Source organism: Microtus pennsylvanicus, chromosome 12, assembly GCF_037038515.1.
Source record: "Microtus pennsylvanicus isolate mMicPen1 chromosome 12, mMicPen1.hap1, whole genome shotgun sequence".
NCBI classification, from domain to species: Eukaryota; Metazoa; Chordata; class Mammalia; order Rodentia; family Cricetidae; genus Microtus; species Microtus pennsylvanicus.
In genome coordinates this window covers 54,027,648-54,088,595 of record NC_134590.1, presented here as the reverse complement: position 1 = coordinate 54,088,595, position 60,948 = coordinate 54,027,648, and the positions used below count along the sequence as shown (strand labels likewise).

General features: G+C 38.4%; 1 protein-coding gene across 3 annotated transcripts; it reads right to left on the bottom strand.

The window, feature by feature from the left end:
* Positions 1–1,738: 1,738 nt before the first annotated feature.
* On the bottom strand, positions 1,739–46,621 carry Fbxl5 (F-box and leucine rich repeat protein 5). 3 transcript variants are annotated; one of them, XM_075943668.1, is made up of 11 exons: positions 46,445–46,621; positions 35,910–36,125; positions 32,717–32,812; positions 29,774–29,960; positions 27,014–27,196; positions 24,608–24,733; positions 22,749–22,897; positions 21,898–21,980; positions 20,119–20,841; positions 8,841–8,989; positions 1,739–2,523 (listed from the first exon to the last, which is right to left on the bottom strand). In XM_075943668.1, the coding sequence occupies exons 1-11, from the start codon at positions 46,526–46,528 to the stop codon at positions 2,447–2,449; spliced, it is 2,073 nt and encodes a 690-aa protein (XP_075799783.1). In that variant the 5' UTR covers positions 46,529–46,621; the 3' UTR covers positions 1,739–2,446. The 3 variants fall into 3 exon arrangements, with proteins under 3 accessions (XP_075799783.1, XP_075799784.1, XP_075799786.1); XM_075943669.1 differs by having other exon boundaries at positions 22,749–22,894; XM_075943671.1 differs by lacking the exon at positions 46,445–46,621 and adding an exon at positions 45,127–45,242.
* Between the last annotated feature and the right edge of the window lie 14,327 nt (positions 46,622–60,948).

Below are 60,948 nucleotides of genomic sequence, written 5' to 3'. Positions count from 1 at the left end.
TCCAGTGCCCTTTTCTGACATACATGTAGGCAAAACACACATAAAATAAACCTAATTAAAAAAATTAAGAAGTGCAACAGCCTACATGGCCTCCACCCACTAGATGCTCTGGTTGAGTTCTTCTCAACCATGTTTGGACAACCAAGACTATTTCCTAATGCCTAATGAACTCTGAAAGAATGACCTCCAAATCAGAACACTGGTGGAGCTTTCATTTTCAAAGACAAGAAACTAAGTATCAACTTTAACCTTTGTTTTAGCCGACACATTCCTCTACCAAGTTACATTGCAATTACATCTGTCTCTACTCTACTACTTTCATGAACTCTTCAAGGAACAGTTGCCCAGACTGACTCATAACAGTTACAAAATAATAACAAAGAGACATAGTAACACCATAGTTAAGAAGATCAACTTTGTATAAACCCTAGTTGTGACACTTACTAGCCGGGTTATCATGGTCAAGTTACTTTTTCCATAATTACAGAAAAAGACCATACTGCCTGTTTCATTGCACTGTGAGGCTGATAAAAGCTAGTATATCTAAAACACAACACTGGGCTTGTGTTTTTAGGTATTTAACACCTAAAGTTTATCAAGCACCTGATGCAACTTATACAACTGGTACATTTTATTCTCAGAAGGAAATCAATCATAAACATCCCGGATATACTGAAACCACGTAGATAGTCTCATGTTAAACTATCCTCTTATATTAAGAATGAAAAACAAAATGTGTACATGTTTTAAAAAACTCCATTCCTTACAATTTCTGAAAACTAGCTTTTCAAAGTTAATTTAGTAACAATAGTATCTAAGCCAGGTTCTTAAACACTTACCCATTTCCTCTTATAAGATTACTGTTTTCTGATTATGTGAGGCTATAATAAACCTAAGTCCTCTTGTGATGACTCAAGACATTGTTCTGTGCAATTTCATGTTGATACCAAGAAAATTTAGCACACATTTGCATGAGACTCATTCCTGGGACATTTTCTGGTGTTTTTTTTTTTTCTCCCTCAAAATGGTACTCACAAATAAGCTTAATTAATCACTTTGAAAAATAAAAGCACAGTAACTATAGTATATCTTACAAAATAGTCAAACTTTAGATTTGACTCTATACTCAAAGAAAATGCAATACTTTTTTCTCCCTCCTTTACATACTTACAGGAAGAAGCTATCTGTAGTGTCCACAAGACTCGACTTCCTCAAAATATTAAGGTTACCTGCTTGTACACATGCTCAACCCTATACCAAATCTGTAGGGTTCCAGTTTGTTTTCAAATGATAATGAATCAAAATAAAAATTCTTGACAGCAGGGTGACTCTTCAAAGAGAATGTCAGCAGATACATCAGTGTTTAATTCAAATGTCAGTTGAACTGCAGAATGTTCCAGAATTCCTCCAACTATGTTTCAATTAGGTAACTCCTGCTTCATTTGTAGACACCGTCACACAGTCTCACAGGAAGGAAATGCTTACAGACAGAGAAGCTGACTCCAGGATTACTTCCTTCTACAGCTTTGCTTGTACTTACAAGAAGGAAGAAAAAGAGGCAGGGCACCATCTTCTTCATGACATAAAATTATAATTAATTTCAAAAAGAAATTTAATACAGTAGTATTTAGTATCTAAAACTGTTAATGTGTCAGGGTCACAATTTTATGGAGGCTCAATGAACAAAACATTTAGTAAACCTGAATTCTGACTAAAAATAAAATCACAACACAAGGTATTGCTTGGTAAAGTTCTCAAAGTAGTTTTTATTTATACATTTCTTCAAACACTTATGGAATTTTAAAAATCCCTCCCAAATTTGACAGTTTAGGGACAGTAGTGGAATCAGGTGTCAAAAGCAAATACAAATAGACAGGCGCTTTTACTAGCTCACTGAGCAAACACTGAGAGGCCAATTTATTCTACAATCTTAAAGAATCTCATCTCTAGATGTGTTTGAATTGGCCCCTAAGAATTGTTAAAATAAAGAAAATGTTAGGAAAAAAGAAATTCATTTCCAAAATGTCCAGTCTTTGAAAATAAAACTTCAGAAAGAGTATCTGAAAGGATCTGCAAAACTTGGTACAGTGTTTACACATAGAGAACAAATAACCCCCACTGACTAAAATGCAAAATAATCTAAAAATACTTTAAATACCATGGCATTAGTGATACTCTTTTTAAAGCATTTCATTTAAAAGAAACCAGTAAGACTGTTCTCACCCTAATAAAAAAAAATCCTGATTCCTTTCTAAAACAAAAATTACTTTGCAAGGAAAAACAACACTGTACAGTTCACTGCTAAATTAAATTTCTGAGACTGTAAGACATGGGGCCAAAACAATCCAAAAGGAGGGATGTTAACACAAGAAATGTGCTGTAAGTAAAGTGCATGAGAGGAAGCCTGCTCAGCTAAATGAAGTACACAAAGGTCAGAAGTCAAGAGTCATTCGCCAGAGCGGCAGCAGGCTCGAAAACCACACTGCAAATTCTGGCATCCACTGGCGGTATCAGCATGAGGACCTGTATGAAAGTAAAGCACATGTGAAAGGAGGAACGTCTTAGAGACCATGCAAAACAGCTCTGCCTGCTCATCTACCACTGTTCTACTAGCAGTTCACTGACATCACACAAGCAAATCTTACAGACACAAACTGCCAGTGATAGTCTGATTTCATCTAAAATATCCTCCATGAAAGACGGAACACAGTAAAATTTCCCAAGAATATTACAGCCCAAGATGAAAAGGAGACAATTGCCGGATAGTTTAAAAACAAACTCTTTGAACATCCTTCCTAGAAACATAACATAAAGCATAACCCTATCTGAACTGTGTCAACTCAATAAATGGAACATTGAACAATTAGAATAAATGTCACATTCAAAGTTTAAAACAATATACTATATAGATGCAGATACAATGTATGTGCCATACTCTGAGCATTTGGAGATCTCTGAAAAAACAAATGGTAGCTTTAGATGAAATTATTTCCCAAAACTGAATACAAAATGAGTGACTAATTAAACATCTAGAATATAAAATGGTGACGCACATATAAACAATAATAAAACTCTTGTGGAATAACTGGAATTTTACCCCAGCTGCACTATGCAACCCCAACACTAGAAAACAAAATCTAGTATATTCAGGAACATAGCTAAAAATTAGAAAAGTACAAAGAAATTTCACAAAAGTTAAGAGTGCACTGAACAAAATGGTTTTAGTTTTTTAAAAAAAAGCAAATGTAGAAGGGTTATTTCTAGCATTTCAAAGACTCGGTGTAGCTGGTACACTGGATTAAGGAGCAGTTCTCTATGCTTCCAGTGGGAAAACCAAAGCTTGCAATTATGATACATAAGGACAACACAAAATGAAGACATGAAACAGAACTTCAAGACAGAATGAACTTAACATCCCTCAGGGATCTCCTGCTTAACACAAAATGCAGTATCCATTTGCATCATTCTACTTTTCAAGAGTAGCAGGACACTGCAAAAGGTGACTATGCTATACCCCTAGAAGACAGAAATGAAAGCTGCAACTAAACACAGAGAATACATGTATCGCCAGATGTTAAACATTTCCTTTTATTCTCAAGATAGCATATATGAAAGAAAATGAAGAATTTCTTAGAATAAAGTCTCTGAGATATAATGTTCATATATTTCACTATGTAAATGGCAAATTATCTTTAAGAAAAACACTGACTAGCCGGGCGGTAGTGGCGCACGCCTTTAATCCCAGCACTCGGGAGGCAGAGGCAGGCGGATCTCTGTGAGTTCGAGACCAGCCTGGTCTACAGAGCTAGTTCCAGGACAGGCTCCAAAGCCACAGAGAAACCCTGTCTCGAAAATCCAAAAAAAAAAAAAAAAAGAAAAAGAAAAAGAAAAACACTGACTTTTACATTTATGTATAGAATTGCAATCAATTATAATTTCACTTTGACATGTTTGGAATTAGCTTCAAATACGGGAAATAGACATGGCATACAAGATGGAAATGGGACATAGGATAAATCAAAAAAAGACTGGCCTCAGATTTCAGACTTTGAAAACTACGTTTGTAGGTTTAAAAAGTACCCACAGGGCTGAAGAGATGGCTCAGTGGTCAAGAGCACTGGCTGCTCTACCAGAGGTCCTGAGTTCAACTCCCAGCAACCACATGGTGGCTCACAGCCATCTGTAATGAGACCTGGCGCCCTCTTCTGGCGTGCGGGCATACATGGAGGCACAATGTTATATACATAATAAATAAATTTTCAAAAAAAAAAAGTACCCACAAAACAAGCACTACAGACTCATTTTTACTACAAGCTAAAACCTTCTATTTCTAATTAAGCTATATGCCAAACATTTAAAATTTGTTTTTAAAAAGTCCTATAAAGCAGCAAATTCCTTATTTTTCCTTAAAATAAGACACAAAGTTAAAAGATTTAGTACATATTTATAACTGTTAGAAATGCCCTGGCATGGGTTGGAGAGATGGCTCAGAGGTTAAGAGCATTGCCTGCTCTGCTCTTCCAAAGGTCCTGAGTTCAACTCCCAGCAACCACATGGTGGCTCACAACCATCTGTAATGAGATCTGGTGCCCTCTTCTGGCCTGCAGACGTACACACAGACAGAATATTGTATACATAATAAATAAATAAATAAATATTTAAAAAAAAAAGAAAGAAAGAAATGCCCTGGCAAAGAATCCTAAGTTTTGAAATTCCCCCCATTGCCAATCTTTGGCAAGTTTTTCCATGTAACGTATTTCCAGCTTTCCTAAGCACCAGTCAGTCCTCAACCATCCACTGCTTAGCTTGGTTTCACCCCTTACACAGTACTGCTTTGCCACCAAACATCTGATATCTTTTCACTCACTCCCTGACACTTATAATGCTCAGACTGCTGAATCGTAACAAAATATACTTATTATTTATCAGTGCATAATTCTATTCTCAGCAACTATGGAAAAACATGAAAATTCTTAATGTTCCAAATAACAGACCATATAGTCATACCACAGACACACAAGCACACATACACATGTTTTTATGTTTGTTTCTCTGTTTAAGACCCAAAAACTTATGTCTTCCAGGCTGGCTGCAAACTTCCAGGTTGAAGTACTCTTTGTGCCTCAGCTTCCCAAGTAGCTGGACTACACAGCTCCCTATACCCTGTCTCCATCCATGAACTTTTATTTTTTGTGACAGAAAAGTAAAGAAGAAACACTATATTGAATTCCATATAAAATTCAGTATTAAGAAAAAAAAAGGCCTAGGGGAAAAAACAGTTAAAGCTAGAAGCAGTAAAATATTCAACTCGTTTTTAAGGGAAAAATAGTAAAAGGGGCCTCAACAGTATAAGTGGTGAAAGATGCTATTCTCCCATTAGACTAACAAATTAAAGAATACTTTCCTTTAAATATCTGACTTAGCCAAATGGTTAATGTACCAGGCTAAATTATAGTAAAACTTAAATTAAGTTAAATTAAAAGGTAAAAATCTCCTAATTGTTAAAGCAAAGAATACTACTTTTTAATATTGCGATGAAAAGAACTACAAAGGTAGCTAATTCTGTTTATAAAAATGCCATGTTTTTCTTGGTTTTAAGTACTATATATTACTCATGCTGTGCATATGTCTTCACTTACCTTCACTTACCTTTGATTCCTTTTTAACTTAAATTAGAAACATAAGAGAGCAAATCATCTGAGACTGTCACCTCCAGAACTATGAGCTAATCTATCTTAACTGCTAAATTATGCACAAACGGAAATGCAAAGCAGCACAAGAAAGTTTACTCACTACCATCGTTCAACTGTTCTTCAGAGCTTGAAACTAGGCCATACAACAACTACTTTAATGATAAAGATTTGTGTAAATATTATGGATAAGACACCTTGCATATCCAAGTCAAATAACATAAAAATCCTGGGGAATCATTCAGAAGAAGCAGAGTGTGTGTTTGGCATCAGAGCTTAATACACTATCTTGCTCAAAGTAGAAATGGAACAGCTGATGGCTAACACCTTCCCCAATGTTTGCCAGTGCTTAGAATACAGGTCATCCTGCCTTTTCGTTCACTATTTAATCTCACATTTATTAGCATTAAATTCTTTTAGCTAATAATGTGGTAATTATGTAGATTTTTTAATAAAATACATTTCAAATTAAATGTTACTTTTAAATATATATGTTTCCTCATTACTCTGAACCATGTACTAAATCATAACCATTATTTTCAGAAATAAAAGTGAGGATTCTTAAACCTTCATCAAGTATTTCCTGTACAAGCTGAGCTTTCAAAGTACTATGCCAATGGTGTCACCTTTTCCAATTGCTTTTAAGTTGTCCAAATGTCCTTTTACAAAAAAGACTGACTCAAGTATTGCTTTAAGAGCAACTACCTAGAATCCTAAAAAGCACATTATATGAGAAGTCACCCTGTAAACTTTAAAGGATTTCCATTTCTTCGAAATCATGCTCTATCAAGTTAAGAAAGGAAATTTAGTATTATTTCAAGTACTGTAGATATTTTTCAAAACTTAAAAAAAAATCAGATCCCTTAATTAAAATATTCTACTGAAAATTAGAAATAAAAAAATACAGTCAACAAAGGAGTAAATAGCTCCTTTGGAATGCCAATATTATATAATCAAAACAGATTAAGATAAAAATAATATTGAGATTTTAATCACTTAACTTTTTCATCTAAATATTTTTAAAGTTTAAAAACATTTAAGTATAAAATAATTAGGCAAATAATAAAATTGAACTAAAACTCAATACTTTCCACCAAGATACCTATATCCACTAAGCAAAACAAATTAGGTTATGAGATTTGTTTCCAAACACAACCTATACTGAAATTATATAGGCAATTTAAGTGTAACATACAAATATCTTATTTAAAAAGTACTTGTACTTATTTAAAAAGTCTTAAAATGTATCCTATAAGCCTTATGAAGTTTTGTTTTTAAAAGCTGTACTTATTCTTTCAGATTACATGTTTTTATGTGGGTATATGTTCACAGGAGTGTGTGCACTAGCCACAGAAGCCAAATGGGGTGTTGAATCCCCTCAAGCTGGAGCTACAGGCAGTTGTGAGCTGCCCAATGTGTCTGTTGGAAACCAAACTCTGGTCCTCTGTAAGAACAATAAGTCATCCACTTAACCACTAAGTCATCTGTACAGTTCCCTATGGCTTTATTTTTTATAACAAACAAAAGCTTCCATTCATGAATGTCCTTTTGTTTTTGTTTGTTCAACTAGGTACAACCAAGAAAAATAGTAACTATTCATTTTTTTCCATTTCTTGGCTATACGTTGTCAGCAAGAGAAAGTAAAGATAGGTACTACCAAGTTGTTTTTGTCAAGAACATGTCAGTCTTCCAGAACTAGAAGAGTTAATATCTCCAGTCTCATTTACTTTAGGAGAAATCTAAATTCCAAGCCATAGGAAATTTGCTAATTTCTCTGCATGCTAAAATGTTTTTCTGGTCTCTGTTTACCTAGCTCCTGTCAACTGCTCTACCTGAGAGAAACTTTGATCTTCCCTTTCATTTTAGAATAACTGTACTCTCAAAAACAACAGTGTGTAGTATAAGCTAGGTATAACAGAATGGAGTTGTTTAAATGTGTTTCTAGTTATAAATACAAGATGATTTGTTTTATCAATAATTGAGGAGCAGCTTTTTTACGCTTCTGAAAAATTGTTTCTACTAAACACAATCAAATGCCCAAAAGAACAACAAATATAATTTGAAACTGTGTATTCTAACCAATAGACTTTAAAAAAGAAAAAAAAAAGTGGGAGGAAGAATGTTTGTGTGTGTTGACTTTTTTCTTTCTTTCTTTTTTTTGTTTGTTTGTTTTTTGTTTTTGTTTTGGGTTTCTCTGTAGCTTTGGAGTATGTCCTGGAACTAGCTTTTGTAGACCAGGCTGGCCCAAATCTCAGAGATTTGCCTGCCTCTACCTTCCTAGTGCTGAGATTTAAGGCATGCACCACCACAGCCCGGCTGTGTGGGATTTTTAAGTAGGGCTTCACATGGTCCAAGCTGAACTTGAAGCAAGGGATGTCCTCGAATTACTGACACTATCTCCTGAGTGCTGGGATTAATTATAAGCATGAACCCCCACTCTTGGTTTTATGTGGTGCTGGGCTCAAACCCAAAGATTCATGCATGCTAAGCAAGTAGTCTTTCAAAAAGCTACAACCCCAAATCATACTTCCTGATTTTTAAATCACAGTACAGGAATTTTGGGCATGCCTAAGCCATCTCAGTCTTTTCTCAGTGCTGCACCATCTACTTCCTCAGTCTACTCCCTCCTGAGGGAGATTAATACGAAATAAGACACAGGGCTCCTGAGGAGTTCACATTACAAAAGTCTCCCTTTGTCTATGTGCCACACTGGATAAAGCAGTGCTGTGAGAAAAATGAGCCTATCATTCCTAAGAAACCAGTGTTCTAGAAAATCAATATTCTTAAATTGTTAATGGTAAGTGCTAGAATACTACAATGGAATTCCCAAAATGTCAGAATAATCTTAGTGATTCTATAACAACCTGTCCTTTTTTAAATGATTTAAACTCTTAAAGGCTTAAAATTCTTTTAGAATGGTAAGAAAGAAACTTACCTTCAAGAAGTGAGTAAAAATGTGTGTTACTTTGATTTTACTACCTTAGAGAACCAAATCATTTTAATTTTATTAAATTTAAAGGACTAACCCTAAAAGTAAGACAATCTGTGCAACTGAGAATCTAGAAAGCAAATAAACCCTATAAAAATTATTAGAACTGTCAAAAGTTTTAAATGCATTCTTCAAAGTATCTCACTGTTAAAAGGCATTACCGTTAATGTTGTCACAGTAGTAAAAGTATTCATCATTGAGGGAAGGACATGCTGAGACCAAATCCTGCAGCCCCGCACCAGTTACAGTAAGACAGCCAGAGAGATTAAGGTGCTCCAAGTAAGGCAGTCCTCCTCCCAGAGTCAAAACCCTGCAAGAGAAATAATGTGACAGTCAGCAAATACTAACCTTTGAAATTTTTAATATTTCGAAGGCCCACTAGATCAATATTTTACATACCTCTCAATTTGCTAATAAGAAAAGTTAAATTTTTTATAAAACACTGAAAACTGACTCATCCTTAAGCAGAAATACATTGACTCAAAAAAGTGTTGTAAAAAAATAAAAATAAAAAAATAAAAGTGTTGTAAATTTTTCCTAAAGACTCCAATAAAGCAGCATATGACACCTTGCATTATAAGAACATTACAGTAACTCGATTCTAACATGAAGAAACACTGAGACCTAGAGATGTACTGTTCAATCTCCCAACACACTGTCTAACAGAGTAAAAACTATCAAGGAAATTCCTCAAGTCTGAAACATAATTGTCAGTTCTGGAGTTCCTCCCATAACCTAGTGAACTGGCCCTGCAAATGTCAGACAGGGAAGGGAACCAAACCATGCAAAGAGATAAGAATGAAAACCCAGTGCAGACTGACATCATCAACTATTTCAGGGAGTCTAATACCAGGCGGTTCATTGCCAGCATATTTAAAACACATTACAATTTGGGAAAAGGTAACAGGCAACCATCAGTGCAATCAGTTCAATTCCAGGTGCACAATAAAGCTAAAGGTGTGACTACATAGAGACTCCTTTACAAAATATATGTGACCATGAGGATCTAGCTAACAGGCCTAGAATCAAGTGTAGTCTCTGACAGAAAGCACAGAATCCAGCAGGCCATAAAGTACATGTGACATCTCTGAGCCTAAAGATGGGTACTGTCTAGGGAGGAAACCGTCTGAGATAATCATTCTGGGGAATCTGGATAAGGTCTGCCTTCACAGATAACAAAAGGTCACCAGGTCATTAATAAAATCTACTCTTAGTTTTTTGAATGGAATACAGGTATCTAATTCTTATTTCCTTCCATTGAAAAGACACCCCTGTACGATTAACATTCCTGGTCCTCTTAGTGCTTCTCTGTGAGTACAACGACCTCTATGCCAACAACCTAGTAATTCCTACACATACATGGATATATAAACATGAAAACATGTTTATACCTAAACTAGCATATAAATATTCATAGCAGCATTACTCACATAAGACAAAAAGCAGAAATACCTCAAATGTCCACTGATGAATGGATAAACAAAATGTGGTATAGCCATACAATTAAATGTTATACAGCTATGAAGTACACATAGGTTATGATTTGCACAATCTTTAAACACATTATGATATGTGGGGAAAAAAGCAAACATTGAATACTGTCGTGTAACAGTAGATAAACCCACAGAGATGCTTGGTAGATTAACTCGCCGTCAGCAACTGAGGACAGGAAGAACTGGAGCAACTGCTAATAAGAATTTTTATTTAGGAGATGACAAAAATATATTAAAAGAGGATTACTGACGATAAAATTGAATAGGATGTAAATTTATTTTAGTGTTTAAAAAGAAAACCAAGTATTACATTCATGTATAAAAACTACAACAGATTAAAATATAATAAGAATAAGATTGAGAATGCCAAGATTCTATAGAACAATAATTAAAAGAATACTAAAACATCAAAACTGGGATAACTAGAAACAGAAGAGACATATTAAGAAAATAATATGCCAAATTCAGTCTTAAAATTAATGCAGCTTAATAAATTAAAAACCAGTATCAGAAGTAAGTAAACTATTACGGTGATAAGAAAGAACTACGAATTTTTGTTTTTGTTCTTTTGAGACATTCTTTGTCAGACAGTATTGATTAGCCTAGAAATCACTGTACAAAACAGAATATCAATGAACAGCAACTGTCCATCCACTACTTTCTAAGAGCTGGGATATACCACCACATCTGGCCAGGACTATGGGAATATTGATTCTCAGAGAGGATAGTGAATGGTAAAGATTGGAAAGGGCATGTTTTAAATCTAATTTATCTTATATTCTAATTTTAAAGAAAAATTTCCCAGCATTTTGCCGTCTTTATAGACCTCAGGTTAACAATGGTAGTAGTTCACAATCTATGTGGTTTGACAGGAATGAGGGGATGTTTTTTTAGAGAGGGTCTCTCTCACTACATAGTTCAAGCTGACCTTGAACTCAGGTAGCCAAGGGTGGTCTGGAATTCAAATTCTTCTGCCCAAGCCTCCTAAGTGCTGGGATTAATTGGTCCAACAAAAGCCCTTTAAAGGAAGAAAATACTTAAAATCCACTCACTCTTAAAGTCTAGGAACTTCAGCAGCTCACAATAAAAAATATACCTTTCAGAAGGTAGTCTAAGAGACTCAAATGGTATCTGAATGCAAAACAAACTAAATGAAGTACAAAATGCTTCTGTTACAAGTACACCTAAATCAACAGTCACTGGCTTCACCGAACCTTAGTGGAAAAACAAACTATGAATACAAACAAGCAATTATAAAGCCACATGGCGAATGCTCTTCTGGAGATCCACAGAAAGACTCCGAGAGGTCAAAAAGGCATCATTTCTCATAATGGCATTAATGGCATATGTTATGAGAAAAGTAATAAACAGAATTTAGCCCCTAGTACCATGTTACAAAGAGAAAATATGGTTATTAAAGACAAAAGAAGACAGTACCACAAAAGTAAGAAAAGAGCAATTTAGGGCTAAAGTGCAAGTGTGTAAGTGCATGCATACGTGTGTGTGTGTGTGTGTGTGTGTGTGTCTTTTGGGGGCAAAGATGAGATTAGAAAAAGTAGAGATATCCAAATTACAAAGGTTAAGAGCAAAGGCTATAAAATTGGCTTTAACCAAAGGTAGTATGAATCAATGAAAGACTAAGAGGTATAGTCAAACAGCAAGAAAAAACATTCTAGAAAGACCTCTCTCATCTGTGTCTTGTCACAAATGCCCAAGTACACCGGACACAGGCCAACAAACCAACAAACAAAAAACCCAAATGAATAATAAATTATGCCCTCAATCAGGGAAAGGAGCATTTAAACAATTAATAAAAAAAAAGCATACAAAGAAAAAAACCACAAAAAATGTACAAGTTATAGAACTGATTCAAACAATAACGATTCAAAGGGGGTAATTATTAAAGAATAAAAGCTGGGTGGTAGTGGTACATGCCTTTAATCCCAGCACTCAGGAGGCAGAGGCAGGCTCATCTCTTTGAGTTTGAGGCCAACCTGATCTACAAGAGTTAGTTCCAGGACAGGCTCCAAAGCTACACAGAGAAACCGTCACAAAACAAACAAACAAACAAAAACCAACTGAACAAACAAACAAAACAAAGTCCCAAATTCAATAATATATAATTCAAACTATTTAGTCCCCAACCAAAACTATTAAATATTAAAACAATGAGGGAAATGCATTAGTCAACAGAAACACAGCAATAAATGATAAAGATAGTAGAACTAGTAAACAATAAGTTTAATAATTTTTAGAGATGCCAGCAAGATAGCCAACTAAAAAGTTCCTAACACTTGCTCCCTCCCCAAAAGATAGCAGGACAACCAATAAAAACTACACTTTGATGAAACCAACACAAGAAGAACCAGCATGTCATGAGCTCTGCCGAACCCAGAGCCGAGAGTAGCCTCATACAGGATGAAAGAAAATATGTCATCTTCACAGTTCAATCCCCAAAAAGCAACCAGGATGAATTCCTTACTGTAGGTAAAAGGGAAGTAAGAATCTCCAGTAACCCCATCACCACCCTGAACACTTATAGTCCTCATAAATATATTTTTTAATTTACTTATTTATTAAAGATTTCTGTCTCTTCCCCGCCACCGCCTCCCATTTCCCTCCCCCTCCCCAAATCAAGTCCCCCCCTCCCTCATCAGCCCAAAGAGCAATCAGGGTTCCCTGCCCTGTGGGAAGTCCAAGGACCACCCACCTCTATCCAGGTCTAGTAAGGAGAGCATCCAAACTACCTAGGCTCCCACAAAGCCAGTACGAGCAGTAGGATCAAAAACCCATTGCTATTGTTCTTGAGTTCTCAGTAGTCCTCATTGTCCGCTACGTTCAGCGAGTCCAGTTTTATCCCAGGCTTTTCCAGACCCAGGCCAGCTGGTCTTGGTGAGTTCCCAGTAGAACATCCCCATTGTCTCAGTGTGTGGGTGCACCCCTCGTGGTCCTGAGCTCCTTGCTTGTGCTCTCTCTCCTTCTGCTCCTGATTTGGACCTTGAGATTTCTGTCCGGTGCTCCAATGTGGGTCTCTGTCTCTGTCTCCTTTCATCACCTGATGAAGGTTAATATTCAGGAGGATGCCTATATGTTTTTCTTTTGGTTCACCTTCTTATTTAGCTTCTCTAGGTTCACTAATTATAGGCTCAATGTCCTTTGTTTATGGCTAGAAACCAAATATGAGTGAGTACATCCCATGTTCCTCTTTTTGGGTCTGGCTTACCTCACTCAGGATAGTGTTTTCTATTTCCATCCATTTGCATGCAAAATTCAAGAAGTCCTTGTTTTTTACTGCTGAGTAGTACTCTAATATGTATATATTCCATACTTTCTTCATCCATTCTTCCATTGAAGGGCATCTAGGTTATTTCCAGGTTCTGGCTATTACAAACAATGCTGCTATGAACATCGTAGAGCATATACTTTTGTTGCATGAGAAGGCCTCTCTTGGGTATATTCCCAAGAGTGGTATTGCTGGGTCCAAGGAGTCCTCATAAATATTAAACACAGTTGAAAGAGCTAACTAGAGATCACACAGCAGTGACATACCACAGAGGGAGCCAATACTATATCCCATCTCCTATCCACGTTTCAGAACCAAACACAACTGCTAGAACATGCCTTGCTCCAGAGGGAAGCAGTCATGGCATCCTTCTATCCCTAAGGCTTTGTGATCAGTCACCCCTGCTGGTGGCCCATGATACAGAATTCACAAGGAATCAATGCCCTTGTCACCATGATTATGTCCTATATCTCAGACAAAGTAGTACCCCACCTCCAGAGAAAACAGTACCTTGGACATCCTACTATTCCCAGACCGAGATGGCACACTTTCTCCTGTGCAAACTAAAACCAAGGCTCCTGGGCCTACAGTACTGACTGGTGCCTCTGAGTCACTGCTCATTAGTTTTGGTTTCATTTTTTAGTTTTACTTTACATGTATGGGTGTTTTGCCTGTGGAGGCCAGAAGAGGGCGTCAGATCCTCTGGAACTGAAGTTACAGAAGATTGTGAGCAGGTTGGGACACTGAACTCAAAAGCAGCAAGTACTCTCATAAATCACTGGCCTATCTCTCTAGCCTTAGATACCAGTTTTTTGGCTAATCTACAACCAAGTCTGCCTCAGAGATTGACCCTCTTCCAAGACTCAAGTGCCACACAGGTTTCTGTAATCCTAAACTCAGAACTCAAATTCTCGAGCTGCTTTCAGAACCTACACTCTGAACTATGGCATCTCTTTCTAGTCTGACATATTAGACAAAGTCAAATGCTGTGCTGGTAGGTCTCTGGAAGGTTCCAGTGCATGAACAGTGGCTCACCAAAGGGGCAAAAGAAGGAATAAATAACAAAGTGGTGTGAATGACAAGATTACACTATTTTAGAAGCAGTTATCCTCCCTATAATAAGCTTTGTAATTTCTCCCGTACAAGAAGTATACTGAAGGTCAAGATTATTCACTCAACTCAGGGCCTTTGGGCAGCCAAGCATGGCCCATGGAGAGGCAATGGGTATGTTACTCTCCTGGAACCTAACATAGCACAGAATCCAGCTCCAGTGGCAGGCCTAGGAAGCAAGAGCACAGCTCTGCCACCCTATAGCCTATGCTGAGCCAGAAAAGCAACATAAGCTGGTCCTGCCAAAGTCATGAGAGGTGGCAAGATGCCCAGCATCCCGACAGCAGCATTCCGGGAAGGAAGCAGGGTGACTTCCGAAGGATGTAGATACTAACAGCTTAAATAAGACAGTACCTCATATCCATGCTCTATTACTCAGCATTGTATTTTGATGGAACTGATACACAATGAAATATTTTCACGCTATATGTGAACTTACTTTTTGCTGCTGCATTCCAAGACCAAATGCACTTACTTAGAATGAATGGCAGCTTGCCTTCAGAGATGCTAACAGCCTCTGTGAAAGAGTTTCACTATTTTTAAAAAGCATCTGGAAAAACAGCATAAAACAGCAGAGTTTGAATAAGATGGGAATGGTGGCACAGGTATATAATCCCAGTACTTGAGAAAGAAAAGGCAGGAGCAACATGAGTTCAAAGCCAGTTTTGGATACATAGTAAATCTGGGGTCAATCTGGACTACCTGGGTTTCTGGATCTAAATAAATCCCTTACTCCCTGTAGTGGTTTGAATAGGTATGGTCCCCATGGAGTCATGTATCTGAATGCCTGGCCCATAGGGAGTGGCACTACTAGGAGGCATGGCCTTGTTGGAGAAAGTGTGTCACTGTGGGGGTAGGCTTTGAGGTCTCATACACTGGGTATAGCTTGAATTGTGAAACACAGTCTCTTTCTGCTGACTACAAATCAATATGCAGAACTCTCCAGCACCATGTCCTGCCATGATGATAATGGACTAAACCTCTGAAACAGTAAGCCAGCCCCAATTAGATGTTTTCCTTTATAAGAATTGCCATGGTCACTGGGCAGTGGTGGTGCATGCCTTTAATTCCAGCACTCAGAAGGCAGAGACTGGCGGATATCAGTAAGCTCGAGACCAGCCTGGTCTATGGAGCAAGTTCCAGTTCCAGGACAGCTACACAGAGAAACCCTGTCTTGAACTGTCTTGAACCCTGCCCTACCAAAAAAAAAAAAAAAGGTTGCCATGGTCATGGTATCTCTTCACAGCAATTAAAACCCTAACTGAAACATTCCCCCACCTACATACCTCCACAAAAAAGACAAAATAGTTTGAAGGCATCTTACACAAAGAGAGAAAGGTACTCTTAAACATCATCTCAGTACCAAATGGGCTACCTCTCTATACTTTGGCAGCCAGGGAGATCACTACTACTGTTTTGTTTAAATAAATGGGATGTCTCAACAAACTGCATGCTTTTAAATGTTGTGTCTGTGCCCACAGATGACTGTGGCTGTCAATCTCAGTCAGAGGAAAACTTTTCAAGCAGTTTGAACTTGTCAAACTGCTGCGATTAAGTGATAGCTGCTGCTGTAGCAGGTGGTATAATGAATGATCAGCCATAAAGGAGGAAAATGATCAGATTTTCTTATCAGCCCCCCCAAAACTCATGAACATCCGGTATGTGGGTATAGGATGAATCAAAGAGTTCTAGGGAGGGGTATTGTATGCTATTTTTCCTAAATAGAAAATCCTCTCTTAGAGGCAGAAGCTCAGAAGACTCTTTACATTCATAAAACTTAGTAGGCTCAGGAAGTTCACCACACTTAAAAGATTCAGCTCAGGGTTCACAAGGCCCTTTCCCAGCATCACACAAGCAGTAAAAATTGTGGAGGATAATAAAACCCTACTGCAGAGCTGCCTGACAGGGAACTCTAGGTACGACTTTTGTGACTCATGGTGGGTGGCCTTCTCAGTGATGCAGCTACCTTTATATTCATGATTAGTATCAAGAGACTCCAGAGAGCCAAACAATCTTAAATTACACAGGGTGAGAGACAAATTTCTATTTCTAAACTTATTACAAAGCTACAATCATTGAAATAGTACTATCATTTCTACTTATGTTAAAACACCATTAAATTTAGTCAGATCAATTGGATAAACAAAATCCAAGTAGAAAAGTGATCTGTTTATAAATGACACTGTATGTAGAAAACCTTAAAGAATCCACACACAAACTCAGGAGTATAAATCAGCTGAAGAGCGCTTGTCTGACATGTCCAAGACCCTAGAAATCTAATCAATACAGGGAAAAGGAAGGGGAAATCACATACAAAGCATAGTTAACAATAATAAGCTCAATAAAATAAAGGAGTAAACAAACCAACACACAAAAATCAATTCCAGTTTTAAATATTTCCCCACCATAGGGACACACACCTATCCCAGAACTTGGGAAGCTGGGATAGAGTTCTGAGGGATGTCTGTCTAAAGTCAAATTATTTTCTATGTACCAGAATGAACAATCTAAAAAGGAAATTAAGAAAGCAATTCCATTTACAATAGCATCAAAATATTATGAAATAGTAAAGTATTTGGCTCTATTTCAGCTTATTTTTAATTATGTATATAAGATTATGTTTCTGCATTTACACAAATGGACTAGGCATTGTTGATGTACTTACTGCCTATATTATATACAGTCGTGCTTATTGTATATAGTTTTTCTTGTATTAACTACAGTCTTCTTTTTATTTTAGACAAAAATGGGGGAATGTAGTGATATTTCATTTGAATTTTAATAAACAAAGCTTGCCTGAAGATTAGAAAATAAAATAGCCACACTGGTCAGCCATACAGACCAGGCAGTAGTGGCACACCTTTAATGCCAGTAGCCACACTAGTTGGCCAGAGAAGTCAGGCAGTAGTGGTGGATGCCTTTAATCCCAGCTCTAGAGAGGAACATAAGACGTGAGGAGACAGGTCTCACTCAGCTGAGTCTCCTTGTGAGAATCCTGGAGGCAGGCTTGCCATTTCGGTCTGAGGTAGAATTAAGAGCCAGTGGCTGGCTGCTTTGCTTTTCTTATCTTCAGGTTGAACTCCAATATCCTTCAGGTTGAACTCCAATATCTGTCTCTGAGATTTTATTAATCATGCTACAAGTCTCTAACACTATGTAACTGGGGTTGGAGAGATGACTCAGGATTAAAAGGATTTACTGCTTTTCCAGTGGACCCAAGTTCTGTTCCCAGTACCCCTATCAGGCAGCTCATAATCAACCATAATTCCAGTTTCAGAGGATCCACTGCCTCTGGCCTCAGCAGGCACCTCCACATATGAGCGAATGCAGAAAAATATACCTACACACATAATTAAAAATAAGTCTAAAAAGAAAGAGTATTCATATCCTAACAGCTCTAAGTGGGTCCCACAGCATACAGAAGACTGGATGCTGAGGAGATCTGCCTCTCAGTTACTCAGATATTGAACAACTTACCCCTATTTTTCTCTCCAGTAAAAGAAAAGAGGAGTGGAGGCAATTAATAAACTATGCTGAAGATTGTGCTTACAGGGCTGGGGTGTCACAAAGTGTTAGAGTTCTTGTCTAACATACACAAAGCTCTAGGCTTGATGTCTAGCAGTGACAAAACTGGACATGGTGTGCCGGCATGTATGCACGCACCAAGTTGACACCTGGTACCTGCAGAGGACCAAAGAGAGCACTGGGTCATCTAGAACTAGTTACAGAAGGCTTCAAGCTCTCATCAACTCCCATCCTATGTGGGTGCCGGGAAACAGAATTGTAGCTAGTATAAGGGCAGCCTGGGAGAGAGTGAGACCTTGGCTCAAAAAAGCAGCAAGTGAACATCGCCCTGGGCACCTGGGTCCAAGTCTCTTGCGAACCCTAAGATGGCTCCCTTAATTAAGATATGTGCTTCCCTGCTCCCCTATCCAACCTTCCTTTATCCCAATCATCCCATTTCCCCAAGTTCCCCCCATCCTCCCCTTCTCACTTTTCTCTCCCCATCTCCCCTTACCCCCTTCCACCCCACCCCCCAAGATCCCAATTTTTTGCCCGGCAATCTTGTCTACTTCCCATAACCAGGAGGATAGCTATATGTTTTTCTTTGGGTTCACCTTCTTATTTAGCTTCTTTAGGATATCAAATTATAGACTCACTGACCTTTATTTATGGCTAGAACCCAATTATGAGTGAGTACATCCCATGTTCAGTTAGCTCCTGGGACAGCTGAGAATAGGGAACCTGAAATGACCCTATCCTATAGCCATACTGATGAATATCTTGCATATCACTATAGAACCTTCATTTGGCGATGGATGGAGATAGAGACAGAGACCCACACTGGAGCACTGGACTGAGCTCCTAAGGTCCCAATGAGGAGCAGAAAGGGGGAGAACATGAGCAAAGAAGTCAGGACCACAAGGGGTGCACCCATCCACGGAGACAGTGGGGCTGATCTATTGGGAGCTCACAAAGGCCAGCTGGACTGTGACTGAAAAAGCATGGGATAAAACCGGACTCTCTGAATATGGAGGACAATGAGGGCTGCTGAGAGGCCAAGGACAATGGCACTGGGTTTTGATCCTACTTCATGTTCTGGCTTTGTGGGAGCCTAGCCAGTTTGGATGTTCACCTTCCTAGACCAGGATGGAGGGGGGAGGACCTTGGACTTTCCGCAGGGCAGGGAACCCTGACTGCTCTTCAGACTGAATAGGGAGGGGGAGAGGAGTGAGAGGAGGGGGAAGGAAATGGGAGGCTGGGAGGAGGCGAAATTTTTTTTTCAATGAAAAAAAAAAATAAAAGAAAAAAAAAGCAGCAAGTGTTGTTTTTAATCTCAGTACCTAGGAGGCAGAGCTAGGAGAATCTCTGTAAGTTCAAAGCCAGATTGATCTACAAGGCAAGTGCGAGGCCAGTCAAAGCTACTTACTAAGATTATCTCAACAACAGTAGCAATGACAGGATACAGAACAATAGCAAGTTGGGTTACAAGTACTTCACAGCTATAAAAATCACATCAAACTATAACAGACACACTTTCCAAAGTCCACAATATAAAATTTACCTCTGTAATGTCCTTAAGACAATAACTGACATATCTACCCACCAAAATATATTATAAAAAATGTGGGGGCTGGAGAGGTGGCTCAGAGGTTAAGAGCATTCCCTGCTCTTCTAAAGGTCCTAAGTTCAATTCCCAGCAACCACATGGTGGCTCACAATCATCTGTAATGGGATCTGGTGCCCTCTTCTGGCCTGCAGGCATACACACAGAATATTGCATACATAATTAATAAATATATAAATAAAATAAAATACTTTTAAAAATGTGGCCAATTACTATGCAATTAAACCTCTAAATGTATATTCCTCTATATTTCATAATGTATTTGAATTGACTAAAATGAAACTTCATGAAGGACTATTGCTCCAGTACTTGTAACAAATAAATCACTGGCTTAAGGAAATCAGTAAAACTTAAATCAAAAACACAGTATTCCACCTGAGAATAGGAATATATCCACTTCCTAATAACTGAAACTGATCACTCACCTGAGACCATGGTCTGTGATCTGATAACATCCAGATAGACTGAGGAACAAAAGTACTCGTCCAGTCTCTTGGTCAGACTTTTCACTCCCAAAATAAATTAAGTCTTTTTCCCTGGGCAATGTAGTCCTTAATGCTTTTCTACACATTGCAGAAGTCGCTGGGAGTGTAGGCATAGTCCTTAGAGCTGTCCCTGTGCAACAGAATGAATGGCCACAATATGCAAAGGCTGGAGAAGCACAATGCTGCTGCCAACAGACACTAGTCCTTAATCCCACAAAGTCCTTATTGTAACAACCAGATGAGGAACAACCAAAGTTGGAGGCTGTTTCCATTACACAGAGACTTTCAACATTTCTATGTCTCCATTCTACTGTATCTTCAATATCGGCTAAATCTTCGGCATCTAGCATCCACACGTAAGGAGAAGTCAAACTTTCAGAAGACACAGGTTTAGTCCAAGTGTGCTCGCTGTCTATTTCTTCACCAACACCTTCATCAGTCAAATTGTGCAAACCCGCAAACTGCTTGGGGGATTGCATGGTAATGTCTTTATTTGTCCATGGACTTGAAACAGCCTTGCCTGCACTTTTCAAAAAGCCACTCTGGTAAGATGTTAGAACTCCAAGAGCTCTAGAAATCTTCTCTAGAGCCATGTCTGTGATTTTTTCACATCCAGATAGATCAAGATGCCGAAGACTCTGGCAGCAACCAAGCCAAGACCAACTACAAGAGGGAGGAAGACGATTAAATTCTTCAAAAGCATTAAACTACATATATACAGATGAGCATTAAATTATTTAAAATACAAAATAATCATTTTATTTCTAGAATTTCTATCATCAGGGAATATTTAGGACTAAGGGTACAAATACTAAGGTAAGTAATTAAAAAAAAAAGAAAAAACAAATATCATTGCTAAGCTAGTAGAGGATAGGATGGGAGAGACACAATTTCCTGTTCTAAGAGTAAGCAGTAGAGGAAAGGCAGAATACACATGAAAGAAAGTAACTACTGTACAATGAAGATACAGAAGAAAGAAACTTTAGAAACAGGTAGAAGATTCTATCTTTCCCTCTGAAATAAAAAGAAAAAGAAAAGAAAGGAAAAAGAAAACTAGTAGCCTCCAAGGAAGAATCATTTACAAAGAGTGTGGCTTGAACAAATTGGTACTAAACTAGAAAAACCATGAATTAAAAGGGAGATTTGACAAAAGGCATTTAAAAACTAAACTAAAACGTTAAAACAGGTAATGTTGATCTAGACAGCAACAAAGCAAGGCTCAAGCTTAGGCATGACATACAGATGGCAGTACCAATGTTCTGGACCAGCTACTGTATATTAACAAGAGACAAAGTTATCAAGTTACAGTCATCCATGGCAGTACCAATGTTCTGGACCAGCTACTGTATATTAACATACAGATGGCAGTACCAATGTTCTGGACCAGCTACTGTATATTAACATACAGATGGCAGTACCAATGTTCTGGACCAGCTACTGTATATTAACATACAGATGGCAGTACCAATGTTCTGGACCAGCTACTGTACATTAACAAGAGACAAAGCTATCAAGTTACAGTCGTACGTGGCAGAAAGTTAGTAGAAATGTAAATCAAAAAATAAATCAAGTGTTCTATCAAGTTACAGTTATACATGGCAGGAATTTAGAAGAAATATAAAATAGTATGAGTAAATAGTGACTATGTAAACAAGGAAATAGAGAATATTTTTACTGATTTCAGTCAGAACTTATTATATCTAGAGATTTAAAAATAACCTGTCAAATGCAGAATCGGAAATATCGGTCTGGGTAAGATCCAGATGTTCCAGGTTAGGACAAAGCTCTAAAATCTGCCTAACCTAAGAATGAAAAGAAAGTCACCATGAGGACATGTGGCGCTTTACTTAAGCAACAGACAACACTAAATATAACTCGCTGGTTTTCCAATTCACTTAACACATTATAAACTAGACATACTCAGTGTTGGTTTGTGTGGTGTATGTGGAAGGCAGAAGTTAATTCTCAGTATCTCCCTCCTGAACTTTAAGGCCACAGGTTCTGCTAGTGTAGCTGCCAATGGGTACCCATGTTCCCTGGCCCCCAGCACTGTGGTTACAGACATATGTCATTATACACGTATCTGCACGTGCTGGGAATCCAGACTCAGGTCTTTGTGCTTGCACAAAAAGCACTTTATTAAACAAGCCATTTACCTCTCCAGTCTCTGAGCTCACATTTCTAGTAATCTTCTTAAAGTGTCTTAGAAATGAGACCCAGAAAAATGTACCTTTTGAAAGACTACTACCTAAAGTGATTGTATGTAGGAAGTCATAACATTTATAAAACTGGCTTCACCTCACTTGTCCATCTTGCTATGTCTTGTTATAATCAACCATATAAAACTAAGACTCACCATTTAACATCTATAAATCCCAATAAATAAACCTGCCTAGTTTCAGTTCCATTATCTATAGCACAGACAATGATTCTTAAGCTACAAAGCACTGTACACCTACTCATGGGAAGACACTCTGTTCTTTCCCTCTTAAATAAACATTAATAACCAAAACAAAGTTGTTTCACTGCTATTTTTCTTAATACTCAAGCTAGTATTCATTTGTACATACCATTTTGCTGGAGACTGCAGAGCTGTATGCTAACACTAAAGTTTTTACAGAGGTACCAACATATGGCAGAACATTATGAATTATGCCATGGAGTAAACGTTTTTCCATTTGTGCAATGCTGATAGCAATCGATTCCTCTGCAGACTCTTCTGTAAAATGAATTCAAACATCTAAGAACTAGATACACCAATTATAAGTAGGCCACTCAAAGGATGCATCAAATACTAAATAGGAAATATTCTATGCTGCCCTCAAACTCCCTTTACAAGCAATTCCACTTTTCAGGCAACAAGAGAAAGCTCTGAAGAGAATGCCGAATAGTGAAAGAACTGTAAAAATTCTTCAAGAGAATAGACTTTGATACAAAGGAATAAATGATCTACAGTTTTTAAAGCAGCATCAGTTATTCTACCTAATTAAAAAGGACAGAGTGAGAAGAGATGTGAAACAACTTCATTAGCTTTATCACCGTGAATCGTCAAGCAAAAAAAGATGACACCTCGCTCCTAAGAAGTTAAACATGGCCTTTTGTACTTGACTTAAATGTTTATACTTCTCTACAACAAACTACAGCTTTAGCTTGGTAAAACACTGTTTTCATAAGATGGGCGAAGGCTTGAGTTTAAGTCCCAATACTGAGTAAAACAAAAATTTACACTTCAATTTTATTTAAGAAAAAATACTATAAATGGGCCTAAAATCTCTACCACCTTTCAGGATCCTATCTTTACTATACTTACCTAAATTCCTTACCTAAATATATCTACATAAAGCAGCTTAAAAGGTTAAAGATTTATTTAAAATAAAGTAGAATACAGTGGCTGAAAAGAATATATGAAAAGAGTAACTGTTGACTATTTCACTGATTTCAAGTGTGTTAGAAATACCTTAAACTCCTCCTTAACTGGATACTATCACTAAAAATCACTTCAGCAAACCTTATTTATTTCACTACACTTTTATTCCTAATTCATTCTTCTACCCCCTACCTAAATGTGCTTTGTTTACTATAAAACCTAAAGTTACACACCATACTGTCTGCCACACATAAGCATATGATTGAAACCAACAAAAAAGATCTCTTCCTTATTTAACAAATTTCAAACTCCTGAAACTATACCAAAATGTCCCCCTTCAACTCATGAAAACCTAAAATGCATTAGTTACTAAAGTAAAATCATTGTAATTCTTATTTTCAACAAAGACCAGCCTACTTAGTTTAGCTTTATAAACACCACTTTCAAACTCTACCTCATACAGTACTTAATTGGGGGGGGGGGACCCTAAAACTGTGCAACACAATTAATCTTCACACATGATTGTTTTTTCTGTAGCATTGGAGACTAAACCCAGGGCTTTACGATGTTATACAAGTGCTCTACCCTAAGTTATACCCACCCAATTCTCATAAATCCTAGTTCTTAACTCTACAATAACCCTGAGGCAAATGATATGACTTATTAAATAGACAAAACATCATCCTTTCTCCCCCTCAACCACAGATGATTCAATAAATGCTGATAAACTGATTAATCAAAATCCTAAATCACATAATGTAAGCTGTAAAGCACTATAATGAATTTATTTCTATAAATATAATTTATTTCTACATAAAATAGCCATCATTTTCTGACTTTGTTCTTTTAATATAAAAATAGAAGAGAAACCACTCTATTTTAAAAAGTACTTCTAATAAGAAATTCTAAATGTACTTATTGTTCCTTCAAAATCTTCAGAGAAGGCTTTTTAAAAATCTTTAGAAAACATGAAATACATGAATTTTAAGAGCCAATAATTATTAACGAGAATATCAGTTTTTTAAACATCATGTAATAATTTTCATTTCAAGCATGAAATACCAGATTCATCTCTATCGGCATCTTCATCCCATTCCTGAAAAGCACGACTTTCATCTTTCCTACTTCTCACCCATTCCTCGTCAGGTTCTGTGTCAAGTTCAGTGGCAGGACCACTATACCAGTCACCTAAATGATGAATAAACAAGAGGAACAAAGTCAAATTAGATAGAAAGTTATTACGAAAAAGAATCCCCCATTCACACTTGAATTTTGGGCAATAGCTATTTTTACAATTTTTTTAACCTACACATATAAGCAAAGGATTCAATTTAAAACACACTAAAAGAATTAGAGCTATATGAGTTCAATCAATAGTAGTAATTACTAACCAGCAGTATTTTCCAGAGTACCTTTCTCTAAAACTAAAGAAAAAGAACTTCAAAAGCTTACATAGTTTGCTTTATACCTGCCATGTATCTGTTCTCTAAGAAAAGTTTTCAGTGATACCCTTTAAAAAAATAAGCTTAATGATCATAATCCAATTTCTAAGAAAATAATTATCAGTATTTATAGGTGCAATTTCAAAAAAAGAAATCACTGGAAATGACCTAATCTTTTCTTCCCTGCAGTAACTTCACTTTGGATACAGTAACAGCCTCATTCTGAAGACAGCTCACAAAGTACTCTGTGGTGATGGGCCAGCAGTACACAATTAGATAGGAACAGAAGTCATAGATACTACAATTACAGTACATGTATTATATGTTCATGAAGATGGAGACAATAACAATTTATTAAATTCTTATACATCTAGGGTTTCTCAACCTAGACAACACTGACATCTAAATCTGGGCAGTCCTTTGACTTAAGTTGCAAGCGTATGGATTATAAGGTACTTAGCAGCAATCTAGGCCTCTATCCACTAGACCCGTGGTTTTCAACCTTCCTAATGCTTTGAACCTTTAAGGCAGTTCCTCATGTTGTGGTGACCCCCCAAGCATAAACTTATTTTCATTGCTACTTCATAACTCTAATTTTGCTACTATTATGAACCATAATGTAAATATCTGATACGAGACCCACAAAGGGGTAGAGATCCACAAGTTGAGAACCACTGCACTAGACAATGGTATAATAACCAGAACTAGGGCAAGCAAAGGTGTCTTCAGACATTGTAAATATCCTGGACAGGGGCAAAAATAAATGTCATGAACAAAAAGAAATTTTAACCAAAGGTTTGGTCTAAATATGTTAAAAAACAGAAAAAAGTAAAGTAGCATATTTAAGATGCAGTGGCTTTGTGAAATCAACACAGCATCACTTTCAATGGTATTCATACCATCATTTGGATTTATCTTAATTCTTAATTAAAAACAGCTGAACAAGAAAAAGCTGACTCATTTTTTACTCAAATTTTGCCATCCTACAAGTAATGTGAAAAATATTGATCCATATAAAATAATAATTCTGATCACTCCCAAAACACTAAATATCTAAAAAACAACTGCATGAGAATGTGCCTCTAGTTCCAGCACTAAGGAGTCTGATGCAGAAGGATGAAGATTAAGAGGTCAGTTTAGGCACTAGATTAAGCACACTTTTCAAAACATAGTGCTGGAAAAAAAAAATAAAAAGAGGCAGGTGGACATCTGAGTTCTAGGCCAGCCAGCGCTAAATAGTAAGAATCTGACTTTTTATCAAATAAACTGTTTTTAAGTAAGACTCACAATTCAAAATAGTCAAAAATTTGTTAAGAAATATGTATTTCCATTGCAAATGTACTGTAAAAGGAAAGTATATTAACTTATATGAATTTTAAGCAGACACTTAAAAGATACTTCAAAGACTGTTCAATTATCAACAAAACAATGTAGTGCACAGTAACTGTAAATCTCCATGACTATTTAACATGCTCAGGAGAAAAGTTTCTCTAAACCTTCAGATGTAAAACTAACTCAGTGCAAAAAAACACATTATCAATCATTGTAAAAAGCTATGTTAAAAACAAAAACAGAGTCAGTTACTTTAAACCATGGCCAAACAAGAACTGTACATAGCTCATCTTAATATTTTATAGAACTGAGTCTGTTTAAAATACTCAAATAATCCAATTATTTAACAATTCTAAAAATCAATTACATTTATTTTAAACTTCTATGAAAAGTTTTAACCATAGTCATATGTACAAAGATGCAGTACAATGAATCTCTGTGTACCCATTTTTTATCTCCAACAATTATCAGCATCTTACCAATGCTTACAATCCCTCTGACATATTTTTCCTAATTATTCTAAAGGAAATTGTAACAATTATATAGTTTACTCACAAATACTTCACCATTGCTAGCTCTTCTAAAACGTATACTAAAACCACATCAGCCATAAAATCTATTTTTTGGCCAAACCCTCAAAGTTTCCTTTCCCTGGCATTACAGATTAATCAAATTGAAAGTCCCATTTACCTACCTCTGGCCCAATGAACAGGGTAAAGATGTTTCCACAAAGATCCTGTTTTTGCCAGCTGAGACCACTTAGTACTGACTTGACTGCATCGACACAATTCTTGAGGATTAAGATAACTGAAAATCGACAGCATTACCTCAGGAGGAAGATGGGTTATACCTGTGGAGTGTTCTGACACTTCCGCTTCTGAAATAAAAAAGAAAACCTTTAACAGTAAGGCTACATGAGCAATGCAGTAAGAAATTACAATCACACAAGTAAAAGTCAGTGCCTGAAGTTAATTCCTTCCTGCTTGCAACACGAGAAAAGGAAATAACACGTATTAGAGGTAACATGGGGATGTTGAACATGTTAAGAACCCGTAGGGTTAAACTATCATGGCCCAGATCATACTTCATCAGTGGAAGCTACAATAATGAACACGGAATTGACTTCCTCTTACAACGGCGTCATAGAAAAAACAATACTCACTTTGTAGCACAAGCAGCATCATTTGGAAAAGGAACCAAACAGGTTACACTGCTTTAAAGCAGCAAGCATACACTCAGCCAGATTATGAGATCTATAAGGCATTGTTAATGACACACATGCTCACATTTTCTATTCACGCATTAAGGCTCCTGTTAGTTCCTTCCTTGTGTTCCTTCTATGACTTTAATATTTAACGTAAAAATTCTATGAAATCTGATTTTTCTAATGTACAAATGCCTTAACCTATTTAAACTATGTACCTATTCAATAATCATAAATGTCCCTGGTGCACTGGTAAGAAATCTTTTGTTATTAAGTATTTTAGAAAGTCACTAGATAAACAACTTCCTATGATCTTATAATTTGGTCTAATTTTTCTGAAAGAAAAATGAAAATGTGAAGTTAAGAAAAAGAATGAGTTGTCTCCAAAATAGTATAAAAATGAGACTCTTGTATATCTGGTTCTTCATAAAGAATTTTAAATATAGAAATGCTATGATCAAACTACTTTAAACTGCCACTTTTAAAATGCCAAATATTTTAAACATAATGCTGCTATAATTTGCTTTGAAGGAGAGGGAAAATTAAATGTGTGTGATGCTTTTAAACTCCATTTTATAGTTATAATTAAACAAGACACAACAGGCTTTGGTATGGTATTCAGGGCACAAGCTGTATTTCAAGAGTAAAGCTCAAAGCTTTATGGGTTTAATCATAGCTTCAACTTATAATATTTTTGTTTAAACATGAATCTGACTACTTTAATATTAGAAAAATACCAATTTCAAAAATTTTACAGGACTAACACTGTCATTACCTGTCAAGAAGCAGAAGAATTTCTGCTAGACTATGATGGCAACTATTTGCTTTCTTCTGTTTGTTTTTCTTTTGTCTATTCCCTGGCTGGCCTGGAATTTGCTATGCAGACTATGCTAGCCTCAGACTCAGAGATCTGTCTGTTTCTGTGCCTCCAGAGTGCTGTGATTAATGGTGTGCACAACCACGCCTGAAACCAACTATATTTTTTAATGTTGTAAAAAACAATGCTATTGAGATAAATAAGAATAAAAATAAGGTAACAGTCTATTAGAAAAGGTAAGCATCTATTTTATTTGCATTTCTTGTATGAATTCTTAAAGTAACTACACAGAAAAGCTTTTCTTTGCTTCTCTCTCATACTCACTAGAGTATGAATATTACTAGAGATAATACTAAGAGAATGATAAACATCAGAGGATAAAAATAAAATTATAAATGTTCCTTTCCTTAACTCAAAATGGCGTTATAGCCCCAATAAATACATCATAAGTTATACATATCTAGGAACAGAAAGGCATCTAACCTAGCAACCACCACAGCTATTGAGTTGTAGGCATCAACTGTTCTCCACGACCAAGCAACCACCACAGCTGTTGAGTTGTAGGGCATCAACTGTTCTCCACGACCAAAACGCATGACCGGTTTGATCCCTGGGAGGATATTACTGACTAGGAACCATGGCTCGCTGCTGCTTAGCATTTAGATATTAAGAAAGCTTTATACTGCATACAAACTAGGCTTAAAAAGAACCAAATTGCAAAACTGAAATATACAAGTTACTTTCCCACCATTATAAAGTACAAAAATTCTACAGTGAACCATACGTAAGTCAAGGACAATGCTTATAAATTAACTGACTTTGGAAACTGATGAAAATACACGAAAATAAAAGATGGTATTGGAAGGCTGGAGAGAAAGACCAGAGGTTAAAACACTGGCTGTTCTCCCAGAGGACCCAGGTTCCATTCCCAGGATCCACATGGTAGTACACCACCAACTATAACTCCGAGTCCCAGGAAATCTGACACCCCCTTCTAGCCTATCCAAGAACTGAATGCACGTGCTACATAGGCATACAGCAGGCAAAACACCCATATACATACACTAAAATAAAGGAAAAAAATTTAAGCCTGTCAGTATGATCAAGAGAACTCAGAAAGCTATCTGATACATACTGCTCTGAACACAGCAATCCTGAATTTTCATTGGTCAAAAGTGTACTTATTTTATTCCTACAAATTCATCCAAGAAACATTACATTACATGTAACCCAAGCCTACAAGACGGAAGATTATAAACACTAAATTCTACAATAGAAACTACTGCCCTCAATTGTATTTTTAAGTAAAACTAAATGGCTTAAACAGACCACAGTGTAAACCTGACAAATTATTCCTTAAACAAAATCTATAATTTATAACAAAATGTCAATAACTACTAACAAATAGTTCTGTCAAAATAGATGAATCTTACCTGTATCTGATTTTTCATCCACAGAATATTTGAAAAATTTCTGTCGCTCTTCAGCTTGATTCCACAGGCTGAGACCTCTAAGGAGTTCTGCTGTGTCCTTCTGTGAGCAATGCTGTGCAATCACTTTCTTTTTGATATCTTTAAGCTCTTCATAGGTAAAATATTCCATTAACATTGGCTGAAAAACCTAGATTTAAAAGTATTTATAGGGAAAGAATTTCAATTTACTCAAAACCTTTTACTAATGGCTCAAGCTGAGTACTAGGAATGCACAATTCAAAGATATAAAATTTATAGTTATTACCACTAAACTATCTAAATTTTTAAAAGAACATAGAAAAAGGATCTTTTTCTATGATTTTGTAGGCCTCTATACAATTTAAAAGAACAAGGTTTTCCTGTACCAAGCTTGTTAAACAGTCAATCATTTTGTTATTATTAGACACTTAGCCCACTACCTGCCTGTGGTGGTTTGAATAAGAATGGCACCCATAGTCTCATATGTTTGAATGATTAATCATTAGGAAAATGCACTATTTTTAGAAGGATTAAAAGGTATGGTCTTGTTGGAGGAAGAGTCAGAGTTTCAAAAGGCCTTGTCAAGGTGTGTGTGTGTGTGTGTGTGTGTGTGTGTGTGTGTGTGTGTGTGTGTGTGTCTCCCTGCCTACAGATCAGGAAGTAGTTCTTAGTTACTTCTCTAACACTACACCTGCCTGCTCCCTGCAGCCATGCTCTCTGTCATGATGATAATGGACTAAGCCCTGAGACAATATGCAAGGCTCCAATTAAATATTTTCCTTTTGAAGAGAGTTGCTTTGGTCATAGGTATATCTTCACAGCGATAAAACAATGACTAAGGCACTGCCTTCTGATACTACTGAATTCTACCAAAATAGGGCCTTTTCTTAGATGAATACACTACCCAGTATAATGAAGGCCAAACAATCCCAACTCAGTTAAAATGAACTATCCAACACTGTTCTAATTGCTATTATTTTAGTTCAGTGGGTCTTATGGAACTTTACAGAGTTCTTCTACAAAACAGTCCTAATCTCCAATGAATAGGATTATAATCTTTGAATGAAGAACCAAGGCTTTGTTGTTGTTTCCAGTTTCATCAATAGAAGAAGAAACAGGTACAAACTACTCTTAAGGGTAGACTATATGCCCAGCAGTAGATGGCCAACAAAAACCAAGCCAATTGGTTTCTTCCTCATGTCATGTCGGGGCTCTTCTTTCTTTTCTTTTTTAATCATATATTATATGTGTGTATGTGTATATATGTGTGTGTGTGTGTGTATGTGTAAAATAAGTACATATACATGCCATATATAAATATGTGACAACAGATATGTATTTTTCTTCTCTTAAACTAAGCATTTTTCTTTTTTCTCTTTTTTTTTTTTTGAATTGAAAATAGGATTTTCTTTTTCCTCTCACATAATATATCTTGGTTACGGTTTCCCCTCAGGGTCCCTTACATGCATATTACGGTTTCCAGTTTAGTGTTTTTATGGGATTCCCAAGGGTGCAAATGAGTGGGTCTCTGATTCTTGTGCTTTGCTTGGGTTCTTTTCCTTCTGTTTGTTTACTGTGTCCAATTCTAATGAATTAGGTTTTGTTTTATCTTACTATATTATATTATTATCCCATAGAAGCCTGATTGTTTTCTAATGAGAGATAGGAAAGGGGTGGACCAAGATGAAGGAGGAGGAAGGGGAAAGTTAGGAGTAGAGAGAGGGGAACCATAACCAATATATATTATGTGAGAGGAAAAAGAAAAAGGTTTTCAATTTAAAAAAAAGGAGGAGGAGGAGAAAGAAATACTTAGTTTAAGCACTGACTACATATCACATTAGAAAAATAACTATAATGAGATGTGATCAAGTACCAATAAAAGAGCACCAAATCAATGCTTCCCATTCCGGGAGGAATTTAGAAAGTAGGTTGCATTTCCTTTTGTTTAACTCAAGCCAATTTTAAGGGGAAACCATAACTGTGCATCACAATAAATGATTTACAGCTTTAAGAAAAAGTACACAGAGCCCAACAAGGGGGTGAGTAGATAAGAGTATTTGTTTAGGTTTTTTTTTTTTTTTTTTTTTTGGTTTTTCGAGACAGGGTTTCTCTGTGGCTTTGGAGCCTGTCCTGGAACTAGTTCTGTAGACCAGGCTTTTGTTTAGCTTTTGTTTTTGTTTTTTTTTCTTCAAACTAAAGCTGGAGAGATGGCTAGTCAGTTAACACAACTTGCTAGTCTTGCAAAGAACCTGGGTTTGGCTTCTAGCACCCATATGGTGACTCAAAATCATCTGTAACCTCAGTCCAGGGAATCTGGTGTCATCTTTTGGCACACCGTGCACACACAAACATATAGACAAAACACTCATACATGTAAAATAAAAATAAATCGGGGGGGGGGAGAGAAGAACGGTCCTCATAGGATAGTTTCTCTGTATCTTAAGCTGGATACTCATTATGGAAAGAAGAAAAATTGTTTGCCATGTATTTACTGTAGACTACTTCATATACATGAGGCACAACAGCGATAAATTTAAAACCACCATTTAATTATTCAAGTCCACTCAGGAAAAAAAATACTAAAAGCTCTTTAAATCTAGCATACAGAAAATATTTAAAGATTTACAGAATCTTCTAAAGGTTACAAAAAATTAGTGACAATTATGAACATATATCACAGTGCTATCACACACAAAAATACATATTTCTTAAGTAATTAAATTCATTCATTCAGTGAAAGTAGCAACCTTTCTAAATAAAAATAAATTCTCACTGGATGCCATTCATGTTCCCAAAAGAAAGCAGAGGATTCTGTCTACCAATAGAACATATTCTTTTTATGCATTATTTTGAAGAAATTGAGGCAAAATTATATTTTCTATTAAATTATGAATATAAATCACAACAAAGAAAAACTCTGCTTACCTCTTCTTCCTCTTTCATGTGAGGAAGAAAATCTCTTGTAAAAGCCTCCAATCTCTCTTTCAGCTGTTTTGCATAATTTAACTGCTCATACTCATTCTAGAAACAAAGAATAATACACATTAGCAGGAAGTAAAGACATATATCATTAAAGCAGCACTCAGGAGAGAGCAGCAAATAGATCTCTAAGTTTGAGCCCAGCCTCATCTCATACCAAGTTCCACACCAACCAGGACAACATAGCGAGGCAGTCTCAAATATACATAAAGGTTTGCTTCGTTCTATGTTGCCTGATCACAGGAAGTCAACTTAGTCTTCTTTTAGCATAAACAATGTCCTTAGAGTTAGGATGCAGCTCAAGGCCGGAGCACTTATTAACATGCCCCACACTGTACACTCAGCCTTGGCATCACCGCCCACTCACAGTCCTTAAATAATAAGCTTTGAATTCTTTAGTAACCCTAATCTTTGGTTGTTTTTTATTAATTTTATTAAAATATAGCAAGTATATTTTAAAATATACTATAAAAAAGGTTTTGTAATACATTTTATGCTATCCTAACAGATCACATATTACTATTACCATTTATAAAGGCAAGAAACATTTTAGAGTTCTAGATAACTCTCAACAGCCAAACATTTCTTCCACACATGAATTAAAATTACATTTCCCTATAACTTATTCATCTGCTCTCTCTTCTCAATGAAAAAATAGGGGAAACTTACAAAACAATGAAATATTTTAAAAATATACTGATACTGTGGTGATTTGAATGAGAATATTTCCCAAAGGCTTTAGCATCTGAATTTTGGTTCATAGTGGCACTGCTTAGGGGAGACTTGGGGGTGAGGCCTTGCTGAAATAAGTATGTCATTCAGGGCAGAATCTGAGAGATAAAAATTCTCATCATTTCCAGTTCAGTCTCTCTACTTCCTGCTTCCTATTTGTGGTTTAAGAACTGAGTACTCAGCTCTCAGCTGCCAGTTCCCATCACACCTACCTGCGCTCTCTCCTCTCTCTCTCTCTCTCTCTCTCTCTCTCTCTCTCTCTCTCTCTCTCTCTCTCTCTCTCTCTCACACACACACACACACACACACACACACACACACACACTCACTCTGGAATGTTTAAGGACTCATCCCTCTGGAACTCAAAGCTCCAAATAAACCCTTTGATAAATTTTCTTGGCCATGGTGTTTTATTACAGCAATAAAAAAGTAACTAAGACAGGTACTATTTCATTCTTTCTGTGGCCAGTTGTTTCCATTTAGATAATTTATTCAACTAATTTCCAATATTCAGCTCAATGTTGAATTATGCTGGGATTTTACACATCCTTTAAGCATTTCCATGTATGGCTTCCAATTGCACTTGTATGTTAATAATTATCAAATTTGCTTTTCACACTAGTTCATTCTTTCTGCTCTTCAAATCTACCAGTGTCTTCTCTTCCTATTAATACATGGTTATATTATGTAAAAAGTTCAGAATAAGGCTTAATCCCTAGACCTCTTCCATGTACAAGGTCTAATACAATTCTCTTTCCCCTTTCTTCTAGCACTTTATAAAATCAGAGTATTCCATTGGTCGTAGGTCCTACATAATTTTCAAGCATGTACCTTCCCCTATATTTTTTAAAAAGCACTACTTTGGTTCAGACATTACTAACTACATAATACACGACTATGTTATAAAATACTAAGCGTACAAAGGAGCATTCAATAGAAAAGTTACCCTCCCTTCTGCAACTACTCAGTACGCTTTCCTCTACTAACCAACCACCTCCCCTCTGGATACAGAGCAAGGGTTCCTCCTTCTACAGACTACTGGTAGAATTCTTTAGTTTGTTTTCTGGTCTTCAAAACTGATCCTCCAAGTGAAGGGTATATGGTGGCTTGATGGAGTTATAAACTCCTATGATTCACTGAACTGAAAGGGTAAAATGAAGATTAACTTTCAAATATTTTTAAGACAAATATAATTAAGAAAACGTACATATATCCTTATCGTAAACTACACGCATTTTCTTTTTCAATATTACTTTGTTTCTAAGATAAAAATCTCACTCTGTACCCTTGGCTGGCCGTGAACTAGTGAACCTCCTGCCTCTCCCTACTGAGTACTGAAACCTCAGAGTGCCACCATTCATGCCATAACACTGAAACCGTCATCTTTAACCACTGTGCTTCCTACAATAGGGAGAAATAAAAGACGTAAACACTATGACTTCCATTCCATTTTTTTCCACTTTACAGACTGCAGTCTAGACCTTTTATGCTAGCAAGAACTCTCCATCTTCAATTTTATTTTGTTAGTTTTGTTTGAGAACAGATCTCACTATGCAGCCCTAGCTGGCCTGGAACTTACTATGGTCTACCAGGCTGCCCTTGAACTCATAACGATTCACTTCCTTTTGACTCCAGATTGCTGGGATTAAAGGTATATGCTTCTAAATCTGGCACCATTTTTAATTTTAAATAAAATATATGGACTGAAGTATTATTCTAAACAAAAATTATACCTTTAGTTATTAGTACCTACATTAATACCTTTGTTTTTAAGAATTCAACAAATGTTTGTTAACAATTTTGGTAGTTAAAATTTCAACTTACAAAACTTTAAAATGTGGTAAACTTTATTAGGCATGACTAAAGGGCCAGTTCCAAAGACTCTTACCAGACTTGAGTTAGATCCTCTGAATCCTCTTTTCAATTAGGTAGGGCCTTAGATTCTGTCCTTAGCCTCTCAGGTCAATTTTGGTAAGAATCCTACTGAGGCAGTTAACAATAATCATCTGCTTTCAGTTTCTGACTATGGACATATCTCATCACATCCCTTACTACTCTCTCAGCCTCAAGGATTTCATACCCTGGCTATCTCAGGAAAAATCCTGAAAAGTTAATTCTTTTATCCTTTTGGTCCTAATGTTTTTTTCTCAGTAATTTTCCATCCACTGGCTCTTCCTTGCTTCTTCTTGGCTCTGAACGCCTGTTTTTTCTTGTATTCAAAACTGACCTTTCTCTGCCTTACTACAAGCCTCCACTGTAACCATTCCTCATGAACAGCCTTTCTAGCCATCATGAATAAATCAAGTGTTTTTCTTTAAAATAATACCATTTACTAAAGTTGCTAATAAAAATTACAGAGGCAGAATGGCACTATATCCAACACTTACATATCAATTTTTCAACTCACCTTAACATTCTTCAGCCCCTTTTCAAAGAGACTAAGCATCTCGGAGAGTTTATTGTCAGAATGTACATTGTAGATGGTCTGACTGCGTTGCTGAAGTAAACCAATAATGTATTCATTCTCAATTTGCTCATGCATTTTAAACTCCTTGAAAGTAGCATATAGAGACTGAAGAAGAGCACGGAAGTCGTTGTTGTTGGAAAAGTTGGTTTTAGAAAGCTGAATAAAAATTTAAAAAGACAGTAAATAGATGCAAATAAGAGACAATGTAACAAGAAACTTCCAACGCATACCTAAAGTTTTGTTCATAGCAAGGTATTTCCTTTATATCAATTACATTAAAGCACAAAGAAAAGATGTTCATAAAATAATAATTCATAGTTGTATAATTTAAAAGTGCCCTAGACTAAGAATATGTTGGCTGGCATTCTCAAATACCTGAAGATAAAGGAAAAATATCACATAGTTTACTTAAGTGAAAAGATCAGACTAAGTTCCCTTTACGCATAAAAGGCCCTTTCTCTGTATCATAATTATACCAAAGATACCTAGAAGGATAAGCCTGGGATAATGTGGCTTCTTTTCCTTAGTTCAAAATGTTCTTCATGCTCTTACACTACTACCATTTAAAAATTGGAAAATACTTCACTATAGTTTAAATTTCAGTGTCAAGATGAAACTGTTTAGGAAATAGTATAAAATATAGTTATTACAACATTATTAGATAATTTAAGAGAAGTGCACATACACACACACCACACAGACCCACGGTTTGTTTGGTTTTTTTTTGAGCGAGGGATTCTGCATGTAGACCTGGTTAGCCTCAAACTCACTATATAAACAAGGCTGGTCTTGAACTCACAAAGACCCATTTGCCTCCACACCCCAAGAACTGGGATTAAAGGCATGACCAACCACACTCACAAGAGAAGTATATTTTTAAGAAAACTACAAAAATATGTAACATCTTAAGTATGCCATTGTTTTTTAAGTTCTACTATTCAATTGGAGAAAAATTCCTATTCCAGTGTAATTCCAAGCTTTGACACTTAACAGAAAATTAAATTCTAACACTTAAATACACACATAAAGAAATTTGTTTCTGCTGGGTGGTAGTGGCACAGCTTTTAATCCCAGCACTGGGGGGGAGGGGGGAGGCAGAGGTAGGTGAATTTCTGTGAGTTCAAGGCCAGCCTGGTCTACAAGAGCTAGTTCCAGGATAGGCCCCAATGTTACAGAGAAACCTTGTCTCAAAAAAAAAAAAAAAAAAAAAACAGAAAGAAAGAAAGAGAGAGAGAGAGAGAGAGAGAGAGAGAGAGAGAGAGAAATTTGTTTCAAAATTCAAAGTAAGCTAAGCATAGTGGCACATGACTTTAATCCCAGAGTTTAGTAGGCAAAGGCAAGTGGATTTTTGTGGGTTCAAGGCCAGCCTGGTTTACACGGTTGACTATGCTCTGTCCCCTCATCCCCCACAGACTCATGTGTTTGAATGCAGGCTTCATAGGGAATGGCACTGTTGGGAGATGTGGACTTATTGGAGTAGGTGTGGTCTTATTGGAGGGAGGCTTTGAGGTCTCATATATGCTCAAGCCATGCCCAGTGTGCCAGTTCACCTTCTACTGCTCGGGATGTAGAACTCTCAGCTCCTTTTTCAGCACCATGTCTGCCTACGTGCTGCCATGCTTCTCACCATGATGATAATGGACTAAACCTCTAAACTGTAAGACAGCCCCAATTAAATGTTTTCTTTTATAAAAGTTGCCATGGTCATAGTGTCTCTTCACAGCAACTGAAACCCCAATTTAAGACACTGCTCTACATAGTGAGTTTCAGGACAATTAGGGCTATATAGAGAGACCCTGCCTAAATAAATGAATTCCAAGTAATATTCAAAATCTTCCATTATCTTTATTAAATCTAATTTCTATTGTTCAATTTAATTACAAATTCATTTTAAATGGGAAATAATTGGGTTAAATATAAGAGGTAGATATATATTAAAGGGCAAATGTTACTAACATCAAACTTCTTAGGCTTCCTTTTCAAAGTGTGGTCCTGTCTTCCTGAAAAGGGGGGGCACTCTAAGTGTCTTACTAGCCTTCCACAGCAAGAACTGCGGTGAAGAACACTGAAAAAGAGGACATTAAAACTGAAGTAAAGCCAATCTGCAGAGAACAGAACTAATTATCTTCTTTAAAAGGCAGTAAGTATTAGCAAAAGAATCACAGAGATCCACAGATTACTAAGATTCCCTAAGAGACCCAGTTCTATCATTTATTTAGCTGGGAAACTTTTGTCTCTTAAAGTCTTTGATTCTACTTGATGCTAACTGGGAACAAAATGCCTATACTTCAAAGCATTATCATTGTTTAAAAATTAAATATTCATTTTCATAAATTTGGATACTTTTTGCTCTATTCTAATCATCAGTGAACAGCTATCATGGGCCAGATACTGTTCTTGGTACATGAGAATACACAGGGAAAAAAAATAAAGATCTCCACTTTTATGGAGCTGACACTCTACTGAAGAGAAGAAAATGAATAGTTAACCATAATACACGAATCAATCATCTAGCTCGGGGGTTGGCAACATTTCTGTAGAGTCAGACAGTATTTAATTTAAATATTTAAATTTTCCCAGGCTAGAGGCCTACACCAGCTACTTAACTCAGCTCCTACAGCCCAAGGAGGAATCATAGCTAAAATGTAAGCAGAAGACTATTACTTTATTTCTATAAAATTTTGTATTTAATGACACTGAAGTTTAAAGTTTCATACAATTTTCATATGTCACAAAATAAGCTTTCAACTATTTAACAATGTAAAAATAATGCTTAGCTATTTTCCACATTAGAAAAAATTATGGACAACAGACTTGAAGAAATTCACACTTCAGATTTTAAGAATGTTCTGAAAAACCACACGAGATTACAGCAAGCTTCATTAGTGGCTAATAGCTGCAAATAATACCATGGGTAGTTTTGTTTAAATCGGGTTTGGGGCTGTTAGGGAGGGCTTTAAAAGTCTTAGTATAAGAGGCTGGGTGGTTCAGCAATAAAAAACACATCCTGACAAGCACAAAGCTATAGGTTTGATCTCAAACCCAAAATGAAAAAAAATTATTGTGAGTAGACATGTGACTTAAGTAAAAAGCATTAACAAAAGCCGTAAACTTTTGATGCCCACAAAGTATACAGTACACTGGAGAGTTGAGAAAGTCCGTACAGTTAACAACTAATCTGTATTTGAAAGTTACTAACAGAGTAGATCTGAAGCCTGTTTTTCTTCTATTGATACAAAAACTTAAATATGTAATGGATGTGCTAATAATTAGATTGAGTAACTATTAAACATTGTAAGTGTATACCATACCACTGTATATCCTGAATATATATAATTTTCTCATATATATATATATATATATATATATATATTGGTTTTTCGAGACAGGGTTTCTCTGTGGTTTTGGAGTCTGTCCTGGAACTAGCTCTTGTAGACCAGGCTGGTCTCGAACTCACAGAGATCCACCTGCCTCTGCCTCCCGAGTGTTGGGATTAAAGGCATGCGCCACCACCGCCCAGCTTCTCAATTATATTTTAAAGCTAAAAATATATCAGATTTGAAAAAGTGCTTTCTAGAAGGAAAAATAGTTTCATTTCTATTAAATCCTTAATATTTGTTGCCATGATGAATACATGAACAAGATCAAAAACAAAGAAAAAAGAAAAGGGAAATGGGGTTCATTTTTGTTTGTTTGTTTTTGTTTTTCGAGGCAGGGTTTCTCTGTAGCCTTGAAGCCTGCCGGAACTCACTTGGTAGACCAGGCTGTCCTTGAACTCACTTCCTCCAGGGTACTGGGACTAAAGTCATGCACCACCACTGTGCAGCGGAAAGGGGGTTCTTAAGCTATGACCCCATCAATTTTTCTCCACATATAAATAATTTTGTTATGACAGCCTACAGTATGGGAAAAGATCTTCACTAACCCCACAACAGACAGAGGTCTGATCTCCAAAATATACAAAGAACTCAAGAAATTGGACACCAAAAGAACACATAATCTAATAAGAAAAATGGAGTACAGATCTAAACAGAGAACTCTCAACAAAGGAATCTAAAATGGCTCAAAGACACTTAAGGAAATGTTCAACATCCTTAGTCATCAGAGAAAGGCAAATCAAAACAACCCTGAGATTCCATCTTACACCTGAAAGAACGGCCAAGATCAAACACTATGACAACTTATTCTGGAGAGGTTGTGGGGAAAAGGGAACACTTCTGCATTGCTGGTGGGAATGCAAGCTGGTACAACCCCTTTAGATGTCAGTGTGGCAATTTCTCAGAAAATTAGCAAACAACCTTCCTCAAGACCCAGTAATACCACTTTTGGGTATATATCCAAAGGATGCTCAATCGTGCCACAAGGACATGTACTCAACTATGTTTATAGCAGCTTTGTTTGCCATAGCCAGAACCCGGAAACAACCTAAATGCCCCTCGACCAAAGAATGGATGAGAAAAATGTGGTACATTTACACAATGGAGTACTACACAGCAGAAAAAAATATTAAAATTTTGAGTTTTACAGGAAAATGGATGGAGCTAGAAAACATTATTTTGAGTAAGGTAACCCAGACACAGAAAGACAATTATCACATGTACTCACTCATGGGTAGTTTTTAAATATAAAGCAAAAAAAGCCAGCCTACAAACCACAATCCCAGAGAACTTAGACAACAAGAGGACAACAAGAGAGACACACATGGATCTAATCTACATGGGAAGTAGAAAAAGACAAGATCTCCTGAGTAAACTGGAAGCATGGGGACCTTGGGGGAGGGTTGAAGGGGGAAGGGGAGAGGAGGGAGGGGAGCAGAGAAAAATGTACAGCTCAATAAATACCAATAAAAAAGTAATTTTGTTTTGGAATCAGAAGTTAGTAAATTTAACAATTAACAGAATATCCACGCTGTAGCTCAGTGGTAAGGCCTTTAGCATGAGGAAGGACCTGAAGTCAATCTTCAATACCATAAAATAAAAACAAAAAAACAAAAGAGCTAGGGCACACACCACACAACTCTTTAAATAGCTATATGAATGGTTTTCTCAAAATTTTATTTGCTTCTATAAAGATGTTTAAACACTTAAGATTTAGAAAAACCTGGACAGTATTTTAAGGTATAGGGAAGCTTATAATGTGCTAGAGTCTAAAACTGTTTAAGTATTTGTTATTTCTTAAGACAACATTACAATATAGGTTTATCATACCCATTTTATAGATTAGAAAACAGGCTAGGAGAAATAATTTGTCCTCAATTGCATTAAATATTCAATAACGGAGATTCAGCTTCTGTAACTAATTTATGTCATAGATAAAATCTCTATCCCACACTGAAAGCTATCTTTTTGGATCCAAGACAGTAACGGGTCAGAATAATTTGCTCCAAAACAAAGGTCTCACTGTAAGGAACACAGTCCCCCCAGGAGATAAAGGGGAAGATCTAGGGACAGTTTAGTTTGTCACCAACGGAGAAGTACTACTGACATAGGTTGGGTATGAGCCAAGAATGTGGCTAAAACATTTTACAATGCAGAGGACAGCCCCCACAACAAATTCTGTAGCCCAAATGTCAACTGTGCGTTAGCTGAGAAATGCTGCTCTAGGCAAATGTTTCCCAAATATTGTTTACTACAAATATCTTGTCAGTCCCTCACTATATAAAATGGGTGAAACAATGCAATGAGATCCAAATGGAGAACAAACACTTCAAAAATAATTCCGGAAAAACTATCTCCCTCTGTACTCTGGGAAGTATTTACAGTTCCACTTTCCTTTTCTAATGCTATGTCTAATGCACAAAGCTGATTTATGACCTACTAATGAGTCATAAGACATACTGTGAAAAACAAGGCTCTATGGTAGAAGGAAAACTCACTAGTAGTCTATACAATAATACACTCTGGTGCCTCCACATTCAACAAAGAACCTACACCTACCAAGACACAACCAACCAACAGCAAAACAGTAACATGGTATATTTCATGGCTTTCTGTCTCAAGACACTGTACAGGCTTAAATATAAACGCTGGCCTAAAAACTGCCAAAAAAAATGTAAAGCCAGTAAGTTCAAAATAGCTACAAAAAAACTAAGAATCCAAACATTACCACCCCAACAGCACTTTTTTATTTTCTGTCCAATTAGCCAGGCCATACTTTCAGTTAACCAGAGATATACACTCAATGAAGAAGCTTTAGTATGCTCTGGCCAAATTTACAGATGGAAAAAATGACCTATGACTGTTTTGCATAAAAACAGTAATAAGCAACAAGTGAGGAAGGCTAAAAACCATGGCTTTCAGAGGGAGAAAAAAAAAATCTAGGATTAAAATTCAGGTTCTACTAATTGCTGAGTGAGCTAGGTAAGTTATTTAACCACTAAGACTATTTCCTCACTTTTAAATGTGGGATAACACTTGTCTTAGAAAGCTCTTGTAAGGATTATAAAAATAATGTCAGTATGTAGTAAGAATCCATTAAACTCCCCGTTTCTTCCTCTCAGCTCAAAATTCAGTATTATGTTCACTAAGCCAATCTTCCCAAATGCCAGTACATTTTTACAGGTATACAGAATTAAAATGGAAAAAAAAAACTGACCATAAAGCTACATTCAAGTTTCTGAAAGTAATCTATTCAACTTTGCATTTATCGTCTTCTTAGCTTTGGTTATAAAATATCCTTTTTTATAAGTGATAAAAGTGGATGACACTTCTTAATATCCTTACTCGAAAAATTTAGGCACCCCTAAGTGCTTTCACCTGTTATTTTTAATGGGGGGGGGGGAGCTGCCTACATGTATGTCTAGGTACCACACGCCTATCTGATGCCGGTGGAAGACAGAAGGGAACATGAGATCCCCTAGAACTGAAGCTACAGACTATTGTGACCTGCCATCTTGATGCTGAGAAGAGATCTCTCAAGACCCTCCCTTCACCTTTTTTATAACTTGTCTATGAACACATCTGGATCTCTAGAGACACCGCCTAACTGTTCTCAGAGACTACTCCTCATGTTTACTGTGGACATGACCATATGCTTCCTTCTGTCTGCTCCCACTGCACTCTTCCTGGATTTCTGTGTTATCATAGAAACTCGGGCCCCTAAGGAAGAGCACCCATATCTCACAATGACAACAGAAACTACTACAGGGCAGACAGAAAAGAATCAATGGAGTTAAGTTTTGAGGATTGAAGAGAATGCTGGAAACTGGGAAGAAAATGGGAAAAGCATTATCTACCATTTGGTACAAATTTTAACTACACATTCCAATTTGGGAGGTCAGTGAATTATCAAACAAGATTCTCTGAAGACTGCTACAAAACACATCAAGAACTACTGTAGCTTCAGATGAAGATAATTAAGCTGGGAGTCTTAATACTGACTTGGGTGGTTATGGCTCTAGCTTACATACGCCCTTACCTAAACCATCCAGACCTACAACTCCCCAGGTATCAGACAGAAACAAACAATAGTTTTCTTTGAGCCAAAGGTCTGTTGTCTGCATAGCAGAGATAAAGATACCGTTCCATACCACCTTTTTCAAAAACAAAAAGACAAAAATACGAAGTCAAAACAAAAAGTGCACACACACACACACACACACACACACACACACACTATAGTCTGGTTTTTTTTGTGGTTGAAAACTACTTCTGAGCAGAGTGTATATTCAGTGACAAGCCATTAGAGAAAACTAGGTATTAGTAAAAATTGCTTCTAGGTTAGGGGTGGGACTTTGCATCCACTTCCCCTTCTCAAAGCTTGTATTTTGTCTGGATACATTTCTTTAGTATGAGAAAACCCACAGGCAATACATTAAACTATTATGCAGGAATATTTAACGTAATCTGTAACAATGTAATAATTCGCTCTAAGTATATTACTCAAAACTTAGAAAAACTGATTTGATGCTCCTAAAAAAATTGTTTTATGAATATCCTATGTTTTACAAATTCAATACTGTGAATACAACTGAAATCTTTAACGGTTTCGGGATGATATTTAGAATATAGTGAAATCACATACTCTGTAGCTTTTTAGTTTTAACCAAAGTCTAGTTCTCATTTTGCAGTTTTACTAGAGGTTGTTTGGGTCAGATTTCCTTGATCTAAGAAACTAAAAGATGACAACAACAAACCTCGAAATGACAAACTAATCAAAACAGCTCAATTCTTTAAGCCTATTCTGCCGTCAAAACCAGTTATTTTCCCACTTTTGCTCACAAAGGACATCCAGAGAACCTTCACTGGCCATTGAAGAAATGATGGGAATTCCTATGCAGCTTTTTCCTTCACTAAATTACCTTGGTCACAGTTAAGAAAATGGAAACTTTAGTAATCTTGATGAATAAAAGCGATAATCTCATTAACTACAAGCAATTAAATCAGAATTGGTGACTTTTTTTTTACAATGCTGGGAATAAATCAGTGGCAATTTTGACTAAAGCTATACCAAATCAAAAATGCTTTATTAAACTGGTTATGCAAGAGGGGACATTTAACTGAAAAGAATCTCATTTGACTCATTTTTTTCAAAGTCAACTGCATTTCCAAAATTTACTCAAATGTTCTCAAACACCAAAAAGAGATACAAAAATAATGACAATCAATGCCCAGTCTGCTGACAAATGCCTGTAATTCTGGAGCCTGGAAGGCAGAAGCAGGAAGATCAGGAGTTCAAGGTCAGGCTCGGGTTCTCAAGGCTAGCCTAGACTAGCAGAGAAAACTGTCTCCAAAACAGTATCAAAACAAAAACATAACTTCTTTAAAAAGAGACTGGGTAGTGTATTATAAATTTGATCATTTGGGAAGGTCATAATCCTTTGGCAATCTGAAACATCTTACATACTGGAAAGTTCCTAGGAAAATGGACAAACTGCCCACATTTTCCCTTATCGCCAGAGGGTCTCGGGACTATCTCTCGCCATAACAAACCAGAGAAAAGCCTGGGAGTCAATCAGTCCTCATTAAATTCCTCTTCTGCTTCTTAAGAAGCCTGAAATTAAAGGACAGTGTGAGGGGGAAAACATATTCAAAAGGTGAAGATTATAAAAACAAAACCACTAACTGAAATTGCAAGGCGATACTCTTCTGCTCAAGGGCTTAGCCAGCCGTTAAGCTTCTCCTGGGTGATAATCGCACTCTGTGTACCCCAGTCTTACCTGAGAGTTCAAAATCATACTTGATATATGGGTTCTATGCTCGGAGATTCCAATTTGAATGGCAGTCCAGGCATCAGGATCTTAAAGAACTTTGGGGTTAATTAACAAGCAACCAAGTGGAGAACCATGATTTCAAAGAGTCCTGGCATTTAAAAGTACCCCTGACCTCGGACTGGGTTTGGTGTTTTGTTTTGTTTTGCTTTTTCCCAAAAATGGAGGGAGAGAAACGGTTGTGGGGCAGTAGTGCTGAGATCTGAAACTTCAAATTGCTGCTCTTCCGTGACCTACCAGTGAAGACACAGGGTTCTTTTCTAGCACCTCTCTGGGTTGTAAGACAACTCTTGTTTGCTGTTAACAGTGGTGATTATTCTACGCAATTTCTGAAAACTCAATTTATTTCCACGTTTAATAATGACTTAACAGCTATTTATTTGTTTCATTTTTACAAAACACATGACTGCCCATGGTTTACACATAGATGACCTTCCAAACATAAACCGACAATTGGGAATTTTAAGAATCATTGGAAAAAGGCCTCAACTCATCTCCACAAAAGTACTTCAACTTAGGCTCCATCAATTAAAAGTCCAAAACGCGTTCCACAGCAAACCAACTTTTCCTAGGGCCCCCCTCTTATCTGATCCCAGTAAAAAGTCCAACAGAAGATCAGCTAGCTCGCTGTCTTGAAACAAAATCTACAAGGACTAAATATTCTAAGAAAATAAAATCTGGAAGGGGAAAAGCCAACCAGAAACGTAGAGTGCAGGTCTTCCCCGGCCCCTGTAGCGGGCTGGCTTACTGAACCAAACCAGTGCGACGCTGGCAGGGAAAACAAGCCCGCACCAGGGTCTGGGAGCCGCTGCCCGTGGAGCCAGGAAGCAAGTCACAGGTCCAGGCGAAGGACAGTGTTTGCAAAGCGACCCAAAGAGCCCGAAGGAGCCAGGAGGGCAGGACTGCGGTGGCGATCAACCGCAGAAGCGGCCTGCGGAGGCGACCCGGGAGCCCCGGCGGGAGGGCGAGGAGCCGACCCGGGTCCCCCAAACCCTGCAGGGACAGCGGCGGCAGCTCCGGGCGGCCGAGAGCGCCCATCACCCCCCGCGCAGGCCAGACCCGCGAGCAGGACGCAGGGCAGGCGACGCGCGCCCCGAGGGCACGACCCAAGGCCCCGGCGGGAAGGTGCAGGAGTCGCGCGGCTGACGGGGCGCAGGCGGCCGCTCGCACGGCGCCAACGCAGGGGGGGGTTGCGGGAGGCTCGCAGGCCAGGCCGCCCGGAGCCCGCCCGCTCCTCCGCGCCGCTCTCCGCCCCGCGCTCCGTTACCTTGTCGCAGTAGCGCCCCACCAGCTGCTTCATCCGCCAGTGCGGGGCGGTGAAGACGTCCACTTCGTCGGGAAAGGGCGCCATCGCCACTGCCTTCGCGTCCGCCTCAGCAGCCGCGGCCGCCGCCTCTCCATAGACACCCTCGCCGCGGGGCAGAGGCGGCGCGCCCCCCTGCGCATGCGCCCGCCCCGTCGGCGCGCGCGCCCGGGCAGCTCCGCGGGCCGTGACGCGGGGGCGCGCGGGCCGCCGCCATGCGGTGCTGCAGCCCACGTGATCGGCGCTTTGGGGCGTACAGCTGCCACCTTTCGCTCTGCACGCTTCTTCCAAGTTCTCTACTTGGGCCACGGAGAGACCGGAGCGTCTCAGCTCCTGAAAACGCACCGTCTGAGGGCGGGGTCTGCAAGGGCGCTTCCGTGCGTGCTCTCCGGCCAGGGTGACTGGGAGCGTCCCAGGCACTCAGCGGCCATCGCTGCCCCGGGGTTTGCTAGGCAGGGACTGCTGGCCTTGGGCCTTGTTAGCCAGGCCTGCGCTCTGTGCCTGAGTGCTGGGGACATGGCAGCCCCGGCGTGGAGCGTGGTGTGACGGTGGGAGGCTGGCCATGGGGGAACTGGAGATGCCAGAGCGGGGACAGATACCTCGGCCCCCTGGGATCAACAACCCAGAGGGGTCCGATGAGCCTGGTGGGGGAAGGGCGAGCCTATATGGCAGTCTAATAGGGAAAGAGCCTTAGCACAAATCCCGCCATTTTAAGCTGAAGAAGCTCAGACCGGAAGAAACGGCCTTAGGTCTCGCCCCTACCCTTCACCCGTCCTCATCCAAGCCCTCCAGTAGACTTTTTCCACTTAATGGCAGCAGCTTTTATTTGTGGCGTTAGGACTCATGAAGAAATGGGAGAAATAAGTGCAAGGCTGAGAACCCTGCTTAATAGTCATAAATTTCCGGACAGTAAGTAGAAGGTATGCCGTATTCACATTTGTATCTCCTACTCCAAATTCAAGGCAACTGATAAAAGGAATCAAACGTTCAAAAATGGAGTAAGGAGGTGAGAACCCTGGAGAACACCGTGTAGTTCTAATCCTACCATTTGATATTACCATACAAGGTGAGCAGGAAAACTAGACTCTGGAGATGATAGTTAGGTTCAGTTTCCTAGTTGCACTACCCTAGGAAAACTACAGGACTTCTGCGTTCTGACCTCAGTATATGCTCTTCCGTAAAAGGAAGGTGGGGGAAAATAACCACTCCATAAGATTTTAAGAACTAAATTCGTATATTTGAAGTGCTAAGAATACCTGGCTCGTCACAAACAATGTCTGTAAACAGTGTTAGAGACACTGTTAGGTAGGAAATTAAGACATTGCCCAAGGTTTCACAAGTCAGTAAGTAAAGATTCTGACCATGTGAATCTAGGTCTGACAATGAGTTCGCTCCTGTGTGCTGTGGTACTTGGGGGAAAAAAGAAGTGGCTGAAGAAACAGGAAAAAAAAATGACTTACTAGTAGAACTGAAAAGTTGTTGACAGATTTCTCCTTCTTTCCCTCCCTCAGGTACCTTCTCAGCCTGTTTTCCCTTCTTTTCTCTGCTGTTTCGGTAGAACTTTGCCTCTATAAAAATTGTCAAGAGACATTTACTTACTTTTTATTTATTCCATCCGGGTCTTTCACGCTGGCTCTCTTGGGATACAGAGCAGACTGCAAGGATACCAGGTATCTAGAGCTAGATGAGATTATACTCAGCAGTTGGAACAAGGTCTGTCAGAAAAAGAAGGAACGAGGGAATCACCGAGCATTCTTGTGATTCTATGTTAACTATGAACACACCATATTGTGTATCTCATTCACATGTTTGTGTCCCTGTTGTGGGCTAGCACAACCCTAGAACAAACCACATTTAATAGGTATATAACGACAAAAATAGCCACCCATCAACTAAGGAACACTCTAACCCAGATTAGAAGGTTTGTAGTCCACTAAGAAAAATAACAGCTACTCTGGACTTTAACTGTTTCAAGGAATTTATTTCAGTGACTAAGATGAACGAAGTAAGTGATTAGAAAATGAGGCCTATGGGTCATTTTCCCTTTCAAGGAAGCTGTTAACATTATCTCCATGTGCTAAGGAATGATTAGTGAATCATATGGCTAGCGATATGACTAATTCCTGTTGAACCTTGGCCTAAGAGAGAAGACTGATTGCTGCCATGCTGTCACTAAGTTCCTACACCCACAACACACGGGAATTGTTGCTGAAGTCCAGGCTGGCAGTCTCTCGGCCATCTCTTAAGGTATGATAACAAATCCCTTTTTTTTTGAGACACGATTTCTCTGTAGCTTTGGAGCCTGTCCTGGAACTAGCTCTGGTAGACCAGGCTGGCCTCGAACTCACAGAGATCTGCCTGCCTCTGCCTCCTGAGTACTGGGATTAAAGGCGTGCGCCACCATAGCACCACAAAGGCTGGATGACGCATGTCAACAAAGCCGTGAAAAGCCACATGAAGGAATGCCTCGTTTTGTTGGTGCTTTCTCTTATCCTCACTCTCATTCTTATAGGAAACAAACAAACATGCAGTGGGCAGGGTGTCAAATGGTCTGGAAAACTGAAAATATACTGACACAAGGCCTGTTCTGAACATTTCTAGCTGTATTTTTGAAGGCTTGAAGAATTACTAGTCAGAATCAGTCAATTCTAAAAGCATATAACTTAAGTTTACTTGAATATATGACATCGTCCTTTCCCCAACAGAAAATAAGCATTGAAAACCAGGGTTGCCATTATGAAACAGAATCATAATCCGACTACAGAACCAGAGCTGATCACCATAAGCAAAAATAGCTAATCAGGGCTAGAGAGGGGGCTCAGTGGTTAAGAGGACTAGTTGTCTTTCCAGATGACCTGGGTTCAGTACCCTGCACCACAAGGTGACTCATCTAACCTTCATGGGCACCAGGCTTGCAAGTGATAAACAGACAAGCATACAGATAAACACCCATATACACAAGTAAATAACTTTAGTGACCAATTGGCACCTGTTACAATGAGGTAAGTTGATGGAATGGTGCACTTAGGAAGAATGATGGTGCTGCCAAAGGAAAAGATCGCTAGGGAGGTAAGCAAAACCAGTGTTCTTGGGGCTTTGTTTTCTCATTTTCCTTTGTATGCGAACAGACCTCAAACACACACACACACACACACACACACACAGAGAGAGAGAGAGAGAGAGAGAGAGAGAGAAGATCCCCTAAGTATGTACATTATTTACTTTAATGAAGTAGCATTATTTCCCCTCTAGTTCTGACTATATAAATAAAGACATGTTTCTGTATGTATCTGTTTACTAGGACTGTCATAATGCCACATCATGGGTGACTTGAACAATAGAAATTTATTTTCCCACAGTTCTGGAGACCCAGAAGTCCAGGATCAAGGTGACAGCAGGTTTGGTTCCTTCTGGAGCCTCTCTTTGGCTTTCTGTGGCTGCCTTCTCTAACTGTTCATACACGGTCTTTTCTCTGTAAGTGTGCATGAGGCCTGGCCAGAGGAAGTGACTCTATGAGCATGGGCCTTGCTTCCTGTATTGACTCTTCCTCCTGCTGGTCTGCAGAGCAGCTTTGAGTACTCCAGCCTCTGTGCCATTACCAGCCTGATGGGCTCTGCTCTCAAACAGTAAGCCAAACCTTTCCTCATTTAAGTTGTTTCTTGTAGCTGGTGTTTCTTGTCGGACTTTCTTTTGGGCTGCCAGTCCCTGAATTAATGACATGGAGCCTTATAATTAATTATGAAAGCTTGGCCTTAGCTTAGACTTGTTTCTAGCTAACTTTTATAACTGAAATTAACCCATTTATATTAATCTATGTTCTGCCATGCGTCTTTTTACATCTCCTCCATTCTGTATGTCTGACTATCTCATGTCTCGCTAGTGTCTCCTGCATGTCTAGATTCTAACCCTGAGTTCTTCTTTCTCTCCAGAAGTCCCACTTATTCTCTCCTGCCTAGCTATTGGCCATTCAGCTCTTTATTTAACCAATCAGAATGTGCCTTAGGCAGAGACATGTCTTTACAGTGTACAAAAGGTTTATCCCACAACAGTTTCTTGTTAGGTATTTGGTTACATCAGCAATAAAAGTAACAAATACAGTATGCAATACCAGAGCTATGCTAATCTCTGAGACCCATCCTTTCTCTCAGACATCAGAGACTGGTCCAAGTGTCTTGCCTTCCTGATACTTAAGTCTCCCAGTTTGTCACTAGGAAACCACTCTGATTTTTTTAAGAGTAAGCAGAGGACATACTACCATAGCAGGCATACGCCAACGAAGCAAAAAACAAGCACATGCAGTAAAAATATTTCCACAAAACTAAGGCACTCCCACCAAGCTATTCTCATAATCTGCCCAGAGGCCAACAATGACTGACACAAACCCAGAGCCTATCACACAATGCCAACACAACAAATGAGAGCAGATCCTCCAATCGCTGTTATTTCTCCCCTATTACTTTAACCCTTTTTGTAATAAACTGAGTTTTGCTCACCAACTCCCAGAGTCTGTGTCAAAGTACTCCATGTCGACTCACCCCCTGCCCACAGGACAGTTGGGTGCAGTTGGGGACAACAGCCTACTACTTGAAGTAGGTATCAGCTCTCTTTAAAATCCATATAACAGAAGTTTGGAGGCATGTCTCACCTTGAACATTTTCCTAATGGAATCTCTTTTGTATGCAACTGTAGTATCCGTTTTCAGAACTTCAGGTTTGCATTGGCTATGATTTACCTAAGTATCATCCAAAAACCACGTGTTAAAGGAATGGTCCTGGATTCATAGTGCTTTGGAGAAGTTGAAGAGACTTTTAGAGGTATAACCTAGTAGGGTTTGTCCAGTCATTGGGGAGTGTAATCTTAAGTGGGAAACAGGAACTCTAGCTTCTTCTTTCAAGTTCCTGACTGTTGTCTGAGGTTTTTGTCTTGCCTAGTTCCCACAATCGTTAAGTCCCAAAGAAATCACACAGAAGTCTACATTAGTTATAAACTGATTGGCCCATTAGCTCAGGCTTCTTATTAGCTCTTATAACTTATTTTAGCCCATTATTCTTGTCTATGCTAGCCATGTGGCTTGGTACCTTATTCAGTGAGGCAGTCACATCTTACTTCTTCTGTGGCTGGGTCATGACTACAGACTAGGACTTCCTTCTTTCCAGAATACTCCTGTTCTCATTGATCCACTTCTACTTTCTGTCTGGTTATCCCGCCTATACTTCCTGCCTGGCTACTGGCCAATCAGCATTTATTTAAAATATAATTGACAGAATACAGACCATTGTCCCACACCACTTCCCCCCCTTTTTAAAAAAAAAAAAAACAAGAACTCTGAATCTAATATTCTTTGTTTAGCTTTTTTCCTGACCATTAGCTATAACAACTTGTAACCAACATTTTAAACAAAGGAAAATATCCATAGTTTATATTTTGGGGAATGTGGGCATAGTTTTTTAGGCTACCTCCTGCTAGTTGGGGGCACTGATAATCTTATCCGGACCTAAAGAAAATTTAAAATTATGATCAAGTTCTGACTGGAGTATCCTGTGAGGCTTAATCATCTCAGGCAGCATCTTGAATCTGTTTTGGATGTAGAACTCAGACATCTATGCCATCTGTTCCTACTGGAGATTTCTCAGGTGGTCTTCCTTGATCAAATCTGATTTATCTTAACTCAGAATAAATCCATAACCTCTCATTTTAGAAATAGAAGCAAAACCTCTTCTTCAAAGTAACATATCTTTTGACTTCAACTTTGAAGTCAAGGTATCTTTAAAATACCTATCTTGGATTAATTCAGCAGCATTTATAAGCAAATATCGTTTAACAGCTGTAGCTCCTTCCTCAGCATTTTAACAATTCAAAGGGAACATAATAACATATAGTATTCAGACTCTTTGTGTATTTTTTATCATTATGTGTCTTGATTTTAACCTCTATTTTTATTTTTAATTTTTGACTTTTTTGAGACAGGGTTGAGACTTTGGAGACATAAGTTGAGTAGTTTTACCACTCATTGCCATCATGGTTATAGCAGTAGAGAGCTGACAGATGGAGCATGTCTGTAGCACATGGTTCCCTTCTTGTATGAAGGATAGCTCATCAAATTGGAATATGGGTACTATGTCATGTGCCCTTTTCTGAAGGTGTGAAATTCTGTTCCCTAGAGGTAGCTCACTGATACTCAGAAAGAAAAGTTTGACATATTTGAAGGTATAAAATAAAAAACTAAAGAAGAGAGGAAATAGAAAAAATCAAAGGTCAGACATGATAGAAATAAAAAGAGGAGGGAGAGTCAGTGAGATGGCTCAGCAGGTAAAGGTGCTTGCCATCAAACTCGATGACCTGTATTTGACTGCTGTCCTCTGATCTCCTCCACAAGTATTCTATGACATGTGCATCCACATCCACATGCACAAATAAACAAAAAATTTAAAAACTTTTAAAGATAAGGAAAATCAGAACAGAAAAACAGGAAAGAAAAAATATACAGAACTAAAAACAGAAATTGCAGTACAGCAATGCATGCCTTAGACATTTATGGGGTTTTCCATGTGATCATATGTAATTTCATGTCATCGGTTATATTTTTCCCACTAAACAGAAAGGGAAGATGATGTTCAAAGACAGACATTGACTTGTCCAATATCATAGAGTTAGTGAGTTGACAGTATTAGGGTCTAAGTTTTTACCTTATGCATTTAACCTTATGCTCAGATAATTTCTGTCTTTAGTTTTTATCAACATATTGCAAACTTAATAATATGTGCTCTTAACCTCTGAGCTGGAACCAAGGTTGACTGTTGTTAGCATTTAAGAAAATAACTCCTATTAGTAACCGAGTAAGCAGAACAAGGCCTTACTCTGGTTTCCAAAAAGGATCAAACTATGCAACAAATTACTCAAGCGTCCAAATGTGAATGATTCCTATTCCTTAAGATACCTTTCCTGGCTCCTGTTCTTCACTTTATTGAGAAAGAGTCTGGCTGTGCAGCCCATGCTGGACTGGAACTGTGGCAATCCTTTTCAGTTTTCTAAGCACTGGGATTACAAGCATGCACAACCATGCCTACCTTTTAGACCTCTTTTTGTTGAGAAAGTTTAGGAGATAAAACCATGGTTTGTTTTGTTTCAACTATAGAGATATGATGTGTAGAGCAGCCCATGTTTCTTTGCAAACACTCCAGACAAGAACCTTCCACTTCCTAAATATAGCTGTATCGTCTCACTTAGGCTTTTTGTTGGTTGGTGGTGGTTCTGCTGGTTGTTTTTGTTGTTGTTTGTCTGCTTGCTTTAACTGCTAGAATCTGAGTAGTCCATCCACTGATCCCTGTCTTCCCCTCCCCACCTTGTTCCTGCCAAACAAGGATAGAGTCACACCTTGACCTGTCCACCTCTCCTGTTATTTTAACATAATATCTTATTAATTCTTCTATTCATACATTCATACAGTGTACTTTAAAGATGTTCACACCTCTTTTTTTTCTTTTGTAAATACGTTTTTTTCTCTTTTTTTCTTTGTTTGGTTTTACAACTCATTCAAAGTTCCCCCTCCCTCCCTTCTTCCCAACCCCAACTCCCACCATCCCATCTACTCCTCTTCTACTGTTTCTCTTCAGACACAGCTGGGCCTCCCATGCACTTTAGCCAGCCATGGTATACCAAGTTGCAGTAAGACAAGGCACCTCTTCTCCTATTAAGGCTGAATGAAGAAGTCTGGTAGAAGGTAATGGGTCCCCAAATCAGGCAATACAGTCATAGACAGCCTGTGCTCTATTAGGAGTCTCACAATGAAGACCAAGTTACACAATTCTATCATATGTGTAGAGTGCCTAGGTCGGTCTCGTGTAAGGCTCCCTGGTTGCTGTTTTAGTCCCTGTGAACTCCTGTGTGCCCAGTTTAGTTGGTTCTGTGGGTTTTCTTGTGGAGCTCATTACACCACTGGGTCCTGCAATCCTTCCTCCCCCACTTCCACAGGATTCATGGAGCTCCACCTAATCTTTGGCTGCGGACCTCCGCATCTGTTTTCATCGTTGCTGTGTGAAGCCTCTCTGATGACAGCTAGGCATGAATCTATGAATATAGCAGAATATCATTAGGAATCATTTCATTGACTTATTTTTTTCCATTTGTGATTTGCTCTATCCTAGTTCTCTGGGGTATCTTGCTTCTAGGTTCTGGGTCTCAGGAGTTGAGCTTCCTCCCAGGATATGGGCCCGTCACTAGTTCGTCACTCCCACAATTTCATTGACCTCTTTACCCCAGCACATCTTGTAGGCAGGACAAATTGTAGGTCCAAGAGTTTATGGTTGGGTTGGTGTATCAATCCCTCCACTGGAAGTCTCATCTGGTTACAGGAGATGGTTGGTTCAGGCTCTGTATTCCTCATTGCTTAGAGTCTTAGCTAGGGTTACCCTCAAAGATTCCTGGGAGTTTCCATTGCTCTGGGTTTCTATAGATTCCAGTTGTCTCTCCCAGTACTCTCTCCCTCCATCCTCACTCTACCCGGTCCCTGCTGTTCCCCTCCCTGTTCCCCCTCCTAGCCACTAGCAATGTCCATTCTATTTCCCCTTCCCAGTGAGATTCTTGCAAACTGCCCTTGAGCCCTCTTTGTTACTTAGCTTGGTTACTGGGTCAACATGGTTTTTGCTCACTCCTAATTGGATATTAGCTATAAAGCAAAGGAGAAACATCCTCTCCTCTCCTTAATAAAAGTTGTCAACTCAATGCCAACTTGGACTTCCAATCAAAGCATCTGTTCTGGACTGTTTGGCAGGGTGTGTGGCCTGAGGGAAGGTGGCTGGTCTCAAAGCCAGCTCAACCCAGCTCTTTTACCTTGTAGTAAGAAGTATCACAAGCAGCTAGGCTGAAAGAGTGATGGATAAACTTCCTGTAAATTGTTGGATTTAGTCACTGTAATGATGAAATCTGGCAGGTAATTGCCTAACCTCATCCAAAGAGGGGGGAGATGTTTACAGAAATACCCATCTGTTTCCTTCCTCATTAGGTCTGACTGAGGTGGGGACAGACAGACGAATGGACAGACAGACACACACACACACACACACACACACTTCAAACCAGAAAATATAATTATATAAAGTATCTGTCTGAAAATTTACAAGGCTAAGAACCATGTGGGCAAAAAGACAAGGATTCCTAATGCTGACTAATTACTGTTCTGAAGCAGTCATGAATGCATGAAACACTGCCGTGAGTCTCATCTTACCTCAGCCACTGCATACACAGTCCCATTGTAAGGACTCATTTTTATCAACTGCAGCTTTGGTTTGAGGAACTGCTGAGTGATAAGGGGGCACCAAAAAATTAATACTAACTACTCTACAGCATGTGGAGAAGTAACTGTGTCAGGTAAACACTAGCCTGTTCTGGGAAGTCAACCATCATCAATAAGCAGATAAATCAGTCAATGCTTATGTTACTTCTTGGTGTGACCAAGGTAACTGACCAGTTCATTCACTATCCTAAAATGTCCCTATGAAGGGGACTTTTTTAAATTAACATAATCCTTTTCCCTATGCAAGATTGTAATAAAACTGATATGTTTGTGATTGATATTTTTCTTTTAGGGGTTGGGTATAAAATTCAGTGACTTACTCTTGAATTATTTTAAATTATTTAGCCCTTGAATTATTTTAAAAGTATTTTTGTTATTGTTTTATTTATTATACTACTTCACTTATGGTGGGGGCACACCACTCACATACAGTGAAACCAGAACAGGAGCCACACTGTTGTTAAATCTCCATACTGTACAAGAATAGGTTTCTATTTCTAGCTAATAAGTAACCTAATGTACCCTGAAAAATGTGTTTCAACCAGCACCGAACTCATGACCCCATGATGTATGATTGTCCTTTGTCTTACAAAATACCTTTTTAAGATACCTTGATCTATACCTGTGACTGCCTGCCCCATAATGTTTGACTCCTCTTCCATATGATGCATATTTTTGCTTTTATTCTATTCCTTTCATTGTGTTTTTTTTCTGACAGCCAATTATTTCACCCCTGTAAGCATACAGCTGTTTTCTATTAACCTTTAGCTTTCCCCCAAAAAGGGACCTAAAAAATCCAGTAAGGGGCTGATCTCTCAAATTCACACTTAGGGTGAGACAGCCAGCTGACCAGTCAAGAAAACACACATGAGTGGATCTTGGAGCCCACAAGAGAAGGATGGGACTACTTAAATGCAGGAGGAGCACAGGACATGGAACAGGCTAGCAAAGCTATGGTTCAGCCAAGAAGAGGAAATCAACGTTCAGGCAAGTAATCTTGGTGTTTTTTTTTTTTTTTATTTCTTCCCAGATCTCCTTCCCCACTATAGCTATTCTTTATAAAAAGTCTTATACACATCTTACTTTCCATGTGGGTGCTTTGTCTGCATGCATGTATGTGTACTGCATGCATGTTTAGTGTCCATGGAGGCCAGAAAAGGGCATCTGGATGGCTGTGAAACCACATCTGGATGATGAGCATCAAACCTGAGGCCTCTGGAAGAGCAACAAGTGCACTTAACTGTGAAGCAGCTCTACTACTACAGCTATTCCTATTTGTCAGTGTTTCCATTATCTCCAGATATTTCTTATCTATATGGTGAAGGAGGGCACTGAAGCAAGACAGCACTGTCCCCTACTGCTTGAACCTCTTGCTTTGCCACACACTTGTTCTGGTGAGCACCACCACCTCTTTCTCTGTCTCTATCTCCAACTCTCTCTCTTTCATTTTCCTTACTTTTCTTCTTTTCTGTTTCTTTTTTCATTTTCTTCCTTTCTCTTTCCCATACTCATTCCTCTTACTGTTACATCTCCCAAAGCCCAGAGGCTGACTCCCTCCTTATCGTCTTCTATTAACCAAAATGCCATTTGTCAATCCTATTCTTCCTTTGCCTCAAATGTTTCCACCACCACATATGTCCTCCTCTACTTCCCATATCACCTATACTCTTCACTGGGCTCACAGTAATTGCTTGCCTCTTCTTTTCTTTTCCTTTGCATTTATACTAACATATTACTGCACATAGTATCATTGGGGTCTTTTTACTTCCTAAACAAATCAGCACCTACCAGAGTTTGTTCTGACGTAACCTGCTACTCTCCTATCAGAGTGGATTAACTACTGCATTGTGACGGTTGCTGCAGACAGTACTCAACCCCTAAAGGCAGAGTGAAGATGGATCCAGCTGCCTGGAACTCCAGTCTAAGAGGCTGACATACCATCACAACTATACTGCAACCCAGTCTCTTGAGCACTACAGATCAATCCACAAAAAGAAGAGGCAGCCTGAAAAAAAAAAACTTCACTAATCTAACCTCAGATAGGCAGATCCTGGCATAAAGACACAAGTAACATGGAAAAAAAAGACAATGTCTCCTCCAAAATTTATAAAGCCTATACTAATGACCCTGATAAAAAATTACTTATATGGAATTCCAGAGGTACATGTTGCTATCTAGTATATGACAAAATAGACCTTAAGCCAATTTTTTTATTATTTTTTTCATACAATACCTTTTCATCATGTTTTCCCTTCCTTTACCCATAGCATGATATTTGTATTTTATTTCTCTCCAAAGTGAAAGGTTCATTGTGCACTGATGATAGGCATAGATATTGAAAAATTGGTCATATACTAGCAGAATCTTAAAACACTGAAAGGGGGTTCTGCTAACAAATGCGGGAACCTAAGTTGAGAGAGGCAGTAGGGTTTAGCCAATGCTCTCTCATATCACAATTATTACATTTACTTCTCACTAAAAATAAATATGGCCACGTAGACTTGCTGAGCTACGTGGTCATCCGTGGAAAGCAACCACAGTAGACAATAATGTTCCACATAGCTGGAGGCAAAGTACATGCTGTTCAAAGTTCTCATCCACGTGCTTGCCCTCAGCTTAAGGAATAATAGCAGATAAGAAATAAGATGTGATAACCTCTATGGTACTGAAAATGCCACTGTAGTAAACTCCAACCAGAAAGCTTAAAGGCCAAGAGTATGGACCTAGCATCCTTCAGACTGCACCTCAAAGTATGGTCCTCAGAGAATCCGCATCAGCACCTTAAGAGCCTTTAAGGATGTGGCATCTGAGTCTCACACAGATGAGGTAATGCATTTGGAGCAAATCCCAGGATTCTATAATGTTCCTTTGTAACTAAAGTTTGAGAAACACCATTACAGCTACTGATGATGCTTCCATAATTAAAACTTTTCAAGCCTGATAAGTTAACTGTACGGCATACGGTATCAGGATACCTTGTGTAGTAAGTATAGGGACTGGTCTGGAAAAGCTTCTCTCACCTGACTCAAGAATAAAAACGTCTCCAGATATTTACAATCTTGCATAAAATGACATCATATTTGAATTTATACTTCCACACATCCTCCTGTACCCCTTGAGTCATCCGGTTAATATTACTTTTCTGTTGCTGTGACCAAACGCCAAGGCTTATGGAAGAAACTTGTAGAGACATGAGACTATCATGGCAGGAGGCATGACAGCAAGTGGCAGGCATGGCAACAGGAACAGGAAGTGGAGAGATGACTTCAACCACAAATATAAAGCAGGAAGAATGAGGCAGAAGTGGGTCAAGGCTGTGTAACACTCAAAGCCCACCCTTAGCGATGTACTTCCTCCAGCAGGCTGTACTTTCCCAAAACCGCACCGCCAACTGGGGACCAAGTGTTCAAATACCTGAAACTGCAGGAGAGAGTCTCTTTCAAACCACCATACTTGTTTGGGAAATGAGGCGAAAAATGTCTGTACTGCTCAGTGCTGAAAGGATCTCACCCTCACAATCCTGAGAGAAACACATTATGGGAGAAAAGATTCATTTTGGAGGCTTCAGTCCATTGTGGGAAGGAAGGTGTCGCTCACATCATGGAAGCTAGGAAGCAGATAATACCTGGGTTGGTGAGCTTCCTTTTTTCCTTCTTCAATCTAAGAGAGTCGGCCTAGAGGCTAATAGTGCTACCCCCATTCAGGGTAAGATTTACCTCTTTGGTCAATTATCTTGAGAAAAACCCTTACGAACACATATCTAGATGGGTGCTTTACTAATATCCTACTGGGTGCTTTAATCCAAGTTGACATTAAAGATTAGCACTTGCAATGGGTATCTTGATGACTGCACACACAAAGCTGTATGAAATAGGATACCTCTCTTATTTGACTCTAGTATTAAAATCATAAGAGCCAGTGGACACATTTGGATTGAATTGTAGTATTAGCTCAACACATTAGCTTCAGAATCCCCTTGTCTGTGTTGAAATTCTAGCTGGCTCACTGTCTCACCACTGGCAGAGTAAATCAGAACACTTTTGCCTCCAGGAACAAGGAAATTGCTAATATTGTCAGTCCACAATGTGTGTGTATGTGTGTGTGTGTGTGTTTAGCTGGTTTATTTTGGAGGCAATATATAACCCAGGCTGACTTCAGAACTACTCTGTAGTGGAGGATGGCCTGAAAGTTCTGATCCTCCTTCCTCTATCTCTGCAATGCTGGGATAAGGCATGCACCGCTAAGTCTGGTGTTTAAGGAGAGAGAGAGACTCACTGACTTATATTGTTGTTCATTTATTTGCCTTAAATGAAATAAGGATAGTAAATAAACCTGATTACAGGGCAGTTTTTGAAGGACTTTGGAACATGAAATCATTTCTATTCACAGAGTAAGTATAGAAATGTTGATAATATTATCACCCGGAATTTACAGATGAAGAGAATAATGAAGGTCACATAACTTGCCAAAGACTGGAGCTTTACAGAGCTCCCCACCTTACCAGCAGGCATCTGTGACCTCATGGACACTTTCCACATATTCAGCCCTAGACGCATCGCCGCATCGCTGCTATGGCTATGGCCATGGCCTACATGAAAAGTAACTCAATGTATCTTTCCCATTCTTCTGAGTCCTACATTCTTATGCAGCCATTGTGGGCTTAGGTAGCAAGGTAGAAAAGAATGTCTTTCTCCTTTGTGAATATATTGTTAAGAGTCTCAGTGCAGGGTTGCTTTAGCCCACATGTTCAGTGAAGTGGTTTGTAGTTGCAGTCACTAAGAACCCTGTAGTTCTTTGGGTATTGAAATACTTTAAGTGTTCTGAAATTTCAAGGTACATTGAGATATAATCGTATCATTTATGATTTAAATCTAAACTATTCTCCACAGGCTTATGTGTTGTTCCCTGATTGGTCCTGCTGTCTGGGACAACTGTAGAGCCACTAAGAAGATACAGCTTAGGTAGCAGAATTGGGGCACGGGGAACAGACTTCTGAAAGTTAGGCCTTTCCTTGGTTCTAGTCATTCTCTGTCTGTCTCCTGGCCCACTCTCATGTGAAGAGTTCTACCACACACTCCCATCCATAGACAAAATTATTCCTGTCAATCATGCCTTCCCCACCCTAATGGGATGAAGTCCATATGAAAATACAAACAAAAATAAATTCTTTTACCTT

Coding starts and splice junctions, on each gene's coding strand:
- Fbxl5 (XM_075943668.1), bottom strand. CDS start 46,528: ATGGCGCCCTTTCCCGACGAAGTGGACGTCTTCACCGCCCCGCACTGG. Junction 29,961..32,716: donor ACATGAAAGAGGAAGAAGAG/GTAAGCAGAGTT, acceptor TTTTAAATCTAG/GTTTTTCAGCCAATGTTAAT. Junction 21,981..22,748: donor CTGCAGTCTCCAGCAAAATG/GTATGTACAAAT, acceptor TTTCATTCTTAG/GTTAGGCAGATTTTAGAGCT.